Consider the following 72,089-nt stretch of genomic DNA (forward strand, 5'->3'; position numbering starts at 1 on the left):
GACAATGAATGAAACCCTAACCTTCTTAGGGACATTGATGAAGTCTAAAGAAATTTATATTATGTTTAATGTATTGAGGATGTCATGTTTGGGGTTTTGGTAAGATCATGAAAAACCCTAACTTGTTAGGGTTGAAATGGTGTTGACTGAAATCCCGAACCTTTGAATTTTTGGTATTGTAGGATTTGTTTTGTTATGTTATGAAACCTTAGAATCTTAGGGTTAGGGTTTGGTTGGATCTATAAGAAAAACCCTTGTCATGTATTTAGAGTCCTAAGAATGAAACCCTTTGTATGTGTCCATTGGTTGAAACCCTGGCTTGGTCTAGGACAGTATATGTCTAACATATCAATATTGCCTGACATATTATGTGCTTATGATATGTTGATGAATTCCTAGATATATGTTGACCTAAGTGTTAATGGTCATGTGTCTTAGGGTTTGGGAACAAGCCCTAGTCAAATTTTGATGATCTGGATGATGTTGTTTGGAAATCTAGGGTTTAGCAGTTAAACCCTAGCAGTAGTTAAATTCTCTAATATGTATAACTCTCTGGAATTTATGTGATTGATGAGCATTTGAAAATGGAAATCTAGGGTTTACATCATATCTTAGTAGATGTTAGTCATGATGTCGATTAAGCTATGATTGGTTTTTCTCATATATAAAATCTAGGATATGTATGAAAATCTTAGTGAGGAATCTAACATATGAATTCTAAAAGTTGTTAGATTCATTGATTTGATTTGGGTTTGCTATATGAAGGAACTTGTCATGAAAGAATATTGAAACCCTAGATATAATGAGTTTTATTGATGAAGCTATGAATGTGAGTTAAGGTTTGCAACTAAAGCTGGGCAAGAAGTTGAAGTCTTGAACTACAAAGCCTTGTTGATTATGTTTGTAAAGTCTAAATGTTTCCATTGTTATAAGATTTTGATATGGCTAACTTCATGCTTCTATAATTTTGGTTGTACATTCTATCTAAATTGTGCAAGTACATCATCTTCAAGTTGGTGAAGATGATCGTAACTAAATTTGATGTGATAAGCATGATATATGAATGACCCTGATAAGAAGGATAGAAGCCATGAAAGATTCTCTGATGTTGTAAAGAAGAAGTAGAACTCCCTAAGTTAAGAGGGAGCCTAGATGAAATCTCCCTAGGATAAGAGGATGGGTGAGAATATTCTTTGTACAGGAATGATAAGATCCTCTCTGATTAAGAGGGAGTGACGGATATGGCTCTCTACTTTATGTGTCATGCACTGGACTAGGTCTAACAACCGTAAGTTTTAGTGAAGTCCATGAGTGAGAGAAGGAAATTGGAGAATTCATTTTGAGGTGTCGCTAAAAGAAGGAAAGAAGGCTCTGATTGAAAAATATGTTGTTGCATATGAAGTAGGAAAGAAAAGTGTATGATTGAGGAATCTTCTGTCAAAGATTTGGTTGATAGTCCTACTATGAAAAGTTGAGAAGCAACATCAAGTTGTCTAAAAGAGCCTGAAGGTTTGTGTTTGTTTATGAATATGAAAAGTATATTTTTGATTGGGGTTGTGTTTGTACAGGTAAATCTCTCGAAGATTTTTGATAGCATGTTGGTTACCGATCAATTTGATTGAGAGTGATTTGTGGTCCTTGATCTGATGGATCAAGGGGCATTGAGGCTTTGTGAGTGAAGCATTCCCTGGGAGGACATCTGGCCGACAATTTGTGTTGATGTCTAGGTCCCGAAGTTGGAAGGGTAGCGTTGGTCATTGAGCTCTAACACACACTTGGATCCTTGGGTTGATGGTTAGCAAGTAAGCCTAATGGTACCTAGAGAGCCTAAAATATTGAGTCCATCTTAGTCCCACCCGAATAGATTTCCCTGGTCGATAATCTAGTTTGTGGCATTGTGATGCCTAAATTGTTGAGAGACCAATGGATAGATTGCCCCGGTTAGGAATCTAGTCCATGGCATTGCGGTGCCTAAACTTCTTCATAGATGATGTGGTTTGATATATTCCATGTACCTCTTTCGTTAAATGTAAATATGAATACCTCCCTAGTTAAGAGGGAGTGTTGGAAATTGTAACTAGGTTCGGTCTTCATTATTGTACTTGAAGTAAAAATGTAATATATTTGTCAAAAGAAAGTGAAAAGAATTTTATTATTAATTTATTTGACTTGTTAAAGCATGGGTTTCATGCTTGGGTCAAATGTATAGGTCAAGCCTCCATTGTACGCTCTAGGTTATTGTCAAAATCAAAATGTAAAGACTCCATCCATTTAGTCTCCTTGTTGTTAAAAGAATCCTTATCAAGTCGGCTAAAACTCAGAAAAACACATGTCAGCTCACTACAATGACACATCTCCTCACTTGGTCATGTTGGCTCATTTCAATATGGAATCAACTATAAATACAAGCCTAGAAGCTCGCATTTCTTATGGAATGGAACTTGAATTTCAGAGGATCCTTTTCGGTGACAACAGAACAATTCGGATTTCGATCTCAGAGATATATTTTAAATAATTGTAGAGGCTATACTTCGGTGATGTCACAAGAAGGTTCTCAGTGCAATCACAGGAGTTTGGACTACAGAGAGGAGGTCTTAGTGTCTCTATTGGAGCTCAGAAAGGATGTTTCAACAGTGAGCAAGCTCTGAATTACAGGGACGACCTTTTGTATATCACAGTGAAGGTGTTATAACAGTAAGGAGCTATCACTTGGTGTTTCATTGTTGCTACATAACACAGTCCCAAATGCAAACTTTGTCTCGGTGTAACCTCTGTGAGAATAGTTCGATGTAACTACAATGAGGATGTCTACGTATTACAGTGATGATCTCTCGGTGGAATAAGTGACAAGGATGACTTGATGGAGTCTTGAGTCTTGATCGCAAGGGTCATGGTTGTCTTATTTGGTTAATCTACTGAAGGAAGAATTTGTGACTAGGTCCCTCGAGGGGGGTTTTGCTCTAGCAACATGCCTACATCTTGTGTTCTCTTCTATTTGTTGCTTGGCAATAGCCTTGATGATTAGAAAAGATAAATCCAAAGAACTAATAGTAATAATGAAAACATCACAAGATAATGTCATAATAAGGAAAATCATTTAACTGCCATCTCTATTGATTTTCCAACATGGTATCAGAGCTATGGTCATGGACAAAGGCAATTTGAAGAAGCGCAGTCCTGGGCTAATGGAACTAAGATTACAGTAAGCAAATTAAAGACACCTAGAAGGAGGAGGTTCGAATGTCTCAATGAAAACAAATTTGGTGTAAATATCAACAAACAAGTATAACCGTAATACATTTTAGTAAGAGACAGTTTGGATCATTTCAGGATAGGTTCATAGAACTTCAATGAAGAAAGGCTACAGTTCAGAGGTATAATTCCGCTCCACTGGACAGTAATATAATTCATAACATCAAGTGAACTTCAAATAAACAGCAGTAAGGAAATTAGTAGAAGTCCCAAAGAATGGAAATTAGTTTGGTATATATCACAGTAAGGAAGCTCAGTACTATTACAATGAAGGGAGCTCAGTATTATTGCAATATGGTTGCATCAAAACTGAAAGGGAACCAAACTATATTTTTGACTGCACAAAGTCCTTGAATAAATGGTTCCCATGATGAAGGAAAGCCACTTAGAGCAACTGTAACTAATTCTAAATCTTCAATTTTCTCTTCAATGGCTATAAGTTCATCTTTGATCTGAGTTATTTTCATAAGATAGGAGGTAACAAAATATGATTTAGTCGTTTTAATATTGTGAAGACAAATTTTCAAGGTTAATTTCTTGTTATTATTGTTGCTTGCATATAATTTTACTATAGATTGAACATTGCTTTGGTAATATTTAGTCCTTTAACATGAGGAATCAAGTGGTCTTTTATGGAGTCTCTAAGAATTCTCTTTGCTTTGGCCTCACTATTTTTGAAATTTGTCTTCTTCTTAGCTCCCTTTGGTTGTAGAATATATTTTTCCACATGTTCTAGGTCATGTTCCTCCCAGATGAGAAGTACTCTAGGTTTCCAAGATTAATAGTTGATTGCACCCTCTAATTTGTTTTCAATTCTAAGGTTTGGAGCCATTTGCAAACAATAAGGAATCAAGTATTTATGAACCCTTTTCTATTGGACTAACTTCAAATTATACCAAAGCTTGGTCTCTTCGAAGTACTATAGTGGCTACTGTTTCACCTAGGCTCTAAAACCATGTTGATTTTTCTTATAATATAAACTGATTTTCTAATCCAATAATTACTTCCAATGATTTGTATTCTCAAGTTGTCTTGTGTCACTTATTAAGTAATTATACATTAAAAAAAAATATATATATATATATATATATATATATATATATATATATATATATATATATATATATATATATATATATATATATATATATATATATATATATATATATATATATAATGCAACAATAACCATATGATAATAAAGAGACAACCAAACACAATAAGGGACACAAGATTACCCTAGAAAAACCGAACCTTGGGAAAAACCCATCCAACTTTTCTTTTAAGAAGAATTCAATCTTCAACAAAGGTTGCAAAATAAATTGTCCAGAGATTTGTGCCAATTTTCATGCTCTAATACCAGTCAAACTTCGTCAAAGGAGAGAGAATATCATACTTATGTTTTGTTTAGTCAAATTTGGTCAACAAGCTGAATTTTGGTCTGTTCATCTTTTGGTCAACTGTGGTCAAGGAGGCCAAATTTCGGCCCTACAATTTCCTCAAAAAACTTGGTCAAACTGTAACAGTTGCCCTACAGTCAACACTAGTCAAGCAATTTTGGTCAACATCCTTATTTCTACTCAAAGATTTGGTCAACAATCTAGTTAAAGATGCCCAGTGATCAGTCAAAGATTCCAAGTAAAAGCGGTCTAGATAAAGCCAAAGTCAACACTAGTCAATAAGTCAAACTTCACTTTTAGATTTCGATGGTCAACTTCAGACACTTCTGCGCCTTAGCACGTGTGAGCATATGACTTCTTGCTCTTGTGAGTGATCTGAAATTATGCTAAGTGAGGAGGTCAAATTGTCTATTTACAATGGTCAAATGGGTGCCCTTTTTACCAAGGGTCACCTCTAATGGTGGGGTTGACTTAGGCTTCTTGGAGCCTACATAAACCAATATAAAAATTGAGTTTTCCTTTTAATTTTTATAATTTTTTGTTGATTTTGAAGGCTCCTTGTCATGCGAGAATACCTCCTTATGCTACAAAAGTCAACAAAATAAACATTATTGTAATGGAGGTTCTTACAACAATTTCATCTAGTCATCAAGTACAAAAAGGGAAACACAAATAGGTTGGAAAATATGCTTGCAGGACCATCGACATCCCAAATTATCACTTTGGGAACTCTGGTGCACATGGATCCTTTCACCCATGATGCATATAGAGAGGCATACATAGAAGAAAAGAACTTCAAGCAGATGTTTTTATAGGTACATGGCCAAAGTCATGTAGAAGATGGTGATAGCAAAGTTGACTATCATCTTCAAAATGAGTTACTCTACAAGTTGGATAAGCTTTGTATTCCCAAGGGTGAGAGAGTGCAACTTATCAGAGAAGCTCAAACCTCCAAAGTTGTGGGACATTTTGGTGTTGGGAAAATAGTTTCCAACTTACAAAGATATGTGTACAGGGCCAAAATGAAAGAAGATGTAACACGTAAAAGACGTATACTTTGTTGTAACAACGAGCCCATAAACAAGAAGCAGGGTCTATACCATCCCTTGTACCCACTCATCCTTACAAAAACATTTTCATAGATTTTGTGGGAGGTTTATTGACAACCAGGATGGGACATGCCTACTTGTTTGTGGTAGTTGACACGTTCAACAAGATATGTGTTCTCATGCCTGTGAAAGGACCATCACAGAACAAGAAGTAACAAACATTTTCTTTGAACAAGTTTGGTTGCACTTTGGGATATGAAGGAGCATCATCACAAAAAATGATATCAAACTCCTTAGTGCATTTTCGACTCCGTTGTAGGAGAAGATGGATATGAATTTGAAGAGGTTTACAACATTCCATCCACAGGAAAAAGTAGTCAACCAAACATTAGTGTAGCTTTTGAGGGGTTACAATCAGGAGCATCTGAATTCCTGGGGTGAATATATGATCTATATACAACGCTCTTATAACAAAGCAATCCACACTTTTCAAGTCACCTTTTGGAACTTTCTTTAAGTATTTGCCACTTTCACCCTTGGATATTGTATATGGATAACGAGGAGTGAGGGAAGACTTAAAAGATGCATTGAGAGCCAAAAGATATTTTCTAAAGATTGGGAAGATCCATTTGCATGTAAAGAAGATGCTAAAGAAGTCACAAGAAATGTATAAGGATCAACATATAATAAAGAAATCATTCAGAGTGAGAAACCGACTTTGGTTACAACTAAACAAGGAAAAAATGCAATGCCTTAGCAAAAATATCAAGGTTCTATAGTATATTCCTTTCGAAATATTAAAAAAGGTGGAAGATAACGCCTATAAACTCAGTATACCCCCATACATGCACATTTACTCAATAGTGAATGTGGAGAATCCCAAACTCTATAAACATTCAATGTTGAATCAAGAAGAGGGGCAAGTCCTAACTTCCATAGAGAACTTAGCACCATATGCTCAGGGAGAGTTGGCAAAGGACACTATTTTGTATAAAAGGTTTGGAACTACAAGATAGGGTTATCATGACCTTTCTCAGATTGGGTTGAAAGGACAACTTCCAAGCAAAACAAAGTGGTACTCCAAAGAGAAGATAGAGGAAAAATTTCTTCATCTCATTTAGTAAAGCTTTTAGGGACCAAAAACCTCCCTAAATGAGGAGTTATGATTTAAACTAGATCATTATATTATTTTTCGTCTATCTCAATACTTTTAGAGTGGAAAAGAAATTGGACAAATTAGCTTGCATAGTCATTTCAATAATAGATCCCAGTTTGGAAAATTTGGGTTTGAAACTTTTTGAAGTTATTTTGAGGCATCAAATAGCATTTTCTAGGATAAAAACTTATCTACTTTATCGTTGAACCCTATGGGTACTAATCTACACTCAAAGACCTTTCCAATGATGCAAGAACTGCATCAATCGAAGTTCGTATGCAAAAATTATGCCTCACACAAGTTGATCTATCATGTTGACCACCATAGTATGAGGATGCCACATCAAACCCCATTACTCATGAAAATGGAGCTAGTCATGTGTGGACTTTCAAGAAGAGTCTAGAAGGCCCCAAAACATAGCTATATTTGAGGGTTGAAGGAGTCAAACCTTACCCCTAGTTGGCTATCAGGCAATGTTAAATACTAAGCCACTAAGAGTAGGGATTCCATTCTTTGCCATTAAAAAACACTACAATTACCTTGATGAAGAATGGAATAATTTTTACTTATTCAAAACATTACCTTTAGTAGATTGTAGTGTTTTGCTTTAAATAAAAATAGTGGAAGATGAATAATTCTTATAATTTCAAAAAACAATGATATAAAACTTAGATAAACCATTTGAATATCCATTTTAACTAATCTATCTCAATATCAATTATGTAAATATGTTAATGTTCACCACAATAAAATGTTCCAAAACCTAAAGAGACAAGGTAGTCTATTTTAATATCAACTTCATTTAGAGAAAGAAAGTTTAAAAAAATAAAAGATTATTTTAATATAGGTCATAATAAAATATTTTAAAACAACGCAATAAAAGAATTCATTTGCTGCCCCAAGGGGTGCGGCTTGTTGGCCAACAAACCACTGCTAAGGTGTTCGTGTCGTTGTGCAAGTCACAGGTTCAAACCTCAATTTACCCGTGTCGCGCTAGGGGCGATGCAATTGCACTTGGAGGTTATAGTGGCAGTCATCAAAGATTGACCCAGTGGCACACGAGTACGAACTGACGCATTAACAGTTCCGCTAGTCATTAAAAAAAATCATTTGCTTCCAAAAAAGAAACAAAATGAAAATGCACAATTCATTCAATTTTTAACATAAAACTAATGTATGACATTTAAAAAATATTAATAATAATAATAAATTAATATAAACCATAAGTAAAATATTTCATTATGAAGAATTAAGCAATTTTAACTTGAATTTTAAAAATATATTGACAGCAAGAAAAACATTTTAATGTGAACAATGTGATCCATAAGTAAAATATTTCAATGGCCATGTTAAATAAATTATTTCAATATCACTATATATATTTTATATGGTTTTAAAAAATGTATATATTATATATAAAGCAATTGAACAAAAAACTTATGGCACCAAGAGATGCATTCTATAGCCAAATATGAGAGAGATGTGCTCAACTTGCAGTTGACATGTGCATCTTTCAAAATAAAAATTAAATACTCTGTAAATAAAAAAAGATGATGATTGTAATAAAAAGAAAAAGGAATATACATATTTAGTTAGTTTTACTTAAAACAATTATAAAACATCAACATAATTTTATTGTGATCGTATCATGAGACTTTTGGTCATGCTTTGCAAATTCCAGGGCTTTTTTTCCACATATCCGTCCATGCTTGGCTCCGCGAGAGGGGACTCTACCGCCTCTTTTAGCCAGATTGTTTCGGGAGTTCATAATGAGTTTGGATCCACTGGTGTTCCCCGTCAATCTCCTCATCTTCGACATCCTTTTTGTAAAAAATATATCCAATATATGTAGGATCACACTTTGATTTGCAAATTTATTAGATTATGGCCCCCTAAAAAGACCTTGATTGGGTGGATCCAAAATAAATAGAACCCCCATGTTCAAATAGAATAGAAGTTAGGGGCCAACAATGATTTTCTCCAACTTAGAAGACAAATCAAAAGTTTTTATAGGAAGATCTTATATTTTCAACAATGCAGGGCTCATTTATGCAATTTTGTTGAGTGGTATAATCCAAAGGAGGAGGATTTCCTTGTAGCCTCGGTGTGGATTGTCTCTTTTCTCTCCCAAAGAATATTGGAAAGAGGAAACCCTTCAAGGCATCAATAATGTCATCGCCAACATTATCAAAGTATCAAAGACTACCAAGGGAGGGAGGTACACTTCATATGCACGGATTTGTGTTTATATGAATATCTCCCAGCCTCGTACACAAATATTTTTTATCAAGATTTGTGTTTGGAAGCAGTGTCCAGATTATGAACATGCCCCCTTTAAATGCAAATGTCATCAATACGAGCATCTTATTAGGGACTGCCACATGAATACAAAGGAAACATTTGAAGAGAACCCTTCTCAAAAAGAGCCAATTGATTCAGGGAAAATCCACCAAAGAAGTAGAAATTTGAGTTCCCGAGATACCTCAAATCCTGCCCAGATCATTAGATTTGAAAATAGATTTGAGTCTCTCTCCTCTCCAAAGGAGTCTCCAGAGTAAGTCACCATTCAATCAAGCATGCAATCAATAGAAGGTAAATCCCATAACCCTAAGTGTCGATCAAAAGTCTCGTGAAGAGTATCAGCAAAATCCAATACCATAGCAAATGATTAACTTCCCTTCGGAAGAAGTTGAAGCAGAAGCCCTACCAAAAGATATGGATCTGGATGACCCACAACTAATTGCCCTTACAAAAACATAGCATGGAACAGATGTGACAAACATGCCAGCTCACAAGGCTAGGATTCTATATAAGGCTTATCTTCAAGGCAAGCAATTGGGCTTGAGTTCCTCACAGTCCAGTCTCGGGGTTCAGAAATGGAAGGTATGCTGCCTAATACCCTTGCTCCTAGTTGATAATGTATCTGGACGAGATGTTGGCCAAGATTCCCTTGGTACGGCTAACTCTGCAACTTATGCCTTGCTTACTTTGCTATATAGGTGATAGAGACCAATGTTTGAACAGATTCTGTAATAAATCCATTTGATTGAGTTGTTCCTGAATCATAACCAATTTACAAGTTTCTGACACCAGCTCTGCTTCTAATTGCCCTGTATGCTCAGTGAGTGTGGCTTGCTCCTGCTCAGTTGCGAAGCAGAGGCGCATTCCTCTATCAGAAATCAAGCAATAAGAGACCGTTTCTTACTTACATACTCGCTGTGATAAGAGCAGCCCTTCTTCTATCTATTCTAATCTACTCCAACCCAACTCAGAAACTTTGCATCCCCAACATCCAATGTAGCCATGGAATTCACCCATTTAGCTTCTGAACCTCCAATTCTCTCTCCGTATCCAAAACTTCGACCTGGTGGACACCACCCTCAGTCTCCACCCATCACTCTTATGCTTCCTCGTACCAGCAATCGCAGCATCTCTGAACAGCCAATATCAATAGCACTGGACATAATATGATACCCATGTCGCTCAAGCTCAGCAAGCAGATCGTGCAACATTGCAAATCTGGCCAAGAAAGCCCCAAAAGCCAAAACACCCTTCTCAGCCCTCTGCAATATCCACCGTTTCTTTATAGTTAATAGTTATACGCATGCCTCACCCAAGTTCTTGAGTTGAAGCAGCAGTAAATCCCACTTGCTACATCAGCAAGCATTCTCCCACAAGAGCTGTGAAAAGGCTAACAACAGAACTGGAATATTGCTACTGCCCAACACACAGATGGGAAAGAGAATTTCTCAGGCATACTATGAAAATTGCCAAAGACGTTAAGATGTGCTGATATTCATTTTTCTTTCTAGCTGACTTGATAGGGATGAATGCAGAGTAGAGAGGATGATAGGAAAAGCAAAATGAAGGTCAATTCATTATGCTCTGCTAGACCGGATCTGTGTCTGAGCTTCCTCGTGACAATTTACACCTACTTCTCATGCAACACCTATTTCTAAGGCTCCCAACCATTTACACATACTTTTCATGCACATGCCAAATGGACAATACTAGAGAGCAAATGCCCTGCCTTCCCACTGAATAGTTCCTCATTTTCAGTGTGAACAATTTATTGGTTCCAGCGTCAATGATGCTTTCTTCATAATCATGGCAGACATTTTAGATGATATGGGAAAGAAACTGTGCCAAGAAAGCATTCCCTCTCTCGTTTACATACACTACAATATTTCCAGAGAAGATGGCGTGACAGAAGCAGTGAACGTGGCACTAATCAACTCATATGCCGGGTTGGGGGTGTAATGGACTGTTTCCATGCCCCATTATACAGTGGGGCTGAATATCGAAGAAAACTCCGACCATTAGTCTATTCCTATAGATGCTCGATGATTCACTAGCCATGGGAATTGGAAAGTAAACCAAAACACAATAGATCATCACTCGTAGCAGCTTGCTTTCTCATTATCAATGGAAGGCAGGCAAAGCTGATCTAATAGCTAGCATATACCAATAATCTTACCTATGTACAGAGACAGGTGGTTTCTTGATCTTCTATCTGTCCAGCAAATCAATGTGCAAATTCATATTTGGCAGGGACATAGTCATGCAGTGGCAATCGTTTGACCACCGATTCAAAAGTGCTATGACATATAAATTAATATAACTATTATTGACATATAAATTATAGAATGACTTTATAGAGGTTATGCTTAAGAATACAAAAATATACATTAGGATAGCCAAAAGCATGTGAGATGCACGATTGATTAGAAAGTTTATTGCCCACAGGTTGGCCAAAACTAGCAGCTATTGTTTCAATAGTTGACAAAATACAAATGATGTATGTTTTAGAATGCACTAACATAAGCAGTGAAGAAATATGACTGAAGTATATCCCCAGAGTTGGCCTTTGATTAGATTAAAATGTATGTTAAATAGTATTGGTTAAAACTAGCAGCTATTGTTAAGCTATTGTTTCAATAGTTGACGAAATACAAATGATGTATGTTTTAGAATGCACTAACATAAGCAGTGAAGAAATATGACTGAAGTATATCCCCAGTGTTGGCCTTTGATTAGATTAAAATGTATGTTAAATTGTATTGGTTAAGATTTATTCCACAGATAGAGATCAAGCCACTGATCTAAGCGCATAAAATACCATTCCAAACTTATGCCATTAACATAGTTGCATCTAGGTTTTCCTTTTAGGCTGCCCATTAGCTTGCAACAGATAATAGTTTCAATTATCTCCACCTCTGAAAAAAATTACGAGACAAATATTTATCTGTTTTTCTATAGCAACATTTAAAATAGGGTACACTGGTTACCCTTAATCATCTAACTTTTCTGTATAAACAAAACTTCGACCAAGCAATTTACTTCCAATCTCCACAAGTAGGCAATAACATCTCAAGGTACTGATAACAAAGAAACACTAATAGCAAAAAAACACTAATTTATCAATCAGTGAAACAATGAAGTTTCATGAAACCTCTAATTCCCCTCCAAGCCGGAGAATAGAACAATAAGCTTGTGTCAAGTCTACATGGTCATACAAATAAATAACTCCCAAAAAATGAACATGTTCTCCAGTCTGACAAAATAGAACAAACTTCAAATAATTCCAGCACTAAAGCCTCTCTTAGGCTTTGAAGAAGCCATCTGTGCCCTAGCCTCAAACCCCTTCTTGCAAGAGAAAACCCATTGATTTCCTAAGCCAGTCAAAAGTAAATATTTTTGCAAGAACACCTGCTGGACCTCTACATATGAATATACTATAACATACAGAAGTCCTCAACCTTGTCTAATACTACCAAGACTGTAGAATTATTCACATGATAATATATGTGGTGGAGAAACAAGTGACAAAAGGGAAAAGAACGAACCACCTTCGGCTATAATTATTAAGGTTTATACCCTCTTCATATATCACAAGAATTATCTGCTCTTGGACATGGTATGAACTGAATTTCATCATGCAATGGGACACTGCAGCCAAACAACAAATGTTAAGCATCATTTTGACATTTTTCTCTAAATACCGCAAAATACCATATCTTGAAAATTTCTATTATCGTTGCACAGTGCAACCATGGAATCAAAAAATAAAATAAAATAAATTCAACCACTTCCTTTGTAAACATGGAATCAAAAGAATATGAACCACTTCCTTTGTAAACATGGAATCAAAAGAATATGAACCACTTACTTTGTAAACATGGAATCAAAAAAGAAGTATTCTTATTGAGGCAGATGTCGGCTTAGTAACCCATCAAATGCAAGATATAAATCCTTGTTGTCTGAACCAAATATCTCATCAGCTTTTTGCAGGGTTTCCTACAGTAGCCAAAATATTATCAGTTAAAATACAAGACACCCTATTCTACAATGTTTGTTACTTGTGAGCAACAAGTTTTAACTGTCTGATATACCGGCCTTGCATGCATTAGTTGCCTCCACATAATATCTCTCCACAGCAATGAAAGATTCTTAATATTAGTGCCTTTCTTAATTTTTACGCTTGATAATCTTTTATAAATGTGTTCATAATTGAAAGGAACCATTGCCCTGTCCATAAATCTAGATTTAATGTAAGAAATTAACTTTCACCCATCTATTAAGTGTCAATATCTATGCCACATCAGTAATTATATGACACAATCCATCAATATTTAAATAATGTTAGCTGGAACCATAAGATAATGTGAGAAATACAAGTAAATAAAGGCTAGAGTAACAAGTGATCCTGAACAAAGGTGATGGAATTCAATCATTGAAGTGACATCCAACAATTAGAAACAAGTACCCAAACAGCTAAGGACATTAAGAAACTATACTAACTGTGGAAATACCTCTCTGCTTTGCCGATGAGCATTTAGCTCTTTAATGTTGGCAAGGAATGCACTAAATTGTTCATATGATAACCGGCTCCTGCATTACATTAAGACACCATAATATGATATTACCAAACACTTATCAGTCCGAATTAATCCATTGATCTCTAGTTTTAATATAAGGAATGGGAGAAAGCATGTAGAGCAGAATCCAGATATTCCATATTGACAAACCTAGCTTGACGGAAAAACTCCTTTCCATCCACTCGTGGAGTACGCACTGAAATGGCAAAAGTGTTATGAATAAACATAACAAATTTTGAAATTTTCTTAGAGACGCACTGAAAAAAAGCAACCTATCTGGCACAATAATCAGGATTGTATAAGTACAGCATTTCCTTTACAAATATATATCTAATAGCATTTAATAAAATACCTGGAAGTGCTCTTCTGTGGGGAGGGGAATTTGGTGCGGTTGCATGGTGAGTTGGTGGTAATGATGAAACTCTACCTTCATATGGACGCCTTGTGGGAGATCCTGACACAGAATGTCCTCTTGGAGACACTGCGGTAGATGATCTTTTTGGTGAACCTGCTGCAGACATAGCCGATCTTTTGGGTGAACCAGCTGCAGATATCATCTTTGGTGTTCCTGTTGGAGTACGCCGTGGTGTGAGATAGGGTGTCAATGAAAAGCTCTGCCCACCTTGCCTTGAAGCTGCAAAACCATATCGAGAAATATAGTTTACTAAAAATGGTGAGAATTTCATTCAAAACTTATTTTAATAAAGTCAACTTCAGGCCTAGAGATACTGAGAGTATCAACACACCATCAATCTCTGCACGACTCTCTTCTTCTTCAACTGAATTGCTTGTTTCTATGGATCCATTTCCAGCTTGATTTGCTAGTCCATCATTACTGGCCTCTTCTGGCCCATCACAAAATCGACTTGATGTATGAATTGTATAAGAATTTCACAATGACTTCTCTTTTACAAAAATCTAATGTCAAATATGAACCTATTATAAATATAGATGTTGATTAATTGAGCCAACCAAATGACAGAACTAGAACCAGTATCGAAGCAGGAAAATTAATGACATAAAACTTGACAAAATTAAATATATTATTTTCTGTATGGAACCTCTTAATGATGAGCTGACAGACGGATTTGTGTACCCCAGTAGTGGGGTTGTCGTGCTCTCTATCACCTCAGATTGCTACAACAATAAACCAAGAACAATAGCTGATATTATTTATAGAAAACGTCCACAATTTCACAGAATATTTACAAATCTGCAACTGACGATGCACCCATCTGCTATTAATACTTTTCCTAGTATTAGAAAACAAAATAAAAGCTGATCACTCATAGATCCCCATTCATTCCTAATAGTTCCACATGCTTCAATATTCAAACTTACAGGTGTTTCATCATCCTCATGAAGTGATTGCATAAGTGTTTTCTTGAATGCTTCCAACTGCAAAAAATGATTATAAATGAGTCATTTCATAAATAAACAAAGTAGAAGAATATATCGCAGGAGAATGGAAAACTCTCAGGAACAAAGCATAGTTCAAATATATTATAGTTTGGCAAATCTTTCATTTCATAAACATGCAAATACTATATTGTACTGTCTTTGAGAAGAAACAATTAATGTATGCATACCTTTATATTAAGCGCTGTGCATGTTTTCAATATTTCAGATAACTGGAAAATTTGATTTAGCTAAATTGGAAAAAATAGCTATTTGGTGAGAAATGGCCCACAAGGTTTTCCTGTAGGAGAAATGTAACACACCACAGAGTACAAGATCTTACCTCTGTGGGAGAAACGTAACACATCGCAGAGTACAAGATATTTTAGAAAATATAACAGATACCCTTAAACATACAATGCTGATAGTCAAGTTAATATAATCATTTGTGCTCCAAGAGTTGAAATCACGGTAACATTTCAACTCTACAAATCAAACAGGATAATCCCTTCTTTTCTCCAAATTCATAGTCAGCTGGTAAAGAAATGTAGACATGATCTTCATAAACAAGACTAAAATGTTATGTTAGCACCTACAAACATAATGGCTCCAGTACTTGCTCAAAGGTGCCATGATGCTCAAAGGTGCCCTGATGGTAACAGTATAGAATGTTCAAATTTGGGTAGCTTCGGGATGAATTTCTCCAAGGAGAAGCCATCTTTGCCCCAAAGATAATTTAAATTTGAATAAAAGGAAATTACTATTCAGCTTGGCACTCCTTTCACTCTTATTTGACGTGACATAACTTAATTGGGCAAGTAACTATGTCAGCTTCATTATCAAGGCATTTATGAGCAAATTAAAAAAGGGTATTCCTCAAGTCGGCCTCACAAAATGCAGGGACACATTGGCACAAGTTCAGGTCGGCTCCACTATTGGTGGCACCGTTTCACCCAATTGAATGCCTATATATTAGACCTCCTTGTGGCTCATTTGAAACATAGGATTCACATCATCCAAGTGCAATCATCTGAGGTACTGCAGGCCTAAAGAAGATGAGCTGAAGAGAAGATAAGGATGTGCTTTTGGTCTTGTTTCTGTGTCTTGGTACAGGTCGAAGTTAGGGCTGTTGGACATCACATGGATCTGTGGTTTATGGTCTGTGGGTAAAGGGTTTCATCCTAAGGAAATGGATGTTCGTGTCTCGAGTTAATGTCTGCCAAATCTCAGAGCTATGTAACAGGACTGTGCCCTAACATGCAAGCTGTAAGGAGGGCCAAAGGCATGAATGAAGGCTACAAAAGGGGCCGAGTATTCCTAGAATCCAGCGCATATAGAACAGCGGGCCGAGAGCTGTGATTTCAGCATCTGAAGTTGAGGGCAAGTGGACGCAGTAGGGTTACCAACTTACCACAGGCCAAAGATTTCTGTGTCTTTTGGGAAGAGGGCCAAGCCCCTGTAGCACCAGATTAGATGGCCATAAGGCCTGTTTTGGGAAAGCTGAAAAGCCAGGTTTGTAGCTGGAGTAAGGCCAAGTATCCCACAAGTGACAGCGCAGAAGTTTCAGTGGGCAGAAGTGTGGGTCATGCTGGTTTTGAGGTCTGGTATTTCGCTGACGAAACCCTAGACACAGAGGTCTGTAATCTAGGCCAAAATATCAGTCAAGAGATGCGCTGAAGCCGTGGGTTTTAGGGCAGCAGGTTGGTCGTCCTGAAGGTATGTTGTGTTGTCTTTTCATGTTGGTGCATTGCTATGTGATGAGGTCCACTTTGAAGAGAAATAGAAGCGTCTTATGTACAGGTGCGGAGGGCTGCTAGAAGCGCTGTTTGGAAGAGCCCTACTTCAGCAGCTCTGTGATAAGGGTCTATGTGCCCTAATCTTCTGTGATTGGACAGTGATGTATGGCAGTGATACTTGATCTTATGATTGTGATGATATGACTGATAAATAACAGTGACACGTGCTCCTTTGGATGCAACTTGAGACAGATATATGCTACTTGTGACAGTGATATGGAGGCAGCCCTTATGGTTTCAGCTGTTGATCACTAGGAGACCTATCAGAGGTCTTGGGGAAGGCTTGTGAATGCCTCATTGACAGACTTGTATGCTGCCATCTCATGAGGATTTTGTATGATCGAGGGTTGGCCCCAGGAGGCCTAACATGATTAATGTTGAAAGGTTTGTGTCTCACATTAAAATTGTGCTATTGGATTGTATCTCAGCTGAACATTTGATGAATATCTAGGAAGAAGAAGAATGGATTTTGGGTTTTCCCCCTTGCGGGGTTTTGCCCTGATCTCTGACCAAAATCCTAGTCTCTATTGTGTATGCTTTTCTTCTGATGTTCCTTACTGTTCCACTGCATTGTTAATGTTAATGTTGTTAATTTTTCTTAGGGCGACATTGTTCTTTGCTATGATAGTTGAATTTCATCATTAATACATTAAGTTCACCCCATATCATCATTACATTATTCAGATCTACACCATTATACATCAACATGTGCAATAACATAGAAAGAAACAACATCACCATCATCATCAATGCAGCGGAACATAAAAAGAACAGTGGAGGAAAGCATGCACACACATAGAGACACCAAGATTGGTCCAAGACCAAGGAAAAACCCATTATGGGGAAAACCCTTGCAAATCTTCTTCTTCTTAGATCATCATCAAATGATGCAGCAAAAGAGAGTACAATGATCCATAATTTTATCTATCCAGCAAAACAATAATGATATATATGAGACAGATCTAATCATGTTAGGAATCAAAATCATCATACTGATGGATGTAATGTGCTGTCACAAATTGATGTCAATTGTTGTCACTGTGTTGAACACTGTTGAATATTGTTCTATGGTGTTGTCATTGTCAATGAGCCCAATACATATGTTTGCAGTGGAAACTAACAAATCACATCTACAAATCTATATAACAATAGAGAGGAACCTAGATCTACCTGATCACTAAAGTCAACTGAAGCCAAGATGTCAAACCCTAGATCTAAACTCAGGTCACTCTCATCCAAACTGTCTGTGTGCGACTGAAACTTCAGGGTCGCTCTCATGAATACAGTATGCGAGTGACTATAATCTGCAGAGTCGCTCCTAGGAGGTCTCTATGCGTGCGAGTCTGGCACTGGACTACAAAGACCCAAAGTCGCTCTCTTGCCAAGCTGTGCGAGCGACCGACAACCAAAGTTGCACCCTTGCTGACTTGTGCGAGCGACCGAGATGACAAGGTCGCTCACAGGGCTACCTGGTGCGAGCAACCAAGGACCAGACCCTTCCAATCTACCTCTGAACCCAGAGTCGCTCCCATAAGTCTTTATGCCAGCGGGCAAAGGTCTATAGTAGCTCTCATAGGCTTGTGTGCCAGCGACCAGGGACTAGAATGCCCTGTTCTGTGCCAACGATCAAGATCCAGAAGACCCTAACCGAAAGAAAACCTTTTGCCTATAATTTCAGACCCTTCAGCGAGCTCCTTCCGTTGAACCTGTGTGAACCAAGACAAAAGAGAAGAGAAGATGTGTCCAAATGATCTTGAGGTCTCTTCTATTTATAGGATTTCCTGAGGGGTCACTTGGGGTTAAGACTGACCCAAGCAGTTACTCATGTGGTTAGGGCCGACCCATTCCATAATACATGTGTGAATAAAATAATTCATAACTCAACTTCCGCTTAACCAAATTGGGTGATCTTTAATTTGATTTTGGTCCTCTTGAAAAGATGAATCTAATGCAATCATTATCTTGATCCTTTGAGTTGTCCAAGGTGGAATTTTACAGCAGTTGCAAAAATTAACACTCCTCAACCAAGGAGAATTCCACCTGCCAACATATGTCCATCGAACAATATGCCATTCTGGAATCTTAGAGTGTCGTCGCGAATCATCACGGATCATCTTTGTCATGTAGTCGTCGTGCCATGTCCATCTCAAGTGTCTCATCATCACAAATCATCATTATGCATCTCGACCTATCCTTTGCTTATTCCTGTTTATCTCTTGATTGTTCCTGCTCGTATGTTGATCATTCTTGGATCTAGAAGAAGAAGAATTTGTTATCGAAGGGGAGATCAAGCTACCACCCTCTATCCATCAAGATGCTATCTTGAATCTCTGGCGACGGGATGTTATCTGGAATGTTTTCATCAGAGAGCATATCATCAGGGAGAACATCTCAACCTGGAATCACATTGGGGAGCAATAGCTTCCACCCATACCAAGCAATAGGATACCTCATCGCACATAAGAGTAAACACTCGACCCTGGAATTTCATCAGGGAGCTATACCCTCAACCTGGAATCATATCGGGTCATCTCAACCCATCCTATTGCCTACTAATCTTCCCATCAATGACCCAAAATAGTCATGTGGTAGAACACCTACATCATAATCGCCTTGGGTTGTACACCCCCAAGCATACCCTCAACTTGTTGGCCAGATGAGGAGTAATATTCCCAACAAGCCCTGCTTGTGGGTATGATGCCAATTAGGGTATACTCTGCTAAGACCAAGATAGGGTGAGCTACAACTCCAACCCTATGGGTAACAGATAGGGGTAACTCCCTATATAGATAGGGTAACGCCCTATTGTCCAGAGTTCCCTCAACCCCAAGAGCCCTCCATCTCGATTCCTCACCCTGGGAGCTCAAACAAGGTAGGAAGAGTTGGCTTAGTGCACTCGATCAGCGTTGCCCCTCATCCGAAAGGGATGCTCTCTAAAAACCAAGATGCCTTTGAGAGAATATCTTCAATCTGCTTCTCTCAACCGCAGTTGTTTCCTGTTCATACAGAAAATCAAATCAAATATCATGTCAAATCATATATAATCGTATGAATCACAAAAGAGTACCATAATCATCCTCCCTCTCATGGAGGTACCAACCACAAACCTGAGCTTGTTTCGAACAGTGGCAGTGTCTCAATATATGAGAGTATCTCAGTCCTAACTATAAATATGGGACTTACTGCCAATTGGATCATCACAATGTATCTATGTCATATCCAGATCATGCTCAAACAACTCTCTAAGGAACTATTGCATCTTGCCTCACAGAGAGCCATGCTAGCAACATCATGATCAACCTCAGCCATGCTATGGACTTCTCATCCAAGATATCATGGCAGATCGCATGCTAAAGAAGCATCCAAATGTGCTTATCAACAACAATCTCAAATATCAACAATACATCTGTGCAAATACATATCATAGGAAAAATATCATATTCTCAAAATAGAACACCTCATGCAAATATTTCAAAGCATGGTTGGTGGTAACTTTATGTGAGTGAAGCAACTCACTCATGAATTCATTAAGGTTATATGCACATCATACATATTCAAATGGATGTTCAAAACATAACATCAATGCTTCAACCGTCAAATGCCAAGTCAAGTTCAACAACATCTTAAACTTCAAATCAGAGTATCCAAGGATTTTCATTTCATTATTCAAAAGCATTTTCCAATAGCTTTGCAATATGGAATTTCTTTCCCAAATTCTAGAAATCGATTCATCATGCCATGATACATCATTTCGGGCTTCATAAGCCATCTCCCTCTAATTTAGATCATCATACGCTCATCACATGTCACAAGTAGATCATCGGGATATAAAACCAAAACCATAATTAATATCAAAGCCATAACTTGGAACTCATCATCCTGACTTCATCAGATGACTGTCAAATATAGATATATCTGGATCACAATGCTCTAAGCATGATGCCTTGCTAAGCCAACATAATCATCCTTACATAACTCAATGTTGTACCATCAACAACAAAGTCAACTCATCAAAGTTTAGAAGCCAAATCATGACCATTATCAAAGTCATCATTATCATAGTATTAATACTTTCAACCAGGAGACAGGTGGAGCTCATATCAAATCATGACTTCATCATGCCAACAAGTCATGCATTATCAATCCGAATTTTATCAAGTCATTCTCATAAGCATAATATAAGTCATCCTGTCACTAGATGCAAATGCATACATCAAGGATGAGTCATGCAGGTTCCATTTTTCATGCCAAATCACAACTATCATCATTCCAACCATTGTGCTAAGAATAAGGAGGCCAACCCACATAAGTCATCATGCCCACATAGTATTGATATCAGGGCAAATCAACAATCGTCAAATCAAATCACTAGACATCAGGTCAAGTCCAAATTTGCTATCGTAGAGAGATCTATAATCAAAGCATTTCTCAATCATCAATTCAAGGTTATTGTCAAGCATCAGGACAAAGCACTATTCATATATATATATCAGTAAGCCAAATCATGCCAACCTCATGTAGCACAAACATGGTGACATATCTATAAGTATGTCCCAGTAACCTACAAACAAAAGTTCAATCGCATGTTCATGTTATGGAAAACATTCATGCTAGTAGATCTAGCCATCTGCAACACATTTGTGGTACTGTTATCTTCTAGGTGACCATCTGATTTCATGCACAATACGTCATTATATGATTAGCAATTTGACTCAACATCTTCAAAAAACTTTAGATGATGGTCAACAACAATCAGACCTTTGGTTGCTCTCTTTAGGTTATCATAAAAGCGACTTTCGCTGCCTGGTCGTTGTCTAGGCCTTATCATATGTGCGACTAGGGACAAAATCTCCTAGATCTGTGACTGCAACCGGAGAAAAAACCCTAATTTCTGAATGGGCTTCAAATCTAAGACCCTATTGCAAATCAATACTATCAGATGCACATAAATCATACTTCAGCAGCATATAACACAAATAGTAATAAGGGTAAGAATCTTGAGAAGTGATTCTCCCTCTGACTGGGGATTTGCATCATTCATCTTCATTCATGTAAGCAACATGTCTCTACTAGAGTCATGCAACATTAGATCTGTTAGATCATAAACATATGGTTATCAACATCATGACATCAATCTTTCATCAAAGGTTAGACTCAAAGCAGTAGATAGATGCAGCATCATATCTCAAAGATTATGAACACAATAGCATTTTCTGTCAAGTCACTCCATCAAGTTATTGCATCCAGTTTAACCATATGCCATCAAGACAAGACCACAGGCAGTAAGAGGTCTAGAATATCAATCTTACACTTATACCTCTCACATCAAGGTTATCATGCTCTTCATGACCAATGAGATCAAATTAGGTCATTCAATAAAACTTTACCAAAACAACAAGAGTGTCAATCTCTCTTTCCATATGCTTTCATCATGCTTATCGCAAGCATTACCAGCAAACTCATGTATAGGAGTCAATGAACTATCCTTCTATATGAAATCCATCATGACAAGTATCAAGAGTATCATTTTCTAGATCCAAGGTGCTAGCCTTCTTTACAAGATCAAGATATCCAACAGATAAATCATAGATGTTAGCAAAACATCAAGTGTATCAATGTATCAACATTAGATAGCCTCATAGAATTCAAGAAGGTCAAAATGTTCAACACTAAGTGCATAATTTCATCATAGGAGACATATATCCAAGTCACTTTCATATGCATGTATGAGCCATTAAAGAAAGAGGCATTATCATCATACCTTAGGGCTTACCGAGCCAATAGCTGAAACACAACATACCATGCATACCTTGAGGTATTCAAATACCTGAGCACCTACTCATTAGACATAGTGTTGATTTTTGGTAGCATCGGATGTGCTCTAAATCTCAAATTTTGCAGGGTGGCTTGGGCACATGTATTCCAAAGAACCCTGAAAGCGTTTTGGGAAATTCCACCCAAAAACAGTTTTATTAAAATAATTAATTATTGTTAATCGGACCCTAAGTCCAGACTTAGGAAAATAAAATAATTAATGGTCATTAATCTAACTGTGGCCATAACTTCTAAAAGAAGACGAGGATCAAGCAGAAATGATCTAAGCCATTGATTAGCTTCTAATCTACGTTGTTGAATGTCAACGAGGAGATTATTTAAGGAGGCTTGAGGGTCATTTGGAAGGACACACAAAGTGAGTTCAAAAGTTCAATTTTCTGAAGTAGAGCAACTGTTGGGAGAATATCGATAGTGAGCTTGTGCAATGAGGGGCAGGGATAGTTGGGTTGGAGTATCTTCTCCAGAGCCTAGAATATGCAGCAAAGAGGTAAAGAGACCCCAGAAGGAGGCAGTGCAAGACTCAGGAGGGGTTGACGCTGAGCCAGAAGGGCTCACGCAGAAGCAGCGCAGTTCTTCGAGCAGAACTTTGAATTTGCCGAGGGACCTGACCTTTCTGAGCCGGGAGGGTTGGAAACTACTCCATAAGGCAAATCAATTACGCTGGGCCTACGAAGAGGCAACACAAAAATAGTCAGGGACATGTTGGTTTAGCTGTCGGATCAGCCGAAACTTGCCAGGTAGAGTGAGGTAATCTCACAAATTTCTTTTGCCAGTTTATTTCTCTGTAACTGGATTGTCGGGAGGGCAGCCAGAGTTAAAACTACTACATAATAATAAAAACCCTCAAATCTGTTGCACGGGTTTTCCTGCATTAGGTTTTTCCGGGGACATTTGTCCAAAAACAATTGTGTCATTTGTGTGTATCATTCTCTATTGTTCAGTTTCTTGTTTTGGCATATCATTTAATTAGTGTAGGTTGCAGTGTATGTATTTCGATGTTTGCAGTAGGAAACTGCAAATAACTTGTTCATGTAAATCTAACAAGTAGGATAAATATCATCAGTGTTGCAGTATGAATTCTCGGGTTTAAGGAATTTCCACACATAGGTCACTTGAAACACTTGGTCACCTTTTCGTCAAGTACCTCTTTGTCTCTTTCCATATCTGCATCTCAAAATGATCCTCAAGAAGGATCTACACATCTCATCTCATCAAGGAGGTTAGAAACATCCATATACTCAAATACATATGAAGGAAGTAATAAACATAATCATCAAATCCATAAGTCTAGACAAGAAGAAGCATCATAAGTCAAGAAATACTTATCTTCAATGAGAGGTGATCGTCTCCCTCTTGAACCAATCTTCAAGATGATCCTCAAGAAGGATCTACATGTCTCATCTCATCAAGGAGGTTAGAAACATCCATATACTCAAATACATATGTAGGAAGTAACAAACATAATCATCAAATCCATAAGTCTAACAAGTAAGAAGCATCATAAGTCAAGAAATACTTATCTTCAATGAGAGGTGATCCTCTCCCTCTTGAACCAATCTTCAAGAGCCATCAATGTCCATGGTCCATATACCAATGTTGTCTTCAAGTATCCAACCAGATCTGCTAGGGATTATCCTATATAGGACTTGAGCATCTTCACATTGACTAGCTAGGTTCCATATCTCATATGGTTTCCATAAACCAGGGTTTTCTCTCCAACCCTAACCTCATAGAATCCATCAAACCCTAATCATCAAGATGCCTAGGGTTTTCTTCAAACCCTATAATTCTTTTAGGTCTCCGCCATCCTCTTCTTGCTTCAATCAATGGTGTCATCATCGAGGTGATCTCCATGACTTTTCTTCGGCCAAGCTTTGATTCCATGTTAATTTTTCATAGGGCAACATTGTTCTTTGCTATTATAATTTCATTTCATCATTAATACATTAAGTTCACCTCATATCATCATTACATTATTCAGATCTACACCATTATGCATCAACATGTGCAATAACATAGAAAGAAACAACATCACCATCATCATCTATGCAGCAGAACATAAAAGGAACGGTGGAAAAAAGCATGCACACACATAGAGACACCAAGATTGGTCTGAAACCAGGGCAAAACCCACTATGGGGAAAACCCTTGCAAATCTTCTTCTTCTTAGATCTTCATCAAATGGTGCAGCAAAAGAGAGTACAATGATCCATAACTTTATCTATCGAGCAAAACAATAACAATATATATGAGACATATCTAATCATATTAGGAATCAGAATCCTCGTACTGATGGTTGTAATGTGCTATCACAAATTGACGTCAATTGTTATCACTGTGCTGAACAATGTTGAATACTGTTGTATGGTGTTGTCACTGTCAATGAGCCCAATACATATGTTTGCAGCAGAAACTAACAAATCAGATCTATAGATCTGTATAACAGTAGAGAGGAACCCAGATCTACCTGATCACTGAAGTCGACTAAAGCCAAGATGTCAAACCCTAGATCTAAACTTGAGTCGCTCTCATCCAAACTGTCTGTGTGTGACTGAAACTTCAAGGTCGCTCTCATGAATACAGTATGTGAGCGACTGTGACTGCAGAGTCGCTCCCAGGAGGTCTCTATGCGTGCGACTCTGGCACTGAACTACAAAGACCCAAAGTCGCTCTCTTGCCGAGTTGTGCGAGCAACCGACAACCAAAGTCACAACCTTGTGTAGTTGTGCGAGCGACCGACAACCAAAGTCGCAACCTTGTTGAGTTGTGCGAGTGATTGAGATGACAGGGTCGCTCCCAGGGCTACCTGGTGCGAGCGACCAAGGACAGGGCCCTTTCGATTTGCCTCTAAACCCAGAGTCGCTCCCATAAGCCTCTGTGCCAGCATCCAAGGGTTTATAGTCGCTCTCATAAGCTTGTGTGTCAGCGACCCGAGACCAGAATGCCATGTTTTGTGCCAGCGACTGAGATCCAACAGACGCTAACCCATTGCAAACCTTCGGCCTATGATTTCAGACCCTTGAGTGAACTCCTTCCATTGAACTTGTGCGAACCAAGACAAAAGAGAAAAGAAGATGTGTCCAAATGATCTTGAGGTCTCTTCTATTTATAGGATTTCCTGAGGGGTCACTTGGGGTTAAGACTGACCCAAGCAATTACTCGTGTGGTTAGGGCCGACCCATTCCATAATACATGTGTGAATATAATAATCCATAACTCAACTTCCACTTAACCAAATTGGGTGATCTTTAGGTCAATTTTGGTCCTCTCGAAAAAAGGAACCTAATGCAATCATTATCTTGGTCATTTGAGCTGTTCAAGGTGGAATTTTACCGCAATTGCAAAAATTAACAAATGTTCTCTCTATATAATTGCTTATGATGATATGGGGTGAATGTAATGTGAAAAATTTGAAAATGTTTTAAAATGCAATCATCTACAGCAGAGAACAATCTAGCCCTTATATCTTTAACATAGAATACAAGCAAAGGGCATTGTATCAAGTAACCATTACGCCTTATGCACCAATAGCTCAGAAATATGCAGAGGTTCACATACATCCAAGATTAAGTCATACAGTTATTATCAATTGATGGTTTTAACTTTTTTCAGTTCACAAGTAAATCAAAATAACTTGTGTATATATTTCTCATAAAACAGTGATAACACATTTTCTGACATGTTTGCCAATGTTTCCAACCACCATTAGAATCTAGGGCAGAAACTTTGATCCATTGTACTAATATGATTTACTATGGTGTTATGAAGCTACCCCAATATAACTTAAAATCCAATTCCTGATGAGTTTATAATTCTTCCTATCACTAGAAAACAAGGCCAGAAAAGCTAGTTGGCAATGGCCTCACATGTTTGATACTACTTCCAAACGTCACCAAAAGCAACGCCAAAACCTCTTACAAAATTACTCTAATTACTCTAATTAATATTTGATTCTAAAATCCCACCTCAAGTGGAAAGGCAATCTTAAGAATTACTTGTTGGATTAAAGCATATTGCAGTTGAACGTAAGCAACATGAAGAGTCTCATGTGACATCAAATTCTAGATCGGAGAAACCCAACATCCCATCCAGTCTTGCAGCCAGTAGAATGGTTTCCACTAGGGATTTTATAAGAATTTGTTCACAACAGAGCTTTCAGCTCATATCCTAATGGGATGACATAAATCCCAACTCTATAAGACCTTAGAGGTAGACTCAAACCTTAGAATACAGCCCACCAGTTTTACATTACCGAATTCTTTCCAACAACCTTGAGTGTTAAGGGAGTTTGAGTAGGATAGCAAGCATCTACCCAGGATGTCATAGCCCACACCACCTCCTCCCACCTCGAGGTTTTCTCTAGACTCTTTTCTCCCCATTCTTTATTCCAACATTATGTGCTCATGCTCTTTTATGTATTTGTTACTTTAGCTTACTTTATGATTTTCAAGTAGCCTTGCAGGTGCTTATCGTTGATTGTACTTTTATTCCTTAGTCCCACTGACCTACATTTTTGGTCATTCGTTGGACAGTAATGTAATTATTGTACCTTATCTTATTGGTAGCTTGATGCAATATTGAATAGACAATCATCTTGGGATGCCTCAATGGTGAAAATTCAGAAGGATGTAATATCTTATGTTTGTCCATGACTGGTCAGAAGGAAATAATATTCGATGTTTGTTCACAAATACAACTTACAAAACCTTATATTCGTCCCTTCCACTTGCCCATTGGCTTGCGGGTGATATGGTGTGGTAACCTTGTGTTTGATCTTGTATCTGCCCATCAAGTCTGCAATGTGCCTCAAAGTGAATTGAGTTCCTCCATCAGTAACTATTTCCCAAGGTAGTCCGAACTTGATGAAGATTTCATGAAAGAATTATGCTATTGGTTGCTTCGTTGCAACAGGGAGTGCCTTGGCTTCCATCCACTTCGTAACATTATCAATGCATACGACGATGTAAGAGTTATGGCGAGAAGAAGAATTGATTAGTCCCATAAAATCAAGGACCCATTTATCAAAGGGTTCCAATACTAATTGTGGCTGCAACGACATCTTATCTATTTACACTAGTCATCCCATGCATTGGCAACTATCGTGCCTATTTACATACTCCTTGGCAATCCTTGAAGATGGTGGGCCAATAGTACCCTTAGTGAGGTATCTTGTACCCAATTCTCTTATATATAGAGCAGCCCCCACATGGACCATCATGGCAAGCTTTCAAAATAGCCTTCAAGATCTCATCGATCTCGTCTTCTCACACACATCTCTAGATGATGAGATCAAGTCCTATGTAGAAGAGACAATCGTCAATCCATAAGAACCTCCAACTTTGTTTGATGATCTTTTGTCGCTCCTTCAGAGATAAATGATGTGGAAGTCTACCTGTAGCCAAGTAAATAGCAATATCGTGAACCACAAAGAGTTAGTAGAAACCACAAATAAGTGCTCATCAGGGAAAGAGTCTTCTACAAAGGGGCTCATTTTCATTAGATGTGAGTCTTGACAGAAAATAAATTGCTACATTATCTTTTGCAAGTTTGTTCAAGATGGTTATATCATATTCATGTAATAACAATAACCACCTAGTTACCCTACCATTAGCAATCGGTTTATTCATTAAATATTTCATGGCAACACGGTCAGTGTGAAATACTACTAAATATCTTGTGATGTCATGTTGAAACACATCAATCACATGTATCACTTCAAGGAATTATTTTTCAATCAGTGTATAATTTAATTCTACAAGTGAAAGATTTTGCTAATGTAATAAATTGCATATAGATGCTTGCCTTCTAGTTGTCCTAGAACAGCGCTAGTGGCGTTGTTTGATGCATCGGTAGAGATATGAAACAGGGGGGACCAATTGGGTAAGCTCAATATAGGAGCCTCATATACCTTATATTTTAATTCTTCAAATACATGCTAGTCACTCTGTCCACAAAAGCTCGGAATTCTTGTTAAGTAAAGCAAGCAATAGCCAAGCAATTTGTGAAAAGTTTTCAATAAATCGACAATAGTAACCAACATGTCCTAAGCAACGTTGTACCTTTTTTTGTGAATGTGGAGTCAATAAGTCTAAAATTACCACGATTTTTGTCAGATCCACTTGGATGCCTTTAGCTGAAATGCAATGCCCCTGTACGATACCATTAGTTAACATCATTTCACATTTCACATTGCTAAGGGCAATGTAAGACTTTTTACACCTTACTAATGTTTTCTCTAAATTTGTTAATGCCTCGTTAAATTCATCGCCATGTCGTAAAATCATGCACATAGATCTCCACACAATTATAAATCAAATCATAAAATATACCAATTACAGCTCTTTGAAAGGTGGCAAGAGCATAATAACCCAAATCGCAGAACACAATAAGCAAATGTCCCCAATGGACAGGTCAATGTTGTTTTGTCTTGATCCTTAGGTGAGATCTAGATCTAATTGTACTTTCTAAATCCATAAAGGAAAGAAAAGTATTTCTTCCCTACTAACATGTCCAATACCTTGTCAATGAATGGAAGTGGAAAACGTCCTTGTGTGTTGCTTTGTTAAGTTCTCTATAATCCACACAAATCCTTTGTTTACCATTTTTCTTCAGTGCAATGACGAAAGGGGAAACCCACTAACTGTCAAAAAATTTGATAGATAAAGTCGACTTCGAACAATTTCTGCAGCTCTTCCTTCACTATCTCCCTCAATGTTGGATTCATTTCGTGTTGGGGCTGGCAAATGGGTCTAGATCCTTCTTAAATGTGTACATGGTGTGTACACAGATAAGGATGGATTCCCTTCATTTCAAAGTAATCCCCGACGAAGGCATCACTGTTCTTTTGCAACACTTAAACTAGTTACTCTTTTTGTTGTTCAGTCAGCCCCAAATTGATGTTCAAGATCTTCCTAACGATGATTTCTATAGTTTTTGTAGTGGACTCTTGGTCTTCTTTAGCTATGGACTCGTGTCCTAAAGGTGAAATGCTTGTTGAAGCAAGAGAATCCTATGTTTCGGGATGCATAACATGATCGAGTGAGTTGGCTAAGGAAGAGGAACAAGCTATGAAATCACTAATTTCATCATCCTCTGTTTTCTCTCATAGATAGATATTGATCTATAGAGGGCTTGGTGAGCTTCTTCTTCATCATCACTATCCTCTACGTCGGCCCATAGTGGTGTTTCAAAATTTATGTTGGGTTTTGCAGGAGGATACAAGGTCGGTTGTTTAGTAGAGGTTCTATGGGAGATTGTCATGTTGCCAAATTAGTAGCCAATATAAGCATTGGTAGTGGCCAGCCATGGTCTTCCCAAGATTAAAGGATACATACCCAAAGATGATTTGGGTTGTAAGACCACGAAGTCAACAGGATATTCCCATGAATCGACAAAGATCACTATGTCTTCCAATATTCCCTCTAGTTTAATGGTGGATTTGTTAGCAAGTTGGAGTACAATATGGGTATGCCTGAGACCAAAAAGCCCTAGCGATTCCATAGTTCTCGTGTCATGACATTAATGGCAACACCTAGATCAATTAATGTGTTAGGAATAATTGTATTAATGATTTGTACATTATCTACTGGGCTACCAAGGTCGAAGTATTTGGCAGCGTGAACCCCGTCATTAAGTCTGACAATTTTCCCATGACATGGATAGCCTAGGGATCCTTCTTTGACCAAGCCTTCTTAAACAAAGTTCCCTTACCGCTTTCAAATAGATGGGCACATCATAGATACTCAACACACCATTGATTGAACTGGAATGAAAAAGGATTTCATATTGCAAAAAAATGAAATTAGAATAAAGGACTCAGTTATGATTAATCAACTCTCCCCCTCTAGCTTGCTAACTAGGTAGGTTTTTATACATAATGTTCTCTATCTAAACAAATCAAAGCAGTTGATGGATAGCTGTGAGAATCATGTTGTTTCATCTTGTTACATCAATTTTCCAAAAGACAACACAATTTGGGCACATGATGACTTAATCAACTATATGACAAATGGCAGCTGAGTCATTCATTCCTTTTTAAGTGCCTTTTGGCCTTTGTCATTTTCCTGTGTGAGGAGATTGGTTGTTTGACAGCTTGACCAATCCACATATGACAGTTTTTCAATTGACTAATGTGCTATTACAGCTAGCGTGGATTCACAACGCCCTTCTTCAAAGTTGCAGCAACGTTCATGTGGTGCAAGTAGCAGCAACAATGAGAATCGCAGCATCGAAGAGGTGAGAGTCACAACAACGGGGAGTTGCAGCAATAGTGGCAGCAACGTAGAGTTGTAACACGAAAGGCAGTAGCTCAAAGTTGCATCAACTATACTCAAGCAAAGAGTTGCAGCACCTTTGCCCCACGGAGAGTTGCAACAATTGTTGAGAGAGTTGCAGCACCTGTGTCCCGTGGAGAGTTGCGGCACCTGTGACCCGTGAAGAGTTGCAACACCTATCTCCTGCGCTCAGAAGGTATATGTGCCACTTCGTTCATGTATGCCACTGTTAGCACAGAAATGCAATATTCTCTTTTAAATGCATAAGAATAAGTATTCAAACAGCATATTAAAGGATAATTATACCTTGACTAAAATGCACCAATATAGATGAAAGGGTATCAGAATGTGATGGAAATGGGAGAAAGGTACGCAAAAAGGTATTGGATGGGTGTTCAAAAGATGTCTATTTAAAAACCCATCGGCAACCTTACTATTCGTTGAGATTCATCATTCAGCCTAAACTTCTACCCTAAGACCATCCCATCAAAAACTCATAATATCTTCTTTAGGCTCATCATTATTGTCTTCTCTCTAATCATAAATTAATTTGTTTTCTCAAAAAAAAAAATTAAACAAAAAAAGACTTTTACAACCTCTTAGTTTACATAACGAGGCAAATTCAACAAGTTTAAATATCAATGCACCAGCTAAAGATATCAATACTTGAAGTTTCAATTGCATCCAAGCTTGCATCAAGGAGGTGAAAGTGAAATTCTACAAGTAGCTCCCCATTCGAGTTCAAATTCTCAAATCAATCAATTGTCCATCAACCTGCCACAATTCATTTTCTACTTCCTAAATGATATTTTGCAATCTTTGCAAAGTTGATGTTTTACTGCACCTTTTAAAGCTACTCAACATCTGGTCATTTACATATTGATCTTCACTCCATGTTATGTGTGACCATGTGCACTGACCTACCACTTAAGGAAACATTGTCAATGGTTTCCATAGTGATTCAAAACACCAATGTGGCTTGCAGCCTTGCCCTAACCAAATTTTGAGCACGTATGATGCCAAATATTAAATCAACAACTTAATATAGACAAATCTATAAGAAATTTTCAATTCAAAGAAATTAGCTTTTTAATGGAGTATCAAGGTCACCCATGGGGCATAATGCAATTAGAGACAAAGCGGTTTGTTAAGGCGCTCCATGGTGAAAAGGTCACTAATCAAATCCCTATGGGCACAAATGCAGCCATGAGTACGGGTTGTTGCGGCCTAGCCTAGGTGTGATACTTCGGTAATTCTGATGGATTAGATGCCTCTGAGTCACAGTTTCTCAAGTCACGGGTTAATTGCACCAGTTTGTGAACAAACTAACCAACAAAAAAAAAACATAGTATTAAGGTCGAAATGGATTCTCAAAATGAGTGTGTTGAAACAAATTATCCATAATGTGGATATTTTAAATGTTTCTATTTTTATTTGAAAAAATAACTCAATGGCTAGTTATCATGACAATACAAGATTTAGGTTATAATAATTGTGAATATATCTTTAGGGCATAAACCACATTACGAAGTGCAATTATATTTCAATTCTAGAAGGTTATGTCCAAATGTATCTTGTAATTTGTAGCACTATAAAACGCATTGCTTGGAGAATATGATATAAACCAACAAATGATCTTTATCTCCAATTTACATCATTTAATCATTGAATTGAGACTTCTGTGATCCATATCAATTTGTTGAGGAATCTTCGGCGAAAATCACATAGAAAAACTTTTGTCGACGCGTTTCGAACCAGCCAGTGTGGTTCATCGTCAGGACAAGAAAAATGTTTTTAAAGTCCTAAATCCCTACCATGGTCCTTTAGGGAATCTTGGAGTATTGAACCAACTTTGGGTGGGATGATACATCTTCATGAAGTCCTCTCTTCATGGCAATCGATCACTTGATGGAGGTCTTTAGTCTAGGGAGTCTCACTTCTCCCTAGTTAGATGATTGTGTCTGTTGGTTTGGTGGTCTTCTCACATGTACATGCCTTGTTGATCACCCTTTGTTTGAATATTTGTTGGTACCTTGGAGCATGTTATCTTATTATGTTATGGTTGATATGCTTATCTTGGATATGGATGATGCGTCTAGCCACCACAAGGGTTTAGATGATGATGCTATGATGTAGATGTTTCATGACATTGGTGGACTTTCCTAGTGACTGTTACACAACGTTGTTGGTTTATTTATGGGAGGGGTGTTCTACATAGCCCTTTTGAGTTAGATGCATGGTGTGGGCATACTCAATGATTAGATGGGTTAGAATGTTTTTATTCTCCTCTTCTCTTATGATGTTGATGTGGTTGGATGATGGATATGTTGTGGTTTTACACTTTACCTTGGTGGGATTTCCCTAAGTGATATGACTACATCGTAACATTTTCTAAACATCACCTAGTTTGAATGTGCCTGATGATGTTGATACCCTTATGGACAAACCTTTTCCTAAGTTTGAGATAGAGTTGAGTAGTTAATGGTATTGGAAATATCAAGCTTTTTTAAGATTTGATGAGCTATTTTCTTATTATAGCTCTTTGGTGGTGCACCCTAGCTTAAAGCCTATGTGAAGCTTCTATTTTATAATTGTGTTGTTATCATGATGGTCTTTGTTAGGAGATATAACATATTTTTGCATGGTACAACACCTATTCAGAGCAACCCCCCCCCCCCCTCACTGGCAACATATTCATGTTGATTTAATCAATCAAAGATTACTAGGAGGTTGGACCATGGTTTTATTTTAGAATAAAGCATTGTGCACACATGTTGATATTGAGTTAACCATTTAATGGCTAATTATTCCATTTCATTCCCTTGGAAGTTAATAACTTAAGCACCTTGCTTCACTTGGTGGTTGTTCACATTGGAGGATTTTTTGGAGGTTATTTGAGACTTTATTATGGAGCACACCTCTTTTGGGCACAACTTCCAAGGTATTCGTGATTATAGTTTATATTGGAGAGGTTAGCACATTCTCCTAGGATTCACTCTCTCTTGTGCACATGGTTTGCTGGAAAGTAGTTAATGGTATTGGAAACAACACATGGTTTTAACATGGATATTAATGTGTTCCAACCACCTTGGCACTTCCTCCTAGGGTGCACTTCAAAAGGAGATTTTATTGTTTGTTGGGTGGTAGAGGTAGTTACCATGACATAGTTTTCTAAAGTGAACCTATCCTAGCTACTATTTTCAAAATTATAATAGCTGAAATATTCATGTAATAAATATGAGAGAGCACCTAGGAGAGGTGCACCTTGGAAAACTCCTTGCTTCAAAAGCAACTTGCTTTTAACTACTAGTACACGATCACACCCTACATTTTCCCACACAAAAGCCATGTTACACGGCCCCTCCCAAACAAAGAGACTATATGAAGATAATACAATAAATACATGTAAATGCAAGTGCATATCCTATCATTCTTAACATTACATGACAAGATTCCTACTTGATAGTTCACAACATCATGTCCTACCATTTATGAACCACTTGTACTAAAGAGGTAATTGTAACATACAACCTAGACTTATGCACACTTTCATTCAATGATGATGTCATAGAAGGTGCATTACCTCCTTTGACCTACCAATTCACATCTACTCGATGATGATAAATCCACCACATAAGCCCATGCAAAGTCATTTCATTATCCCACAAATTCCTTTGCTCATGCACCATAGGTTGATTCTTTGCTATTGATATACCTAGTTCATTGAGATAGCTAAACCCAATGGATGCATTATTTCGCTCATTTTGGCCCTCAAGTAGCTTGTCCTAAGCCTTCAAATTCTCTTGCAATGTATGCATAGACATGAATCCAATATTAGATATAGGTTTCCCACACAACTATGCTAGATAGAAACCCCAAACCGCTTAGAAATAATAAGATTATGCCAAAAGTTAGTTCATTTGGCACCCAAAATCAAATTACGTGTCTATAGTTCTAAATGACATGCCATTACCACTATTTCACATTCTTCATAGTGCACCTACGCTCAAGAATGTCACGTTTAGCTCTATTGAGCCTTCCCCATGTGCTCATGTACATTTTGACTATGTCCATATCCAAAGATGTCCCATAAATAAAAGGTTTCAAGTATATGGCAATGGGAAGTAGGAAAAGAGCAATGAAAAATCATTGCACTTTTACGCTATAATAGGTTGTCTAAAAATATAGTATACAAGTTTGCCTCCATCATGGATTATTGAGAATGATTTTGGCATAAGCATTGTCATGAGGTGTCCCTTGTAAAGATAAGTTCACAAATTCAATCTCTTTAAGCGATTCCAACTTGGAGGCCTACTCTCATGATGGGCTCAATTCCATAGATTTTGGTTGGACGCTTCAACACCCTTCATTTTACATAAGATACCCATACTTCATTCCAAGTATATACATTTAATCATATTGCATCCTTGTTTCTCTTTACATTGTTTAATGATAGATTAGCAATTGTTTTCGACTAAACTTCTACTTCCATTTTTTTGGAAATTTATTTGAGGATTTTGCTATCAATTGCATCTCATTGCTTCATTTTTATTTCTATTGATGATATTTTAGTTCAACATAATCATTCAATCATAAAAGACTCTAGATTACGAATAAGACTAGTGATTTTGCACCAAGATACACCCACGAGTGCTAATGTCACCATGTTTAGGGTTCATCACATGCCTATCTCTTGCAACTTCTTGTATACAACACTCAATTCCTACTTTTAGTCAATTATCATATTGTACATTAAGATCAAAAAATCCAAAAGCCAAATAGTCAACATAGCAAAAGCCCATACCTACATGCACCAAGAGTGCAAACATATACTTTTTTTTTTTCATCAAAAAGGAATCATATAGTTTAGTAAACATGTACTTTCAAATCAAAATATCCAAAAGCCACAAGGACAGTGTAACAAACAGTCTATATAGGCCAAGAGCACCAATATATATGCTTTGACTCTAAGAAACAAAGCATGTATATCCTTTCCTAAACATGCCAATTCTAATCGAAACCTAAAGAGCCAAATCCAATTGGAATGTAGAAACTTGTCTCAAATTGAATAAGCACAACAACTCATGAAATGTTACACAACATTCACATCACAAAAAAAACAATAACCTCATCAATCTAATCACATCCCACATGCTCTAATCAATTTGTCAAATCATCCACTTCTCTCCAAAAAACTCCCTTCCAAGCCAAATCCAATTGGAATGTAGAAACTTGTCTCAAATTGAATAAGCACAACTCATGAAATGTTACACAACATTCACATCACAAAAAAAACAATAACCTCATCAATCTAATCACATCCCACATGCTCTAGTCAATTTGTCAAATCATCCACTTCTCTCCAAAAAACTCCCTTCCAAAGAAAGGTAGCGACAAATAGCATAATAGATTAAGTTATCCAATCTCAACATGTTCCAGCGACTAAATGACTCTACAACAAGTGCTTAATTGTTGCGCATTTGTGCTACACCACAAGACATCAATCAACAAAACCACAATGTGGTTCCCAATCCTTTTTTGTGAAACCATTATGGAGAATCACCTACCACAGCATGTGCCTTAAAAGAAGAATAAGAGCTCGATATGCCTTGACACCTCTTGATCCATTGATCATCAAAATTCATTAAGGGTCCATTTCATATTTAAACACTAGTAACAAAACGAATGATCAAACTTTAGCAAAGTTACTTTGTGCAATAACCCATAAAAAGCCCCCATCAATTCTATAAGATTTAACCCTATAAAATTAATCGATGCAAACAAATTCTTAATAAAAAAACAAAAAAGATACAATGGCGAACTCACAAATTTACACAGAGATATTTTATCCTAGAAACCCAAACCCGAGAAAACCAACCAGCATTTTTTCATTATATTTTATGTACAATATACATCTCGAGGCATATAAACCGCTAATCGAATCGTAGTTCCATAACTGAAACTACAAAACCATGGGCAAAACCACCATGAGCCACAAAACTGTGGGTCAAAAAAACCAACAAAATAGACGCAAAAAATCGCCCAAAAAAATTTCCTCGAGGCACTTCCCCAGTTGGCTTTAACAACCATTGATGAAGCAAGGGACAAAGGAAATTCACAAGAGAAACCCCAAAAGGGGGAAATATATTATAAAACCAAATTCCCCTATGTAGTTTGTATTGTACAAATGGTCACAATATATAATGATGGATGACCATAACAACTATGACAAAATTAGATTTTTGGTCCAAACCAGTGTTGCACACATCGCGATAAAATCGCGATTAAATCGTAAAATCGCGATTTTTTAATTTCGCCGATTCAAAGCGCGATTTTTATCGAAAAAATCGCCCCCTTTTTTTATAGCGATTTTTATCGAAAAAATCGCGATTTTTTCGATAAAATCGCGATTTTTTCACTTAAAATCGCGAGGGCGCGCGGCAGCGGGGTTTTATATGGAAAAAACGATTTTTTTTTAATTCATTCAGCAGTCCGCCGCGGAGGAGAAGGAGAAGAAGAGAGGGAGAGGGTTGCCGTCGGTTGTGGGAGCGAATCGAAGCGATTTTAGGAGGAATCCAAGCCAAGATCGCCAATTTGTCCAGGAGGAGGAGGTGACACCGCCTACCCGGGCTACCCGGGCTACCACTACCACCAGTAGAGGACGTGGTCTCCGTCCACCTCAGCCTCCTGTAGCTGCTACTACTAGTTCTTCAGCTTCTAGAGCACGTCAGACTCCACTGCCATTTCCACCACCACAGGCACCAGCTTCTACATCTAGAGGGAAAGAGAAAGTTGTGCCATTTTCTCGCAAGAGGGGCAGAGGAAATCAATAGGATTAGACTTTCATTTTATTGTATATGACATTATGACATGATGAGATACATTATCATATTTTTTGTTGATATTTTGAGGCTGAGTTGGACTTGGGACTCAGGACTTACTATTCAGGACATGATTCAATGTTATGTGTGATTTTAGCGCTAGAAATGATATTAAACATCTTATATATTAGTTTTTTTATCATATTTATGTGTCAATGTATTTATTTTATGTTGTAGATGGTTTAGATATTAAAAAAATTGAAAAAAATTGAAAAAAAATGAATATTTTTGTGCCAAACGATTTTTTCCCGCTTTTTTCCGATTTTTTCCCGATTTTAACGATTTTTTCCGCTTTTTTCCCGGCGCCGATTAAATCCCGATCGCGATGTGTGCAACACTGGTCCAAACCAATTCCTCATCTTTCTCCACAATATTTCCATGATTCTCTCATTAAATCTCCACCCCTATTTTCACTCATTCCTCTCAATCTCTCAATCATACGTAGACTTTTAGGCTTGGTCTACTTCATTACATAATTTAGATATTAAATATTATTCACAAGTAAGAGTTATTCCATCATAATCCCCATTAACAAGTACTTGTGAACTCTTCATCTTCAGTTGTCCTCTGAATTGGTCCAATCTTCATCTTCAATCTTTTGCACTCTTCATCTTTGGCCTTTTCCTTTCATCTTCATTTATCTCCATCCTTCATCTTGCACCTGAAAAAAACATAACTAATGTGTTTGTTGAAATCCATATAAAAAAGTTACCATCCACCAGAGTACATGAGTCTCCAGTTGTTGTATCCATCAGTTCTCAAGGAAACCTTTTCTCATACATGGTTCGACAACATATCTCTACATCTGTATATTCAACTCCCCCCTCTATCATCAACATCATTCATCAACTTGGGTTTTCTGGATGACCCATAACCTTATCCTGGGTTTTATTGGTTACCCATGGGTCGTAACCATACAAACTTCAAGTGGCTTTTTCTTGCCACATCACATCAAGTGGCTTCTTCTCGCCACCCCAAACCTTCCTCTTTCACAACAATCACAAGGGGTTATTCAGCGCCACTTCTTCCTTCATGACAAATGGTTATTCAACACCACTGCCCCATCAACGAGGGTATCCTCGCCTCATCGGGCTTACATTACATCAACTCAAGTACATTAAATTTCAATTCAAGCCTATCTAGCCATTCCTTTCCATGTCAATACAAACATTTCATTGCACACAACCTAAAAACACAATACCATTATTTACCTCGCTTCATGTTTTTCTTCCTGTATCTTCATCTTTTTTCTTCTTTCACATTTGTTGCATTCTTTCTGGTTGCTTCTCCTTTGCTACTTCATTCTTTCGCTTCTTCTTCTCTTGTTGCTTCTACTACTTCATTCCTACTGCATCAACTTTCTTCTTTTGTCCTTGGCCTTTCACTATTGCATTATGCTTCATACTTTTTTTCTTCTTTTACTCAGGTCTAGGAGTCCATCGTCTTCTTTCTGTGTCTTTCACTTTTCTCTCGTCTTTTTCTCTTTCTCTCGTCTTTTTCTCTCATGGAATTTACTTCATTGATGGAGACTTCTTTCTTCATCTATTGCTTCATCTTTGTCATCGTAATGGAGTCTACATCTGCCTTTTTATCTTCTTGCATCATTCTTTATTGTTGTTGCATAAATAGTTTCTTGTAGGGGGATGTCTCCATCCAATAAGACAGCTGCAATTTCTTCATACATTGACAAATATGTCTCTTGTTAGAGTTGATTAGGGCCCAACAAGAGACTAATGACCTTGGCTTGGTAAACTTAATTGAGGCACCAATGACATGACTCAAAATTTACTTTGACTCCAAACTCTTTGACTTTCGATGTCGAGTAACATCGATCATGCACCCTTACACATCAATGACTTCCCCATGACCCTAAGTTTTACTTGACTCCAATTTTATTTTACCTTAGACTTATTGTTTCTATCAACATGCAAACTTCTGACATGCTACACGACTTTCATTTACTTGATGAAGCTCTTTGCATCCATAAAATCTCAACCTCTCATGACATGACCATACAAACTTTTAGGGATGTTGTTATGGTCACCCATCATTATATATTGTGACCATTTGTACAATACAAACAAGACGAGGGAATTTGGTTTTATAATATATTTCCCCCTTTTGGAGTTTATCTTGTAAATTTATTATGTCCCTTGCTTCACTAATGGTTGTTAAAACCAACAATTGGTATCATAGCCATGGTGAAAAACTTGTTTAGCTTTGGTGAAATAAGCTCTAAACCCAAATGTTGGCTTTAACAGCCATTAATGAAGCAAGGGACACGGGAAATTTACAAGAGAAACCCCAAAAGGGGGAAATATATTATAAAACCAAATTCCCCTATGTAGTATGTAATGAACAAATGGTCACAATATATAGTGATGGGTGACCATAACAACTTTGAAAAAATTAGATTTTTTTTGTTCAAACCAATTCCTCATCTTCCCCCACAATATCTCCATAATTCTCTCAATAGATCTTCATCCCTATTTTCACTCATTCCTCTCAATCTCTCAATCATATGTAAACTTTTATGCTTGGTCTACTTCATTACATAATTTAGATATTAAATATTATTCACAAGTAAGATTTATTCTATCAGCCCCAAACCCCATGCAAGAGGGCCCTTGCATACCCCCCTAACCAAGGGGAGCTTAACAAATCCCCTTGAGACCCCCCTTTGTTCATGGTGCATACAAGTCTTGTAAAGAATATAACATGTACCCAACAAGTTCACCCATAGCCAATCCTTCCAAATTGACCCATGAACATCCATATCTAATGTAAACTAATAGCTTTCTAGTATTAGATGACATAATGCAGTAAAGGCGAGACAATCAATATCTTGGAGCCAATGAGACCTGTTGTCGCACAGAGTGTCTAAGCATCGCGACAACGCTCAGATCGGGGGCTGTCACCCTAATCCCCGATCTCTCCGTTCAAGCCTTCTCCCTACAGCAAGCTAAGGGGGGTAGACCCTATGGATAAATGGGATGAAGGAGAACCAGCTGGTAATCAACTGGCTTGGGAGACAGCGAGGTAATCAAATACTTGGCTAAGGCTTAGCAAGGCTTAAGATTTAGTTAGATTTTAAATGACAAATACCAGTGCCTTATGGAGCTAACGACCCAAAGTAGCTAATTAGTTGTTGCTGCTAATGAAAAGATTAATGATTGCTTGAAAAATATTTGCAAAATATCTAACATGTGACGAGCATCAAATAATTCAAGCAAAACAATCAATTGCACAATGACTTAAAAATGTCCCAACAATTAAATTTCTAAAGTTTAAATATTTGAAACAATCACGAAATTTAAATGCTTAATAATTTCAATCCTAGAAATAAAATATTTATGCTTGGAGAGCCCAAATCTAGGAAAATTTCACCACTTTCAATAGTTGATTTTCAAATATAAGAGTTCAAGCACATTTAACTATGATGAATACCACAAAAATTCTCTTTTAGATTTCTTACTTTAGCACAAAAGAAGCTTTAAATTCACAAATTTAGAAAATCCTTTTCTCAATATGCTAAGCAAGACTTAATGTGGTGAATGATGAATTAATACCTTTTAATGTTTTAAATTTTTATATTTTTTTTATTTGTTTTTGGACTTTGAAATTTTTTTATATTTTTTTAGATTTTAAAAATTAAAAAAATTAAAATAAATAAATAAAATGAAAACTAAAAAAGAATTTTATTTTTTTTGGAAACTTAATGATTCCTAACTTAAGTTTAATTTTAATGAAACAAAGATAAATATATACATACCTAAGCTAACCTAAATAAAAAAGAAACTAACCTTAAACCTAAACTAAATGAAAAACAAAAAGAAACCAAAATCGAAAAAAAATAAATAAATAAATAAATTATATATATGATTTTTATTTTTGTTTTTCATTTTAGATTTTAATTTGTATGATCTTCAAAAAAAAAAAAAAAAAAAAAAACGAAATGACCACCATAAAATCAAAACATATGAAACCTAATATATTTTAACTATCCTACACCCAATCCGTAATATAGAAAACAAACAAAAAATATATTAACTGATCTAAACGTATATGAGTAAATCGAAAAGGGTTTTTGGGGTTTTGTGTATTGTATGCAAGTTTCAACGGAGGAGGGAAAAGCAAGACGGCGGCGAAGAAAGGAGTAAGACACAGGCAGAGAGGGGAGACCAAGGGTTCGATGAAGCCGAGAGAGAAACGATGGGCAGAGAAAGGAGGCTGCGGAATTCGCTAGACGGCTGGAGTGCTGGGTAATGGAAAGGTTGCGGGTTTGCTTTGTAGGTTGGACAGCAGATGGACGCGGATCTGGAAGAGTGTTGGCAGCAGACAAGAGTGGAGCTCGTATGGCAACAGTGAGGATAAGTGTTTTGGATACGCAGCAAGGAAGGAGCTACGTGAGGTTGAAGTGAGTTGCGTGGTGGAAAAGCAATTCAACGGAGATTGGATAATGCTGGAAGAACGCGGGGATGTGGATTGCTTGTTTGCAAGTTGACAGTGTGTTGATTGCTACGGTTAGCAGCTCGGAGGAACAAGGTTGGAAAGGCTACGAAGACGTGAGGTAGAAGGACCGAGCGAGAGTAAAAAGAAATATGTCGGTAGCAAGGAGCAACTACACAAGGATAGCTGCGTGGAGGAGGCAACGTGAATGAGTAACTGAAAGGAGATGCGAAGAAGGTGAGGACGCCAAGGGGATGGCTGGACGAAGCAGATCGAACAAAACACAGGATGGAGGAGATTGTTGCGTGGGGGGGCTAAGAAAGGGAGTCACGCAGGACGCTGAGTGAATGAAGTGCGTAGGTATGGCAGCGCACAATCAAATCGACACGAGTTTATTAAACAGCTTGCCCTAAGGGTTTATTAAACAGTTTGCCTAAAAAAAAATCAAAATTTTACTGTAAAAGTGAAAACTCCAAGCAGTAGCAGACAGATGACCCCGAAAAACCCTCAAAATTCTCCAGAAATCCTAATAAAAAGTTTAGATCATTTTGCTTCAGATTCGCCTAATGAAAGCCCCACAAAAATCTTCCAAATCTGAAATAAATGCCCTTGCAAGAGTTGATTCTGAGGCCAGATCTTACCCTCCAGGGCCTAAATCTGGCTTCAAACTTAGACGTCACCTTCAGACCTGTGACCTGAATGGCAAAAACAAAACGCCCAGAAACAAAAAATGCAATGATAAAACTGAAAACCCCAAAAAACGGCTAAATGATTACAGTAATCACAAGCTAAAGGCTCTAAGCAGCCAAATCTATCATTATACCACACATATTTTTTTAATTTTAAATTTAAGGTGAGGTGCTTCAGAAAAAACTCTTCATGCATCTACAACGGAAGTTCTAATGATAAGCCCGGGATTCAATCAAGCTGGGCCCTTCAAAAAATGCAAATCAGAAGTTGGCTGGTCCAACTGAAAACTTCCCCGAACGCCCGATGATCTCAAAATCAAAAATTTCCTGCACAACTTAATTCAACCATTAACATTGAGAGAGGGAACAACAGTAAAATTCAGATCTAATGGAGATACTTGTCATTATATTTAGAATTTAAACTACCATTCAACCCTAGTGACCAAACAAAATACTTGTGCTTAAATCACTCTTCATGAAGCTATCATCAATGACTGAAAAGAAATCTATGCATGAAAAGAAAACATCTTACAGCATTTCCACGAAGAGTAAAACTGACAAAAATTAACCCCAAAGTCTTTCTTTACTGCTCATAAAAAAGTTTACAAAAGAGCTTTTACTTAGCGCATGACTCAAAAATCGAATGATCTCAACTGAAAACTGACCTCCTATTTAAAGACAAATCTTCCAACGGCTAGTTTAAATGATCATTGTCAAAGTGATCTCGACCGTTGATGAGGATCAAGATTTCTTTTAATCTCCTCTATCGAAATTTTAAATTATTGAGGAAATTCAAAATTATCAATTAAATGCATTTTAATTAATTCAAAAAATAAATTTTTGAATTAATTTCCTCAAAATTTTGACTTCATCTTAACGCTAGGGACCAAGGGCATAAAATTTTAGCAAAATAATCAATTAAACTTAGTCCCTGGACCTTTTAAAATTTAATTTTTTAAAGGACCCTCGAATTTAGCCTTTGGAAAATTTAAAACTACCTAGGACCTAGGACTTAGGAGGGGATAAATTATTTTTCTAACCCTCAAGACATTTTACATCATGATTTTTACATTTTTACATCTCAAGGGGGAAAACCCATTTGATATAGACCCTCACAGACTACCCAGTTTTGCAACACAAATATAATCTAGCAGATCAAGCAATTTGTAATAAAATAACCTAACCAAATAGTTAAGATTATTCCAAAATCACTTTTACATAGACTTGATCTAGCACACTAGAACTCCCCTAACATTCTAATGACAAAATCCATTCCGGCTTTGGGGTAAGGCTGAAGGAAAACTCTGTCGATCATGGAACGATGAGACAAAAAACCTTCCGGAATGTAGATCATCACCAGAAAATTAGGTTTACCTAGGCAATTACATACATGACATGGATCTGCTAAGATTATTTACAATTTCCACATGCAGACTGGGTTTACAATATAACATGATCAGGTTGATGATGATAGCGAAACGGCACGGACATGTCGATCAGACGCTACCCTTTTGCAAAAAAAAATGGGTGTACTACTATGGGTCATTGACATGTAGTGGTCAACATCTGGCTCTATTGGGGACACGTTGCACTGTAGGATGTGAGAATCCAGAATCTGCATCCACACAATACATAACAAAATATAAGTAGCGTCCATCCAAAAATCATCATATACCATTAAGCACAGAAAAGATATAAGCTCTTCATTTATTAACTATATAGTAACATGAAAGTAAATCTAATCCTAAAACAGAAATGAAATGTTAAAAAGACAAGGTGTAGGGTTAGAAATACAGAGGATGCCCCATGGCATCAGATGCGTTCAATATAGTGTATACTGAGTATTTGCCTTCTTTTAGGCAAATCTGTCGGCTGCTTCTCAGATGTGCCATGTCCAATTCTGCATACGGTAGGACTTTTTCCTATCCGAAAATCAAGCTTCTCGTGGCCATATGATGCATCAAATCGTTTTCTCATTCTCTTTCTCTTGCGCTTTTTCTTTGTGGCAGGTTGTATCACTGACGATGTGGAACATTTTGTTTCAAAACTTTCAAATGAAGTATGTAAGATATGCGTGACATGTCTTTCTTCATCTTGCATCTGATTTTTATCGTTTACAATTTTATCTGGATCACCTTCAATTAACCACTTTTTAATGGAACAAATGACGACCTCATAATAAGATAGAGCTTGTTGCAGCAGATAAGGAGGCTTTTGGTCTGTCGATGACTCCTTGTTCCTTTTATCCTTTGAATGATGTTGAAATTTTTGTACCTGTATCATTATGGCATCCATCTGGCTAGAGTGTTCAACCTTCATAGTACTAATTTCCCTGGCATAGTCATCCTCCATGGTCAAAAACTTATTCTGAAAACATATCTGACTAGTTTCCATATCTTTTATTACTTTGTCGTTCTTTGCCTTTATGGTCATCAAGCAATGTTGCATAGAGTTTATCTCTTTCTTATGATTTTCTTGCATGGTAGCCAACTAATTATTATAATCGAATGTCATGATAGTCATTTCTTCATCCATAGTTAATAACTTGTTTTGCATAGAATTAATTTCCCTATCATGATTAGCTTTCATGGTTTCCATCTCCTTATCTCGCTTTTCCAGGTGGGTGTACAAAGTTCTCATATCATTGACGTAATCAATTACAAATTTTTCCTGATTAAACTCCATATTTTTTACCAGCCGCATTAGTTCTTCTATAATTTGCTTCTCATTTTCCCTTTCATGGTCAACACTGATTTAACAACTTGTTCCTGCTTTTCCACTGTCATGGATTTGATCTGCGATGGTACAAGTGGATGGCACATTCTGAGATGGAGAATTGTCTTGAAATCTTTCATCAACAACTCGATCCTTCACAAAATCATTTTCATTTCGTTGCATAATTTTAGGGGCACAAGGCGAGTTGTCTTGATAACCATATCTAACTTTAAAAGCATTGACGATGTCTTGTAAAGAAGCGAAAGAATCTTCAAGACAATTATTAAGCCAATTCAAAGCATCACCCTCTAAAGAAGAGGCAAATAGACGCATTTAGAAATCTTCATGATCAAACTGGGGACAACTACAATATATGAGCATTATACGAGAAAACCTGCATAAATGCTTTCTAACAGCGACTGAATCACCACCCGAGAACAAAGACAATTTATGAATGACCACTTTCGGAATATCATGGAGAACATCAGTAAATGACACGGGGTAAAGGAATAATCCATGATGAATAATGAGGGACCAAATGGATGATAGAGAGAGACCTCTGCTCAAGAAAATCAAGAGAACCGCAAGAAGCAAGCTTCGAGTAGAAATTCTTGTAGAAATGAAAGAAGTGGAGTCGCCACTTGAACATGAATCTAACTCTATGATCCAAAAGGTAACAAACAATCAGATATAAGGGAAGGCTTCTTGTCTGAGAAAAATAAATGAAAAGAAATGGAGTCGCCACCCAAACAAGATACGAACCGAGATGTCCAGGTGCAGAAGAAAAGATTAACGAGATGACGAAAGATAGGGCGATGAAAAGATCAAATGATGCCAAGAAATGTTGTGCCGCTTGACAGGCTAATGAAAGGCGAAAAAGATGAGATGATTAAAACGATGTTGAAAAATCAAGGCCAAAAAATGTTGTCGTTGCTGGCTCAAATGAATGATAGAAAGATGAAAGATGAATGATGAATGATGAATGTCGTGAGGACCAAGGACAGAAAAACTCTATCCCCGACGACGGTGCCAAAAAATGTTGTCGCACAGAGTGTCTAAGCACCGCGACAACACGCAAATCGGGGGTTGTCACCCTGATCCTCGATCTCTCCGTTCAAGTCGTCTCCCTACAGCAAGCTAAGAGGGGTAGATCCTATGGATAAATGGGATGAAGGAGAACCAGCTGGTAATCAACCGGCTTGGGAGACACAGCGAGGTAATCAAATACTTGGCTAAGGCTTAGCAAGGCTTAAGATTTAGTTAGATTTTAAATGACAAATACCAGTGCCTTATGGAGCTAACAACTCAAAGTAGCTAATTAGTTGTTGTTGCTAATGAAAAATTTAATGATTGCTTGAAAAATATTTGCAAAATATCTAACATGTGACGAGCATCAAATAATTCAAACAAAACGATCAATTGCACAATGACTTAACAATGTTCCAGCAATTAAATTTCTAAAGTTTAAATATTTGAAACAATCACGAAATTTAAATGCTTACTAATTTCAATCCTAGAAATAAAAAAATTATGCTTGGAGAGCCCAAATCTAGGAAAATTTCACCACCTCCAATAGTTAATTTTCAAATATAAGAGTTCAAGCACATTTAACTATGACGAATAACAAAAATTCTCTTTTAGATTTCTTACTTTAGCACAAAAGAAGCTTTAAATTCACAAATTTAGAAAATCCTTTTCTCAATATGCTAAGCAAGACTTAATGTGGTGAATGATGAATTAATACCTTTTAATGTTTTAAAATTTTTATATTTTTTTAATTTGTTTTTGGACTTTGAAATTTTATTTTTTTTTAGATTTTAAAAATAAAAATGAAATGAACCAAAAAAAAAAAAAATTGGAAACTTAATGATTCCTAACTTGAGTTTAGTTTTAATGAAACAAAGATAAATATATACATACCTAAGCTAACCTAAATAAAAAAGAAACTAACCTTAAACCTAAACTAAATGAAAAACAAAAAGAAACCAAAATCAAAAAAAAAAATTATATATGATTTTTATTTTAGATTTTAATTTTTATGATCTCAAAAAAATAACTAAAACGAAATGACCACCATAAAATCAAAACATATGAAACCCAATATATTTTAACTATCCTACACCCAAGCCGTAATATAGAAAACAAACAAAAAATATATTAACTGATCTAAACGTATATGAGTAAATCGAAAAGGGTTTTTTGGGTTTTGTGTATTGTATGCAGGTTTCGACGGAGAGGGAAAAGCAGGACAACAGCGAAGAAAGGAGTAAGACGCAGGCAAAGAGGGGAGACCGAGGATTCGATGAAGCCGAGAGAGAAACGACGGACAGAGAAAGGAGGCTGCGGAATTTGCTAGACAGCTGGAGCGCTAGGTAATGGAAAGGTTGCGGGTTTGCTTTGCAGGTTGGACAGCAGATGGACGCAGATCTAGAAGAGTGTTGGCAACAAACAAGAGTGGAGCTCGTATGGCAGCAGCGAAGATAAGTGTTTTGGATACGCAGCAAGGAAGGAGCTGCGTGAGGTTGAAGTGCACTGCATGGTGGAAAATCAATTCAACGAAGATCAAATAGAGCTGGAAGGACGCAGGGATGTGGATTGCTTGTTTGCAGGTTGACAGTGTGCTGATTGCTACGGTTAGTAGCTCGGAGGAACAAGGTTGGAAAGGCTACGGAGAGGTGAGGTAGAAGGACCGAGCGAGAGTAAAAAGAAATGCGTTGGTAGCAAGGAGCAGCTACACAAGGATAGTTGCGTGGAGGAGGCAACGTGAATGAGTAACTAAAAGGAGATGCGGAGAAGGTAAGGACACCAAGGGGATGGCTGGATGGAGCAGATCGGACAGCATGCAGGTGGAGGAGATTGCTGCGTGGAGGGGGTTGAGAAAGGGATTCACGTAGGAAGCTGAGCGAATGAAGTGCATAGGTATGGCAGCGCATAGTCAAATGAACACAAGTTTATTAAACAACTTGCCCTAAGGGTTTATTAAACAGTTTGCCTTAAAAAAAATCGAAATTTTTCTGTAAAAGTGAAAACCCCAGGCAGCAATAGACAAATGACCCCGAAAAACCCTCGAAATTCTCCAAAAACCCTAATAAAAATTTAGATCATTTTGCTTCAGATTCGCCTGATGAAAGCCCCACAAAAATTTTCCAAATCTGAAATAAATGCCCCTGCAAGAACTGATTCTGAGGCCAAATCTTACCCTCCAAGGCCTAGATCTGGCTTCAAACTGAGACGTCACCTTCAGATCTGCGACCTGCAATGGCAAAAATAAAATGCCAAGAAACAATATATGCAATAATGAAACTGAAAACCCCAAAAAACAGCTAAATGATTACAGTAATCACAAGCTAAAGGCTCTAAGCAGCCAGATCTATCATTATGCCACACATATTTTTTTTAATTTTAAATTTAAGGTGAGGTGCTTTAGAGAAAACTCTTCATGCATTTACAACGGAAGTTCTAATGATAAGCCCGGGATTCAATCAAGTTGGGCCCTTCAGAAAATCCAAATTGGGAGTTGGCTGATCCAAATGAAAACTTCCCCGAACGCCCGATGATCTCAAAATCAAAAATTCCCTGCACAACTTAATTCAACCATTAACATTGAGATAGAGAACAACAGTAAAATTCAAATCGAATGGAGATACTTACCATTATATTTAGAATTTAAACTACCATTCAAACCCTAGTGACCAAACAAAATACCTGTGCTTAAATCAGTCTCCATGAAGCTATCATCAATGGCTGAAAAGAAATATATGCATGAAAATAAAACATTTTGCAGCATCTCCACGAAGAGTAACACCAGCAGAAATTAACCCCAAATTCTTTCTTTATTGCTCATAAAAAAGTTTACAAGAGAGCTTTCACTTCGCACACGACTCAAAGATCAAATGATCTCAACTGAAAACTGACCTCCTATTTAAAGACAAATCTTCCAACGGCTAGTTCGAGTGATCCTTGTCAAAGGATCTCGACCGTTGATGAGGATCAAAATTTCTTTTAATTTCCTCCGTCGAAATTTTAAATTATTGAGGAAATTCGAAATTATCAATTAAACGCATTTTAATTAATTCAAAAATTAAATTTTTGAATTAATTTCTTCAAAATTTTGACTTTGACTTAACCCTAGGGACCAAGGGCATAAAATTTTAGCAAGATAATCAATTAACCTTAGTCCCTAGATCTTTTAAAATTTAATTTTTTAAAGGACCTTCAGATTTAGCCTTTGGAAAATTTAAAACTACCTAGGACTTAGGACTTAAGAGGGAATAAAATATTTTTCTAACCCTCAAGACATTTTACATCATGATTTTTACATTTTTACATCTCAAGGGGGAAAACCCATTTGATATAGACCCTAACAGACTACCCAGTTCTGCGACACAAATATAATCTAGCAGATCAAGCAATTTGTAATAAAATAACCTAACCAAATAGTTAGGATTATTCCCAAATCACTTTTACATAGACTCGATCTAGCACACTAGGACTCCCCTAACATTCTAATGACAAAATCCATTCCGGCTTTGGGGTAAAGCTGAAAGAAAACTCTGTCGATCATGGATCGGTGAGACAAAAAACCTTCTGAAATGTAGATCATCACCAGAAAATTAGGTTTACCTAGACAATTACATACATGACACGGATCTGCTGAGATTATTTACAATTTCCACATGCAAACTGGGTTTACAATATAACATGATCAGGCTAATGATAATCATTGAACGGCACGGACATGTCGATCAAGCGCTACCCTTTTGCAAAAAAAAGGGGGTGTACTGCTATGGGTCGTTGACACGTAGTCGTCAACAAGACCAATTAAGTTGTCACTAGGATATGCTTTAACATTAGCTTCCATGCTTGCCAGATTCTCTTAAAAATGTTGGATCCAAAACTCTTAAAGACTCCAACTGCGACAATCAATAGCTTGAAGCCAATGAGACCAATTAAGTTGTCACTAGGATATGCTTTAACATTGGCTTCCATGCTTGCCAGATTCTCTTAAAAATGTTGGATCCAAAACTCTTAAAGACTCCAACTGCACCAACGATGTCATAGAATCCAAAAGGACCAAGGATTCCATGAGTGTGCATAGCATTCTGGAGACAACAATGCAAAAGTATTTGCGCAAATAGCCCATCGGTTGCTGACATGGTTCCTTGGGCACACATTAGTTATGAAATTATTGTCTAATTATAGGTACTTCTTTCAGTTATGAAATTATTGTTTAATTACGGTACTTCTTTCAGCATATGTTATATCACCTAGTATGAACCTTGTAAACATTTAAATTCCTTTGGCTTTGTCATATGACTCAAGTATCCATGTAAAATTGCATATCCCGATCCTGCTCAAAACAAATATTCAAAATTCATTTGTAGCAGGAGCCTATAACTTAAGACACACCATATCTGACAAGAAGTAACAACAGAGGTAACATCCATCGTGTATCAGATCAATGGTACAGAGCCACCATTACAATAGGATCCACTATTCCTTCAAGATGAAGCTTTCCCGGAAGAGCTAGTTTCCTATGAACGTGGAACTCATGTCTACAATTAAATTTTTCTGCCTATAACGGGCATGGAATTACAGCTCAGGCCTTCAGTATTCAACTAAGACTACAAAGAATGTCTCACGTGGAACGAACCAAGAAGAAAAAAGAATTTTGAAACATGCAAAAAATCTATCCATGTTACACAATTTAGATATGTGAATATTTTAGCAAGGCAGGGACAATGATGACAACTTAATTATGGAACGCTCACCTTGGCCATTTTTAAATTTGAAAATGTAGATTTTCCTTGAAATTCTGGAACCGCTTGATGAACTAACTGAAACTAGGCTCGAATCACCAAGACCCAGAATTTCTCTATAAATTTGCAGTGGAATAGAAACAAAATTAAAAACAGTCACATGATAACAATAGCACAATATTTTTCTAGGGAAGCCAACTGGGAAAACCCTCTCCTGGACAATAGATTTTATTGAGAAAAATTGAGCAAACAGAATTCTTTACAAGGCAAACTGTTTCAATAGAAAACACAGCTGTTCTCTCTGCTAGTACTTAACTGAAACCTCCCTGCAAGAACTCGACCCAGTTCCTATTTCCTTGCGCTGTCTGGCTCCTATTTCCTCACACTGTAAATACTAAATCCCTATTTCCTAGCGCATATCTGTGCCCCTGATTTTTAGGAATTTCTCCCTAAAACCTAGCGCACATCACAAGGAAAATTCTCTCTCAAACTGTGTATAGGTTGCTCCTTACACGCTCTGCTAACAAGAATTCTTTCTCACACAAAATCGTGCTCAACAATTATGATACAATCAAGTGCCTTTGTCCTCCTTTTAAGCTTTTTGACTCATGCTAAATCTGGAAAGTTAATTTTTAGAACTCGGATTTATGATTGATTTGTTAACTGAGTCAAACTGACTCGTCTAACTCATCCTTGCCTCAAATAGACACTGAGACTCTCACTCGTCCTTTATCAAATATAAACTCACACTAGGAGACAAACAAAACTGAGCCTCCAAATTCTGCACATGAGTTAACTGCTCCATGACTTGTCCTCAAACTCATGCATGCTAAAGAAGGACTGATCGAGGTCTTTCTTGACTAAGGCACAAATCAAGAAGACCTTTCTCGCTACTATTTTCAACACAAAAAATAAACACCCTTTGTGGTTTTCATTTTAATAGTTGAAAGAATTATTCCAATTATTAGTGTTTTGATTAAGACATGGACCATAAGTAAATATGGTCGGTTCTATTTTGCATTTAAAACATGGCAAAAAATTACTTGTAAAAGGAAAGAGTTTGTGCTGGAGAACAAAAATAAATTCATTTATTTGCAAGCACTAAATGTCTGAGATTTGTTCTGCAATAAATTGCACTTTGAAGATTCAAAAGATACGTTGTTCTTTCATTTTTGTTTTTGCCTATTTACAGCTATCTAAGACCATCTGCAAAAATAAGTACAAGCCATACTGTTTTCCAATAAGCCATCAGCCAATTTGTTCCATATAGATATTTTTGCCAGATCCATCCACTGATTAAGTAAACTTGGCAGGGGCAGCAGGAACAGGTGAGGTCTTGTTGAACCAAGATGGAACTAAGAAAATCAAATTTTCATGAGGGATAGAACATTTATCTAACAATCATGCAGAATACCTTGCATAATTCATGGGGCTACTCTCTCTGTGTGTGACGATCAATGCTCCCTGGTTTTACTGTCTGTCATTCCCACCCAGCTTTCCCATGATCTTGTTCAAGTTTTTTTGCTGGAACTTGGGGTTTTACTCATGGCTTCTGGCTAATCTGAATGGTCCTAGCCCCTCTCTCGGCACCCTCCTTCTGATTCCTTTGTTCTCAGGTATCTATATCCCCAAGATTTATGATCCTAATAAATATTTTGTATGGGGCTGTTTCATCCACAGTGACCTAAGTGACCTAAGGTCTCCACTTCTGGTTTTTTGACACATGACTGATACCCAAGTTTTTCCCTTCTGATTTAGTCGTTATGTAGTGCAGGGCTTCTTTATTCCCAACTCTGAGTTTTGTGCAGAGAAATCTCAACTGAAATCTGAAGTAAAGAGGCACGGGGCAGAAGTGGAGCATTCCAGGCATCTTCAAATCATCCAGGATCATACCCATAACCAAGAAGTGAGAATCATCTTCAGCACCCTGTCAACTTACGGCACAGAAATTTCTAGTCTGAAAAAAGAAAACAATATGCTGAAAAACAAATTGAAAATGTGGTCTCTTATTCCACAATTCAAAGGCAGTCTTCCGAAGGTTCTTATGTTTTGGTTGAAGAAAGCACAGTCCAATAAGGGCAACTGAATCAAGAGCAGGAGCAGATGATAGTAGATACAAGAACAGTCGAAAGGAAATCAGCATCTGGTGAATTTTGACTTTAAACTGTGACTCGTGATATTGGTTAGATGTTTTATAAAATATTTTTATTACAAGATACTTATGTAAGCATTTACAGTAGCTGTTTCGTCAGGATGTTCAGTGCCTTCCAATTCTATTTTGGAATAAGGAGGGCAGATTATATCAGTCAAATTTTGTATCAAAGCATTTCGAACACAAGTGGTTATTTTCCTTTTTTCGCAGCTTTTTATTATTATAAATCTCACCCATTTCTGTAAAAAAAAATAGAATAAGTAAACTTGGCAACAAAGCATGAAACCTCACACAAAAAAATCTTCAGAAACAAACTTATCAGTTACATACCTATAATATTAGAGGGAGAATATTTACCTTTGCCACATCTCGATTAAGCTTCCTGACAGTTGACGCTAATGCATTTCTCTCATTTGTAAGTTTTCTCTGTACATAATTGAACAGATAATCAGAATGAAACCAATGGTAAGTTTAGAAAAAATACTTAGGATGTTACAATTCTAACAAATACTAAGGTCATTCAAAGTTCAAACTCCAGAACATGCAATTGTTCATGTTTTAACTCTATATTTGAAACTAAATATAGATTATTTCTTATAAGACATTAAACACAGCTCATCTACAAGGTCATACCAATGATTGAAACCGTGGCATATTAAAGCGCCTTCAAGCAATATGGATCTCCTAACATAGTAATTTGTTCAGTATGCAGCATCATTCAAAATATTCAAATTCAAAAGCCGTATATCAGAGTGTTCAAATTTCAATAGTATATTCAGTTTTTTCAATTCTAATTGAACTATTTAGGGTATCACTCAAGTTTTCAACCCTGCATTTCAAAAAAAAAAATACAGGTTATTTATTATAAAGCTTTAAACAAAGTTCATTTACAAGGTTATACCAATGATGAATTAACTGTTATACGATCCAAAACCCAATGATCAACGCCATTTTTATAATTTTCTTTTGCTCACATGTTGTGGCTGGGAGTATCTATTACGCCAATTTTTGCCTCAGGCTTGTATCCACCCCATCCGCAAGAAATGCCGCACTTACACAGGCAAGACCGCCTGCAAAGGGATGATAAACATGCCTGAGGGGATTTGAACTAAAAACCTTGCTCTATCATTGAACCAAGGCCTCATGACAATTGGACACAATTTGAACTCTTAAATGGCTAGAAATACGATCTTTCACACTTGGATTGACCTCAAGAACTTTGGATTTGCAAACCTAATATGATTTGGATTGGGATTTCAACAAACCCTGATTTTGTGTGTGATTTTCAAAAGCTGAACGTTTTATTTATCATCCCAGGGTTTTCATTTACGTATACGATCCAAAACCCAATGATCAACGCCATTCTTAAAGGTTCTCAAATTTGACCCCCAAAAAATAGTAAAAATCAAGGTTTTGAATTTCCTGCAAAATTCTTGGAAACCCAAAAGAGGTGCAAATTAATTATCGGATCACTCAATCAATAAATACATACCTGCTCATCGAGTGCCCGGGCAAAGTGATCACTGGCTTGCTGCAGTGCATATTCAAGTTGCGTAATCTTCTCGTGGAGCTCATAGATGAGCTGATCCTTCTCCGTGAGCTTGTGCCTGAGCTTACCATTGTCTGCCTCAAGCTTTGAAACGCGAGTGGCAATGGCGATGGAGGTGATCTTCCTGGCCAAGTCCAGCTGGTCATATGGGTCTGTCGGGAGCACCCTCAAGATCTCCTCTGGCAGCTCAAAATCCGAACTATTTCCCATATTGCACGGCAACTCGCTGGATCGATTTTATTTATTCAATTGCCCTTTCTTCAGCAGGTGGGTATTTATGGGATGATCAGTGCGACCGGCCCAGGTGACTTCGTACACATTCAACCACGAAACAGAGTTGATTCTCTGGCTCTCCGCCTCACGCAACATTGAATTTCATTCTCATTCATTCTGTAAATCTGTGAACAGCCCTCCTGACATTAAAAATTTCATTTTCGGAATTGAAAAAATAGCATTTGAACGATGAATTTTCCCTCCAGACTGCAAAGATAAGGGTAATGGACCAACCCCTCTTCCCCACGTCTGCCGTGTGATGTGATGATAGCGTTGGAGTGTTTCCGAATAAATAAAAACGTATCTAACTTTTTCACATCTCAAAGTTGGCGGGTCAATTAATTAATTCCATATAATATATATAGAAGGGAATTTAAAGTCCAAAAGGTAATTAGGTTATAAATTACTGTAAAAAATTTAACACAAAATTTTACAATTAAGCGTGTTTGAGTTAGAGGCGATCTAGAATGGGTGACCTTCCGAGAAGTGCTAGTTACCGGGTGCAAGCTTCGAAAGTGATGATTGACGCTATGTGATTTATTTCACTAGTTTCAATCCCACTTTTTCACCCTTGTGAGCATCACCCGATGCAATGAGTGCTAAGTGGACTATTCAAAAATCATGAAAAAATAGTCACGACTACCTCTCATGGAAATGGTCAGAGATGAATGACTTACTTAACGCAGTTGAATCCCAAAAATTGATATCTAATTTAATTTATGTTAAAATTTATAATTTAAGTGTTTAAATATTAACTTTGAAAAAAATGAAAATTTGTATGGCTTAGGATTAATTTTCATCAATTTCGTTGTGAAACATGGCATTCGAAAAGGTCAAAGGAAGTGTGGGAGGAAAGAGTATGCATTTTTTGTTCTTGAGCAAAAATGGAAATATAAAAACATTTCATTTTAGAATGTGAGGCCTTCAAAGACAACAAGGAAAGTTATGCAAATATGATAGCAGCTAGCTCTTGGGATAATCTATTTAGGAAGGGGTTTGTGGAGAAACTGGGAGTACTTATTTTGAAGCTTCACAGAAAAAAGGCGAAGTAAGAGTACTTATTTTGAAGCTTCACACAAAAAAAGCCGAATACATCAAACAGATTAAGGAGCAATCCTTCCCATAAATTATCTTTAACCTCATAAACGTTAAAATAATTTCTTTCTTTCTTTTTTTCAAAAATATAATAAAAATAACCAAACATTATAATTTTATTTCCAAAATCAAATTTAAATAAAACAAACCAAAACTCGTTAAATTGCTTCCCTCAAAAAAGTTGTTTACAATAACATTCCCTCAAAAAAATTGTTTACAATAACAAAACAAGTACTTATAGTGAATGAAAATCAAATTCAAATAAAACAAACCAAATCTCATTAAATTGCTTCCATCAAAAAATTATTTACCATAGGATAACCATTTACTCATAGCGAATGTGAAAGATGGTGAAATATGATTATACTTTAAGTGATATTTGTAATATTATAATAATAAAATCATTTATTTTTAGATATAGGAGCTTTACTTTTAGTTTATTTTATATGTATTTAGTAAAAAAAATTGTTTTTTTCAAGACATTGAGATTATTTTAATTATATGTTTATTTATTCCAATAAATAAATAGAGTAGTTTTATGAGTAATGTTTTTTAATTATTATTAATAGATACTTATCCATGTTATATTGTGGACTTTGATTTTTATATAAGTTGATAAAATATTAATTTTGATAATAATTTATTTAAATAATAATTTGTTAAATTTTAAATTTTTTTGAAAAATAGTTTATTTAATTTTTTGATAAGATTAAAAAAAATATTTTATAGGATTTAAGATTATTTAAAAACAGAATTTGAAATCAAAAATGCATTATTAATATTATTATTAGTTTATTATATCATTTATGGAATTTGAATCAAAATATGTAAGGTTGGCATCGGAAAGTAGGGATAAAGACTGGGCTGTGAGTCTGGCATGTCAAAATAAATAGTAATCAAGTCATGCTCAGGTTTCCTTAAGATTAGTTTGTTGGAACTGTAGAGGTTACCCATGGAGACGAAGACCTACATTTGGGCCTATTGCGGAAGATAGAGACATAATTTGCCTCATAGAAACACATGAACATGGAGGGTGCAAGTCACCTTTGTTTGAAGGATACTAGAAGATGGCAGTGTGGAACAAGGTAGCAGGGAATGGCAAAGGACACGGGGGTATCATGGTATTAGTGAGGGAAAAAGAAGGTCGTCTCATTCAGTTAGAAAAAGAAGACTCAAATAAACAATTCATTGGGTTTAAAATATCAAAAAATGGAAATCACATAAGAATTGCAGCGTGCTATTTTGCGCCACAAGTTCCAAAAAACTACAAAAGTAGAGGGCTTAACCACAAAGATCCCTTTGCAACCTTAAAAGCAGATATTGCAACATATTCTCAACTAGGTGAAATTCTTATAGTGGGTCATTTCAATGCTAGGACTACAAGTGAGCAAGCTAGCATTTTTTGTTGTAAAGAAGATTACGATCATGTTTGGCTTACAGAAGAGAGAAATCATTAGTGGGAAAGAATTTCAGAGGACAAGGTTGCAACCTCTTTGGTGAATAATTGCTTACTTTATGTGGGGCCTTCGATTTAGTCATTTGTAATGGCTTGACTAGATGGGCAAAGTCCGGTAATTTCACTTGCAATACTTATAATGGAGCAAGTGTAGTAGATTATGTAATGTGCTCGCATGGTTTGTGTGAGAAAATGGAGGAAGTTTTGATTGGAGATCAACTTTGGGATTTAAAATCAGATCACAAGCCAATTTATTTAAGTTTCTCTTGGACTAGAAAGAAGCAATTAGAGTCAAAAACAAAGTGTGTTCAACAAAATCTCCCAAAGGGCAGAATTCTTTTGACTCCAGAAAATTGCAATACCTTCAAAATGACGCTAGAGAGGATCTTCGAGAAGGAGAAAATCCCAATTCATGGCCTTCATAGTCACGAATTAACACATTTAATTCAAAGTGCACTTGCAAAGTGAAAAAGAGAAAAAATTAAGAAGTCTGAAACAAATTGCTTTCCGGTTAATGCTTGGTTCGACAAGGAATGCAAAAAGGCAAGGAGAATGCGGAAAAAATCAAACAAGGATAACATAAAGCTCAAAGCTTACAATCAGATCTTAAGAAAGAAAAAGGTCAATTTCATGGTTTTAAGGAGGGAAGAACTAATCTTCCTTGGGAAAAATAATCCCAAATTATTTTGGAAGGAGCTCCAACTGAGAAAGATGCAAACTGAAAATAATATTACAGCTTCTAAGTGGTTTGACTATGCAAGACAACTCTATGAGTAGGATCCCAAGGTTGACCCTCCCCCCTTGGTCAACAATAATATTGAACTCTTCACGGTGCAAGAGGTAGAGATGGGTATCAAGAAGTTGGGTGTTGGAAAAGCAAAAGACTTAGCTGAACTCCAAGCAAAGTGTCTAAAGTGGGGCTCAAAGATTCTTACACCTCACATTACAGAAATTTTCAATAACATCATACAACAGGGGTTCCCCATAGGTTGGACAACTAGTATGGCAATAACTCTTTTTAAGAGTGGTGATGTCAATAATCCCTCCAATTATAGGACCATAATGATAAACCCCTTGTTTGCAAAGTTATTTGGAAGTATGCTAGAAAATAAAATCAGCAAGTGGGCAGAAGAAAGAGATAAGTGTGCTCAAGGGCAAGCACATTTTAGACCTAAACATTCCACAGTTGATCATTATATAACTTTAAGGCAGATCATTGAAAAAAATTGAGAGAAAAAGGAAGAAGTTTTTTGTTGCTTTGTTGATTTCATAAAAGTGTTTGACACGGTTCCTAGGGATAAGCTTTGGCACAGAATGGAGGAACTTGGGGTTCCTAAACATTTGAGAGCAGTTGTGCATAGGCTGTATGAAAATGTGAAAGTCAAAATTAGAACTTCAACAAGCATTTCTGAAAGTTTTAGAAGCGATATCGGGGTCAAGCAAGGTTGCCCATTGTCTCCTACCCTTTTTGGTTTATACATCGACAAGCTTGAGGAGTGGTTAAATTTGCAAGGGGTTGATGGTATCCATTTGGGCAAGTTTGTTATAAGGCTTCTTTTGTATGCATTTGACCTTATTGTGATTGCTAAATCTACTCTTGGTTTGCAAGAGCACTTACTATCCCTTGAGCATTTTTGTAGAAGGGTGGGGATGCAAGTTAATATTAGAAAAACGAAAGTAGTGGTTTTCTCTAAAAAAAGAAAACATAACAAACATAAGTTCTACTTTGAAGGCAACATTTTGGAAGAAGTTGTGGATTATAAATACCTCAGAATTGACATCAGCAAACATCTAAGTTGGGATGGTTGTAGAAAGAAAAGAACTTTGGGGGGCTGGAAAGCATTCTATGCTTTTCAAAATAGGTGTAGAGAGGCAGAGTTATGGGACTGGAAAACCACTCAAACTCTTTGTGGGATTCTAGTGATTCTCGTGATTCTCTATGGTTTTGAACTGTGGGCTAGCAGTACATCTGACATGGAAACAAATTGAGAAAATTCAGGAGTGTTTGATTACAAGCAAATTCAAAATTAAAAGTGTAGTTCCTTATGATATCTTGTTAAGTGAAATAGGGGTTGTTCCTATTGAAGCAATTGCTATGGTGTGAGTCATAAGGTATTTAAAAAAAATTGAGCAAATGGAAGAGGGCAGATGGCCTAAGGTTGTCTTTAATGACATATTGTGCAAAAGAAAGAAGACTTGGATGCAACAAAATAACAAATGGTTTAGTAAATGGGGTATTTGCTTGAACACATGTCCCATAAACAGTAAAGAGATAAAAGCTTTTGTTATGGATAAGTTCCACAAGCGTACTTGGGATAAGGAGCTAGGGAGAAAGAAAAAATACTATATAGAAGTGTTTAATCCCACTCATAATCATCAACAAAAAGCGTACATAGAGGCCAATATTTCTTGGAGAGCCAAAATTCTTATTGCTCAGTTAAGGACTAATTCTCATCAACTTCGTTGTGAAACAGGGCGCTGGAAAAGGCCAAAAGAAGTGTGGGAGGAAAGAGTATGTATTTTTTGTTCTTCCGGAAAAGTGGAAATAGAAAAGCACTTCATTTTAGAATGTGAGGCCTTCAAAGACAACAGGGAAAGTTATGCAGATATTCTGGCAGCTAGCTCTTGGGATAATCTATTTAGTGAAGGGTTTGTCGAGAAGCTGGGAGTGTTTATTGTGAGGCTTCACAGGAAAAGGGTCAAATACATCAACTAGATGAAGAAGCAATATGTCCCATAGGCTATCTTTAGCCTCGTGGACGTTAAAATAATTTTCTTCTTTCTTCGTCTTTCTAAGATAATGATCATTTCTCCCAACTATTCAAAAAATATTCAATTGACAAAAAATAATTAATTTATTATAGTAAAATCATATATATTTTGTAAGACACAGTGTTAATCAAAATTATATTTATAAATACATTGAAACGAGTGCAATATCCAAACTTACTTTATTTCTTTAAAAAACATATAAATGTATACTTTCTTTATTTAATATTTTGAACTTTGAAAATCTAAATATTTTGATTTATTTAAATTAGCATAAATTTTCCCCGATGGGGGTGATGGACATGGAAAGTACGTCGGAGCAGGACATTTATCACCCTCCCATGCGACAATAATGAAGGTTAAATGTGTAGAGTATGAAGGGCATGGTGGCCTGCAAGTGAAGGTTCTCGAAATAATGTGGGTTATTATTCCACTAGCAATGGCATTTGCCAGTAGAAGCAGCAATTGGGAGATGAAAATTTAGTTTTTGGATGACATTACCTGCTTGGTTCATTCGGGGGGCCTCTCTGGAGAGCTAAGTTGGGGTCTCAACTAGTGGAAAAGAATGATTGTGGTTGCAATTTGGCCATATGAAGTTGTTCTACATGCAGTCGTAAATCAAACAGTAATATGGGACCCCGGGTCGACTAGTGCAAGGGAGTTGGTTCCTTCTGGTAGTCAGACTCTTGGCTTTGGCTTGGCAAGCGAGAGGCTAACCTCAAGACCCAGGCATAGTGACGCACTAGTCATCAGTGAAAGGGTTAAAGGCGCCTCTCAAATAATTCATATACTCTTGCTTATTACAGTGTTTACATTGTATGCTTTAGTTGTGTGGATTAGCATAGAATGTGAGCAGTGGTTTGCAGCCCCGCGATCTTATTGTGGGTGGCCCGGGAGAGTGGACTTTCTTTGGTTCTATAGTTATAGTTGTAGTAGTGACGGTAATAATTTTCGACCAAGAGTGGTAAGGGTTTTGGTGTTTTTAAGGCACCCCGTGTTTCAATTCAATCGTGCATAGTTGGGTAGTGGTTGCACAAAGAGGGGCATTGGAGTATGCATGGAAACCTAAATTAAACCTTCTTTGTGAAGTTTTAAAAGGATAGATCTCGACCTTGTGCGAAGTTTGCACGCTTGTGAAGGTAATTCGATAAGTGGCCAGCCTCCATTCTGTTTCAATTACACTCTTTTTGTGAATTTCATCAATATTTGGTATTCTGAGCTTGTTTCTTCTCTTGGGAGGGTGTTACTATGAAGTCAGTCCTCGCTTCAAGGCTCTGGCGAGACAAAATTGGGTGGCATTTTTTCTATAGAGCCTTTGCACAAGGGTTTCCCTTGGGTAATTGTGTTAATTTGTCCCATTAGTGGTGTGTCAGAAACATCTCGGGCCTTGTCTTAGGTTGGGTGGCTAAGCTCCCTCATGAAGGAAGGTACAATTGGAATTGTTGTAGAGGGTGGTGTGACTCCCTTGTTTTGAAGACTAAGTGCTTGCACAACTTGTTGTTGGTGGTGGACATGATGCATCAGCGTGGGTGTGCTTGACGGGGTATTGGCCCTCGCATCCATCTTGGGGCTCGCCCTAACTAGACAGAGGCACCGAATGAGGATGTGGTGGGGGGAGTGGATGTGGAGGTGCAGGTGGCCCATGTCCAAGCCCAATCTTTGGGCCAAGTAGAGTAACCACCTTCGTTGGCTTTGATATATGATCAATTTGTGGGATATTCAAGCCAACCTTGATGTCATCTGCTAACATAGGTATGTCAACCGAAATGAAACTATTTCCTATATCAATGATGTTCAATATAGTAAAGGATAAATTTTGGAGTGTCTTGCTTATGTGAGAGGTAGCTAGTTGCAACAGTGAGTGATTAGATGAGATTAAGGCACAACTTGTGCATATTGATTGTTGTGTTCACAAAGGGCATGGCCCTCCTACGGCCTCGGGTGGTGATCACATTCTGAATCCTCTCCCCTTATATGAAATTTTTTTATTGTCTTTTGGTTATGTTTGTATGTTGGGCTATATGGTCATTATGCCTTTGGGATTCATGTACGAAATGGAAATATCTTCTTTGTTTTTGTACTGCTCTCTTAGCTAACAAATTTGATTAGAGTGGAGCATGGAGGGCAAAAGGCCTCTAGAATATATGATGTATATTTTTGAAAAATTAATAATAATAAAAAATTATCAACCAAAAAAATAATTGGTATAAATTTATTTTGATTTTTATTTTTATACCTTTTAAAAATTAAAATATGATTGGGACCTAGTTTGGGGTTTTGGAGGATCTATACTCATAAATTGTAGATCACCCTTTCCCTCTGCCCTGCTTTGACCTCTTCATTCCTTATCTCCATGCGCTCTCTCTTTCGTTAGACTATAAAACATCATTTGTGTGGCAATGATTAAAGATCTAGTGGACTACATGGAGAACCCACTCGCAAAGGTCCAGATTTGTTCCTCCCCGAGGTTCACCTCCCCGCAGGTATGGGTATCTACAAGATTGTCGTCACCTCATCATATGTCTCCCTTTCAACTGACGTCATTCTCAACTCTTATCATGGGCCATCTACCCTTATCAACTGCGAATGTTAGACCTCTTGTTATTGACACCACCTCCAAGGTTTGGCTCACTTCCCATCTCTCATCAGTTAGCTTGACCGTTGTCAATTTAGACTTTGTAATCTCAATAGGTCCTCACTCCCCTCACACTCTATCAGATATATTGGGGGTTCTCACACCTCCACCCTTATTACCAGCTTATTGCATTGTTCCCCCTATCCCCCTCACTAATCGGGTTCCTTAGATGTTTCTTAACTATCGATTTGCATCGTGGTTGTGACCTTATTCCACATAAGCTCCCGCCTCTAGTTCCACTTAGCAAAATGCAATGTTAATCAAATAAAAAATGCATTAAATGGAATAGGATGAGCCATGTCATGTGCTTGGGAAGGACTTCCATTTAAATGAAAATTCTTCAATGGAGGATACGACTATTGTTGGAATATTCATTAATGAAATAATGTCCATGGTGGCTCTGTGAACTTAGACAAAGGAAAATTTTGCCAGCACTCTGGGCTACACTCCTTGTTGTCTAATATTGGTAAAAGGATGGATGGGGTGGATAATGATCTCAGAGGAAGATGTGAAAAATCTCTCTCACACAAACTGGCATTAGGGTTCACAACCCCTATTCACCAAGAAATTGTTTATGGATTTCAATATTAGGTCAATGATGCTTGATATTATCCTGATTTAGGCATGCCTCATAAGAATCCTACCCATATTATAGTTTGAAGATGTGTTCAAGGAAATTGGAAACATCCTTGGTTTATATTACGAGGCAGACCTCTCCTACAAACATAATAGGTATATGGGGTTGCCTCACTTGTTGGCTTAAACCTATCCTCAGGTCTCCTGGATGTAAGCACCATCAAAGCTAGTCAACCCTCCCATCACTAAGATCTGGACTATGAAGGTGATATGTTTAAATGTGGATGATACCATGCATACGGACATCTTAGAAAGGGTTGCATCCTCTAGAAACCTAAGCATAAGTGGGTTTGAGTATCTTGGTTTATGGAGGATCCCTCTCCAACATTGTGGGAAAATGCACAGGCAAAGGAGAAATCTCCTCTAGTATCAACAAAATGTGCATAGAGGGTGGTGGAACCCTTAGCTACTGACCAAGGTCTGGTCCTCATGGTTCATTCTACTCCACCTCTAGCTTTAGATCTCGTCTTCACATCTTTGGAGGGTCCCCACTCCTCGGGTATGGATATCATTCCTCCATTTTCTCATTTCAATCCTTTTTCCCCATCTCTATCTCATTTGCTTGTGGTTCTCCCACCTCCCTCCCTCTCTCTTGGTAACCCTTTGGCTCCCCTACACAATCTCTCCCTTCCTATTTCCTTGTAAATACCTCTCAAACCCCTGTATCCTTCCTTTCCCTATTCCTTTGCTATGCATTGCACTTCTTTCTAATCAGATCCATGGGTTACAATCTCTGACCCAATTCCCTCTCCACAACCCCCCGCCCCCCCTCACACTATAACATTCAATATCTTCAATCTCATCTTGCACCCACCTCTCCTAATGCCCCTAACCTTTTTATTAGTAAGGGATGGTTTTGAGGATAAGGTTGACAAGTCTTCTCTCTAGGGTTGCAAACCCTTTCTTTCTTTAGCTCAAAAAAGAGCAAACTGGAAACTTCGATCTAACAAACAAAACTCCATATTTGGGGCCCTTATAGAAAATTCCCCTTTGAGGGTTAATTAGAATGAAAATTATCTTTTTGAATTATAGGGACTAGCCAACCCCTCAAAAAAATTAACCATCAAAAGGCTTGTTAAGGTTCACTCTTTGAATATACTCTTCCTTTATGAGATAATGTTGGAGGGAGAAAAAGAAATCACGTAGTTAAGTAAAGGTCTCCCAACCTAGAGTTTCATGTCTCTTGATGCCATTGGTAGATCTAAGGGGATTCTCACTAGATGGAGAGATTCTCATTTTTAGTGCTTGTCTGCGTAGTCCATCTGCTCTGGTTTGGCTTTGAAATTACGATCCCAATCTTGCTTTCCCAAATACTATGTTAAATATATATGGACCTTGCTCAGAAAGGATTTATTTTTGTCATTCTACTCTTTAGAACTCTATTTTTGCTTTAGGGAAAGTAATAGCATGAAGGATCTTAATTTCTCTTTCGAAGCCTCAAAGATACGGGGTCCCACTGCTCTCCTTGAACCCCTATCGAAATTTATGACTAAGCAATTGGACCAAGCAAGACTATCATATATACTTCCCCAAAGCTAGTTCCAATATGGAACAGCAAAATATCTAGTCAATCTCATATAGCAAAAAGATTAGACAAATTTCTGATATCAGATGATCTTTTGGAACTAGGTCTTAAACTTCAACAATGGGTTTTATTCGGAATCAACTTAGACCATAAGCCTATCATTCTTAAATTGGATCTTGTTTCTCAAAAGCCACTAAGTCATTTCAAACTAAATCCACAGTGGCTTAAGGATCCTTCTCTCTTAGAAGAGATAAAAAGGCTTGGAGCCCCTACAATCCCAATTTGAGGGAGACCCCCCCATTCAATTTCATAAAAACTCAAGGACTACAAAAAAAATCATCTCTCTTGGGGGGAAAATTAAGGAAATCGTGAACAAAACCCTTTCATAAGTATAAGAAATTTTGAACTCGTATTATAGTGACAATGACCCTACCTCCCTATTTGAAGAAAGTAAAATATTGATAAAACCCTCAAGGATAAAAGGAAAAGTATTCTTTTGGATAAAGAGAAAGAATGGAGGATGAAAAGCAGAGCCCTATGGTTATAGGTTAGGGACGAAAATACATCATATTTCCACATAGTTGCTAATTATAGGAAAGTAGACAATACTATCTAGGCTATTGGCATAAACAATCGATCCAAGGCCACATCTTTTGAATTCATCACAATTGAGGGATGCAATTACTTCGAAGAGATCTTCCATCAAGATCGTGAAGCAACCATTTATAAGATCCTCATAATTGCTAGCCTCTTTTGTGGATTTATTGATTACGGTGGAAATGATGCCTTGATGGAGGAGGTCACAAAATCAGAATTAGAAAGGGTTTTTCATGGTTTCCAAAAAGGGAAAAGCGTGAGACTCGATGATCTCTTTATTGAATTTTACCAAGAGTGTTTTAATTTAATTTGATAAGACCTCCTCTAAGTTCTACATTTCTCTAGAAAAAAGGGGAAAATGTTAGCCTCTTTCAACTCTACCTTCACTATTCTCACTCCTAAAGTTGACAACTACCCTCCTTTTACCTCTTCAGGTCAATCTCTCGTTGTGATTTCATTTAAAAGAATATGGAAAAAATTACAGCCACTTTCCTTAAACCCATTTTATCCAATCATATCTCCTTTGATCAATTCAAGTTCGTAGAAGGTTGGAAAATCCACGAAACTATTGGTTTAGCTCAAGAAGGACTACACTTTGTTCACATCAAACGACAACAGTCAATCATATAAAAGGCGGATTTATCAAAATCTTCTGACTAGGTCAATGTGATACATCTCAAAATCCTATTGCTTCATTCAGGTTTATGCCACTCTTTTATCTCTTAGGTTCTCAACTATAGCAATTACTCTTTTATAGTCTTTTTGATCAATGTGGTTGCCTCACCTTTATTTGGATTAAAAAGAGGTCTCAAACAAGGATGTCCTTTATCTCCTCCCCTCTTCCTCCTTGTTGAAAAAATACTCAACCGTCTTCTATTGGATTCCAAAATAAGGAACTTATTCAAAGGTATCTCTACTAGTCAATGTTGTTCCATCTCTCACCTTCTACTTTTGGATGATATCCTTTTCTTATCTGATGGTAATATTGATCAAAGTCACTCTTTAGAGGACATTATGGAAACTTTTACAATAGCATCTTCAATGGTTATAAATCATAATAAATCTTCTTTGCATGAAAATGGCTTAACAAAGGTTGAAGCATTAAGCATTGAGGACATCCTTTCTTCACATCCCATCAGCTAGAAGGTGAATTAAAATACTTAGGCTTCTTCCTTAAACCAAAAAGCTACTCTAAAGTAGGATGGTATTAGATCTTGGCTAAGATTAAAAAGATAATAAGGGGTTGGCGCAACAAATTCCTATACTAGGCGAGAAGACTTGTATGTTCTTGAAGCCATTCCAATGTATTGGGTGTAACAACCTTGGTAAAATACCATGTAAAAATATATATAAGGCCATGGTGATGGGACACATATTCCAAGCTAAATGGTGGGGGAAACATCATAATGGGTGTTGATTCGGTTTATTATGGCTAAGGAAATTGGTAAAGGCAATGACAAAAGCCTTAGAAAGGCATGAGGCATTTGTTGGCATTTTATTTATAAAAATAATGGAAATTAGGAGAAAATGAAGGCGAAAGGTCACATGTTGCATGTGAGGAGGAAAATGAAGGAAAATAATGGAAAATGAAGAAAATAGAGGCCTCATTAATAAAAAGGCTTTTGAGGATCAGTGGGAAAGACTTAATCAGTTCAGTTTTGGAGCTCTCTCATTATTCTCTCTCGCTCTCATACTCTTGGATACTTAGAGTTTTCTTGGAGCACTCTTGGAGGGTGTGGCATACTTGGAGTTTTGGAGCAAGAAGAAAAAGGAAGAGCAGGAAAGTGCAAGAGGGCATCGTTATCAACAACTACAACGGGTTTTGCTTGCAGGTATCGAGTTGCATATATTTTTCCTCACTAATTTTGGCGTGCATGGCACATGCATGTGGTTTCTTGGTTATGATCTGTCACTGGCATGGAGGAATACCTTTATTGACACTGGATTTTCCTAGCCTTGCCATTTCCTAGATAGCCATGGTGTTGCGGGTTTATTAATTTATTTTCTGGTTGGTTCTCATGTTTCCTTAGCTTGGGTTGAGTTATTAGTTCCTGGAGCCTTGGTTGGAAAAACACTTTGGAGCTCTGTAACAGCTTGGGTTGTGTTACTAGTCCTGGAGCCTTGGTTGGACAAACGCTTTGGAGCCCTAGAACAATTTGGGTTGAGTTACTAGTCCTGGAGCATTAAACGCTCTAGAGCCCTTGGTGGGTTGAGTTACTAGTCTTGGAGCCTTGTTGGACAAACGCTCCGGAGCCCGGTAAAAGTTGTGGGTTGAGTTACTAGTCCTAGAGCCTTGGTTGGACAAACGCTTTGGAGCCCAATGTAAGATGTGGGTTGAGTCACTAGTCCTGGGATCTGGGTTGTTACAAACACTCTGGAGCCCTAGAATTTTGGGATAGAGACCAATCTGATGTTGGTTTTGTGATGTCCAATGGTGAGGTGGAACCATTATTTGATGGGTTGAGGTGGATTTCCTTTGGAAGCCTTCGATGAGTTTTGATTGATGTGTTCGATGAGATCCCACATTCATGCTTGGAATATGGCACAAGAGTGAATGATTGAAGAGAGATTTGGCTCAGCCATTCTACGTCGAGTGGAACGTGGAAGTCCTATCCTGGGTTTGGATTTTGCATCATCAATGAAAGGTTATTTCTCCTAGTATTTGGATGAGTATTATGATGGATTATATGTGGTTTATATAGCTGCGATTTTATTGATATTTTTGTCCATATTGTGTTGGTTATATGTATATGTTATGACAACAACTATGTATGGCTCTCAACATGTTTTTACTTGCATGTGAATGGATAATGAGTCTATGACCTAATAGATGAATATGCAACGGATGACATGAGGAATCAATGGTTCATAGTGATTCTTAGATAAGTATGAGATCCCTACACTTAATTCTGTTGTTTACACCTATAGGTTACATGTTCATGATATGTTTGATGAAATGCCTGCCATGGCTAATAGGGGTTTGGCAAAGGTCTTGATCATCTCATTGCTTTTTCATCATTGTTTCCCTGTAATTTTCCTGATTCGAAGCATTCATTCCATTCTATGTAGTGGCCTGGGCTTTGAGCCTGAAAAATTGGCTTAAATCCCTGGGTCGCTAGCATAGAACTAGCAATTTTGGTCCACATTCGCTGGCAGGCAGGCCTATGAGAGAGACTTTGGGTTTCTAGTCACTCCCTTGCCCATAGAATGAGAGCGAATATGGCCTAAGAGGTCGAGAACAATAGTAGGACCCAGGGACAAGATGTCTAGGTGGTTGACTTGTCCTCTGAGGGTGTTGTTGATGCTGTTGGATGACTGTGTGTGATGTTCCGTCAATTCCATTTCCTTAAGATTACCTAGGAGTTCGAATCATATCATAGTGGCCTCTCGTCGCATGTTTACCCCGACTGGCCAGTTGCTTGGGTAGGTGTGGGAGGAGGGTGTTACAAAGTGGTATCAGAGCATGGTTGCACTCTCCTTTGGCTGTGTGTTGATCATGCTTTCATGTTGGTTGCATATGTGTTCCTTATGCATGTAGCCCATGTGCTTGTTTCATTTGCATGGTGTTGATCGTGGTTGTAGTGATGTCTTCTTGTGAAGGTTGAAGTTGTCGTGGAGTATGTCTTCATGTGTGTATGGTTGATCATGCAGTGCTAGGCACATCAATGTTCACCTGTTATCAAGTGCACATGAAGTGGTTGTTGTTGTCATGCATGAGGTCATGGTTGTGTAGTTGATATGGTCATGCATTGATGACTATACTCTAGCTAGAATGATGTGTATATGGTTTTGTACTCATGTGTTATCTGTCTATATGCAGTTTTTATGCATGTATGGTCTTAGTTATACTTATGCATGAAATGTAGGTCAAACATGCCTTGTGAAGTCATTGTATGAAAATTTAGGTCATCGTGGTGCTATTGGTTGTTATGATGCTAATGTGTTGGTTGAGATAGAGTAGGAGATGCAGATCATCATAATGAGGTTACAACATTAAACTTTGGGGTAAGAGCAGATCGTCATACATGTATTGTATGTTTGGCATATAGGTATGTAAGTTAAGGATTTTCATATGCATTAGGTTTATATACATTAGGTTTATGTAGATATCTTTTGATGTTATGGTTACATTTATGATAGATGTTAGTTGATTAGTGTAGTTATATGCATATGTGTCAGACAGTCAAGAATGAAAGTAACACATAGTTGTATGCATTGTTATTGTGGTTTTATTAGATAACCTGATGATTATGTTATATGTTGATTGATGAGCATGTTATAGGTTAACTTGTTGTTGTTATATGACAATTAGCTTGATGATTAGGTTATATGTTGTCGATTAGCATGATATATAGCTTATGGTTGTTATATGCTAGTAACGTTATGATTAGGGTCATTTCATTAAGATCTTGATGTCATGTGTATCATGCTAAATTATATCGGCCTATGCAGATGGTTAGGGTTATGACATTTAGGTATTAGTCTACTTATTATGTTACTAATTTAGACCGATCATACATATGTGATTTCTATGCATGAATGATAATTGTGTATGAGTTATGATGTAAACATGTTAGCTAGTGACTATTTCATATATCGTGATCTTATTTATGTTTGAGTTGACATGTTGTGAAGTTATATCGTGCTAACTAGATTGATTGTGCAGACAAGATAGGCTCCCCTGAAATACACTAAGGTATGAACTTTCTTATGTCATCTACCTTGTGCTTGACTATTTGATTATGACATTTATTTGGTGTTTGAGTGTTTACTGCCTAGTTGATTTGTTTAGCATGGTATGTTTTCAGGTTGGTTGAATGTTTGATGAATTTCATAATATGAGTATGTGTTCCAATGATCTCGCTTTAAGATGACTGTACGAACACATGTGTCTTGAGACAGTTAATAGGTACTTGAGTGTAGTAGGTGATAGTTGTAGCATTATGTCTAATGACTATGAGTTGACTATGGATTATGACATGTTTGTTAGCCTTGGTAAAGGTTGATTTCAATTGATATATATGATTGTCTTGATATTTGGAATATGTGGTTGACATGTATGAGCAGTTGTAGGAAGCATGCTCGTATTAGCCTAACAAGGTAATAGTTGATGTGTTTATATCACTAATAGTTGGGTGTTGTGACAATGCATAGTAAGCCTCGAATTGCAGCAAAGTAAAAAGATAAAAGGAGGGAGTTGGACAAGAATTCCTTTGGTTATGTTTGGAAACCCTAATTCTAAATGAATGAGTGCCTCGCATACTAGAAGTCTTCTTAACCTTGATTTCGTTTGACATTATGTGGGTATGTCCTATATTCATGGACATGTATTTGAAAGGTATATTAGCTAGTCATTAGTTACAGGTGGATTTGTCAAAGGATTGGAGTCCCTTGAGAGATGGTGTGGATGTGTTCAGTTGTAAGAAACATGCTTGGCACAACAAGGTAAGGTAACTAGTGTATTGTTATGTTTATTTATGCACTGACAATTATGTGTTGATGGCAATATGATGCAGGGAGTTGCATGGCAAGAGAGGTTGCCATGAAATCTTGAAGAAGGCTCAGGTTGAGCTTTCCCTGGGAACCATGGGGATTGAGTCATGGTGTTTGTAGTCAGTCTTGTGCTTTTGATCTTTCGTGAATTGTTGTGCTTGATTTGCAGTTTTTGTTATGTCTAGTGCAAGGCCTTGCCACTTTGTTGTGGTGTCATATTGTTATTGACTTTCATGGTTTTCTTCTTAGTTGTTTTTTTGTCTTGCTATGTATGTTTTAAGTATTGGGAATTGGTTGTTGTTGGCATTATGATACATGTGTTGTCCTTGATGGCAACTCACTTAGATGAAAGAATCAGGTTAACAACAAAGAATTGCAG

General features: G+C 37.2%; 1 protein-coding gene across 2 annotated transcripts; it reads right to left on the bottom strand.

The window, feature by feature from the left end:
* Positions 1-12,256: 12,256 nt before the first annotated feature.
* Positions 12,257-55,768, bottom strand: LOC149227747 (interactor of constitutive active ROPs protein). Of its 2 annotated transcripts, none has more exons than XM_089377909.1 (10): positions 55,175-55,768; positions 54,040-54,108; positions 15,077-15,133; positions 14,797-14,872; positions 14,482-14,577; positions 14,088-14,369; positions 13,886-13,931; positions 13,670-13,748; positions 13,027-13,154; positions 12,257-12,806 (listed from the first exon to the last, which is right to left on the bottom strand). In XM_089377909.1, exons 1-9 carry the CDS (start codon positions 55,439-55,441, stop codon positions 13,059-13,061), a joined length of 1,068 nt encoding a protein of 355 aa, XP_089234035.1. In that variant the 5' UTR covers positions 55,442-55,768; the 3' UTR covers positions 12,257-12,806; positions 13,027-13,058. The 2 variants fall into 2 exon arrangements, with proteins under 2 accessions (XP_089234035.1, XP_089234034.1); XM_089377908.1 differs by having other exon boundaries at positions 14,482-14,580.
* Positions 55,769-72,089: the final 16,321 nt, after the last annotated feature.

Source organism: Pinus tabuliformis, chromosome J (genome assembly GCF_031772625.1).
Source record: "Pinus tabuliformis cultivar Carrire ecotype Pingquan chromosome J, CPIR1, whole genome shotgun sequence".
NCBI classification, from domain to species: Eukaryota; Viridiplantae; Streptophyta; class Pinopsida; order Pinales; family Pinaceae; genus Pinus; species Pinus tabuliformis.

Excerpts from the sequence above, each read along its gene's own strand:
- LOC149227747 (XM_089377908.1), bottom strand. The coding sequence starts at position 55,441 with ATGGGAAATAGTTCGGATTTTGAGCTGCCAGAGGAGATCTTGAGGGTG. Across the intron at positions 14,581-14,796 it reads TGTCAGCTCATCATTAAGAG|AAGAGGCCAGTAATGATGGA; the intron begins GTTCCATACAGA and ends GTGATGGGCCAG. Across the intron at positions 14,370-14,481 it reads GAGTCGTGCAGAGATTGATG|CTTCAAGGCAAGGTGGGCAG; the intron begins GTGTGTTGATAC and ends ATGGTTTTGCAG.